At 38.1% G+C, this 72,089-nt stretch overlaps 1 protein-coding gene across 1 annotated transcript; it reads left to right on the forward strand.

The window, feature by feature from the left end:
* The first annotated feature begins 5,662 nt into the window (after positions 1-5,662).
* OSTM1 (osteoclastogenesis associated transmembrane protein 1) lies at positions 5,663-47,075 on the forward strand. Its single transcript, XM_037844411.1, has 6 exons — positions 5,663-6,150; positions 19,157-19,271; positions 34,086-34,183; positions 39,884-40,051; positions 41,262-41,427; positions 44,096-47,075. Exons 1-6 carry the CDS (start codon positions 5,758-5,760, stop codon positions 44,149-44,151), a joined length of 996 nt encoding a protein of 331 aa, XP_037700339.1. The 5' UTR covers positions 5,663-5,757; the 3' UTR covers positions 44,152-47,075.
* The last annotated feature ends 25,014 nt before the right edge of the window (positions 47,076-72,089 follow it).

Below are 72,089 nucleotides of genomic sequence, written 5' to 3' on the forward strand. Positions count from 1 at the left end.
TATGTTGTGTTCTCATTTTCATTCGTCTCTATATATTTAGCAATTTCTCTTGCTATTTCTTCTTTAACCCACTGATTGTTTAGGAGTGTGTTGTTTAACCTCCAGGTATTTGTGAATTTTCTAAGTCTCTGATGGTTATTGACTTCTAATTGTATTCCATTGTGGTCAGAGAATGTGCTTTGAATAATTTCAATCTTTTTAAATTTATTGAGGCTTGTTTTATGTCCCAGCATATGATCTATTCTGGAGAAAGTTCCATGAGCACTAGAAAAGTATGTGTATCCTGGTGATTTGGGATGTAATGTCCTGTATATGTCTGTTAAATCTAATTCATTTATCAGATTGTTTAGGTTTTCAATTTCCTTATTGGTCTTCTGTCTGGTTGATCTATCTATAGGAGAGAGTGATGTGTTGAAGTCTCCCACAATTACTGTGGAAACATCAATTGCTTCCTTTAGTTTTGCCAGTGTTTCTCTCATGTATTTTGTGGCACCTTGATTGGGTGCATAGACATTTACGATTGTTATTTCTTCTTGCTGAATTGCCCCTTTTATTAGTATGTAGTGGCCTTCTTTGTCTCTCAAAACATCCCTGCATTTGAAGTCTATTTTATCTGAGATTAATATTGCTACACCTGCTTTCTTTTGGCTGTAGCTTGCATGAAATAGTTTTTTCCATCCTTTCACTTTCAGTTTCTTTGTATCCCTGTGTCTAAGATGAGTCTCTTGTATGCAACATATTGATGGTTCATTTTTTTTGATCCATTCTGCGAATCTATATCTTTTAATTGGGGAGTTTAATCCATTTACATTCAACGTTAAAACCGTGAAGGCATTTCTTGAATCGGCCATCTTATCCTTTGGTTTATGATTGCCATATTTTTCCCTCTCTCTATTAATATCCTTTATTGTACCCATACCGAATCTCTTTAGTACTGAACCTTTCTCCAAGTCTCTCTGTCCTGTCTTTGTTTCTCTGTCTGTAGGGCTCCCTTTAGTATCTCCAGTAGGGCAGGTCTCCTGTTAGCAAATTCTCTCAGCATTTGTTTGTCTGTGAAAAATTTAAGCTCTCCCTCAAATTTGAAGGAGAGCTTTGCTGGATAAAGTATTCTTGGCTGGAAATTTTTCTCACTCAGAATTTTAAATATATCGTGCCACTGCCTTCTTGCCTCCATGGTGGCTGCTGAGTAGTCACTACTTAGTCTTATGCTGTTTCCTTTGTATGTGGTGAATTGCTTTTCTCCTGCTGCTTTCAGAACTTGCTCCTTCTCTTCTGTGTTTGACAGTGTGATCAGTATATGTCTCGGAGTGGGTTTATTTGGATTTATTCTATTTGGAGTTCGCTGAGCATTTATGATTTGTGTATTTATGTTGTTTAGAAGATTTGGGAAGTTTTCCCCAACAATTTCTTTGAATACTCTTCCTAGACCTTTACCCTTTTCTTCCCCTTCTGGGACACCAATGAGTCTTATATTTGGACGTTTCATATTATCTATCATATCCCTGAGGTCCATTTCGATTTTTTCAATTTTTTTCCCCATTCTTTCTTTTATGCTTTCATTTTCCATTCTGTCATCTTCCAGGTCACTGATTCGTTGTTCAACTTCCTCTAGTCTTGTACTATGAGTGTCCAGAATCTTTTTATTGTGGTCAATAGTTTCTTTAATTTCCATAAGATCATCCATGTTTTTATTTAGTCTTGCAATGTCTTCTTTATGCTCTTCTAGAGTCTTCTTGATTTCCTTCATATCCCGTACTATGGTCTCATTGTTCATCTTTAGTTCTTTGAGTAGCTGCTCTAGGTGCTGTGTCTCTTCTGGTCTTTTGATTTGGGTGCTTGGGCTTGGGTTATCCATATCGTCTGGTTTTTTCATATGCTTTATAATTTTCTGTTGTTTTTGGCCTCGTGGCATTTGCTGAACTTGATAGGGTTCTTTTAGGGTTTGCAGACCTATTGAAGTCCTTATCTCTAATTTATCAGATCTACAGCTTCGTGTAGTACACTTTCTCTAACTACCCAGCAGGTGGCGTCCACGAACCATGTGTTCTCCACAAGCCAGTTCTCCCCTGCTTAGCCTTTTTGGTGAGTAGGGGAGTGAGTCTTGTGGGGCCCAATTGGTGTACCAAGCTTGCGTGTGTAGTTGGTGTTGCCTGCCCTGTATGTGGGGCGTGTTTCTGGGCAGTCGGGGAGGGGGGGTGGCCCTAACAATCAAATCTCCCTGATGATCCTAGAGTTTTAAAGCTGCTGTAATAGTCTAATCCTTCAGTTCAGTCCTGCCACAGTTTGTCTCTGCCACTGACCCACAAGTCCTTGGTAATGGCGTATGGCTCCTGAGACTTGCAAGTGGGCCCCTCTTCCAGGCTGTGCACCCCGGGTCCTCTGTTGAGGGATGACTGTGCTATGTCACAGGTGAGTTCCGTCCCCCCAGGGCAGTTCTGGGCTGCTGGGCTGTGTAGGGAGGCTCCCAGTCTGCTCAAATGATGGCTGAATGGGGCTTTGTTAATTCACACTGCTCCACCTTCCCAACTCTGGGACAATCAGCTGAGGTTGCAGGGAAGGCTAATGTCCACACCCAGTTTTGTGGTGTGTGCCTGTTATTTGAAGCACTTCCGTCACACTGGGTTGTCTGGGGCAGCTCTGGGCTATGGGGCTGGCGATGGGCAGGAGTGTTTCCTGTCCACCAGGATGGTGGCTGTGAGCGGACACCCCCGTTTTCTTGGGAAGTTGTGGTGTTTAGTGAATTTTCTCAGCCACTGGATTATTGCCTTTTGTCTCAGAGCTCTCTTAGTTCTGCTCTTGACTTGACGTGCCCAAATTGCAATTCTTTGAAGCTTTCTGTATTGGGCTTCTTAGAGTAATTGTTTTAGAAAAAGAAAAAAGGATTAAAAAAAAAAAAAAAAAAGGGCCCTCCTCAGAGATCTGATATTTTATTGAAATGCTAATAGACAAAGCAACCAGGGCCATTAAAGAAAAGTCCACAGGGCAGAGAGATCAGCTTTTCTTCGGGATTTGCATATGCGCCTCAAGGCCTGAGCTCCGCCCTTCCCCTTTCTGTGTTCACCAGAACTCCAAAAATCCTCTGCTTTTATTTTGGAGTTTTTCGTGTTATTTTTTTTTTTCTATGCCTGTCTCCTCTCTGCTGGGCTGGCAGCTCTCAGATTCTCTGGTGTCTGGTCTCAGTCTATCTATGGTTGGAGTCTGGATCAGTAGAATGAGTTTCCGATAAGAGCAGCCACTGCAGTTCTCCCTTCTCCTTCCCGGAGCTGGCAGCCCCTCCTCCCACGGGACTGAGCCTGGCAGGAAGGGGCGCGGGTCCCCTGGCCGCAAAAACTTACAGATTTCGCTGATCTCAGCAGTTCGACATTTTCATGAGTGTTGTATGAAGTATGCCCGAAGACAGATTGCTCTGTGGTGTCCAGTCCACGCAGTTCCTGGCTTTTTACCTACTTTCCTGGAGGAGTAACTAAAACTTACAGCTCACCAGTCTGCCATCTTTCCCCGCCTCCCAATAGCTTTTTTTTTGTGGTAGGGGATTGTGGCAGTTTGGATGTATTATGTCCCCCAAAATGCCATATTCTTTGGTGCAATCTTGTGGGGGCAGATTGATTAACCTTTTTGATTACGATTTGACCTCTTGATTAGATTATGTCCATGGAGGTATGGACCCCGCCCATTCAGGGTGGGTCTTGATTTAATCATCGGTGTCCTATAAAAGAGCTCACAAACAAAAGGATTCAGAGCAGTGGAGAGTGACATTTTGAAGAGTAGCTGAGAGAAACATTTTGCATACGGCCATTGAAAGCAGACTTTTACTATCCCAGGGTTTGCCCCCAGAGAAGCTAAGATAGTACCCCCAGGCACTTAGAGAGACATGTCCTGGGAGAAAGAACCAAGAAAGCACAGGAGCTGAGAGAGGAGCTGGAACACAACCTAGATCAGCTGACACCAGCCACGTGCCTTCCTAGCTAACAGGTTTTCCGGACGCCATTGGCTTTCCTTTGGTGAAGGTGTACTTGCGTTGATGCCTTAATTTGGACATTTTCATGGTCTTCAGACTGTAAAATTGTAACCAAATAAACCCCCTTTATAAAAGCTGATCCATTTCTGTATTTTGCATAATGGCAGCATTAGCAAACCAGAATAGGGATCTTTGGAAATATGTAAACATCTTGTTCCTCATCAAACATGCAATTTATTCATTTAGTCAAATATATCACTATGGGTTCTCAGTTTCCTTTTTTATCAAGTTATATGGTAACTATCATTATTTATTTTGATGTTCAAAGTGTCCCAGATTTGGTCAGTGGGAGTCTATTCAAGATGTTTTCTGTATGCTCTTGACATGTTGCCATCCTTATTAGAGCACTTCTTAGCTTTCTGGCATGACAAGGTGATCCAGGCTCAACTTGCACGTTTTCTTTCCTGGTGGTGGAACCAGCCATTTCTCCAAGGATACCTAGTCCCTTTTGGTAGAGAATGGTATTTAGAATCTGTGGTAGGTTGAATTATGTACCCCAACAATAAATGTTCTTAATCTTAATCCATATCCCTGTGGGTGTGAACCCATTGTAAATAGGACCTTTGAAGATGATATTTTTAGTTAAGGAGTGGCAAACTGAATCAAGGTGGGCCTTAATCTGGATTACTGGAGGCCTTATAAAGAGAACCAGGAAGTCACAGAAGTTAGAAAGAAGACATTACTATGTGACCTGAGGTAAAAATATGTTAAGTAAAGGAACCCCAAGGATTGCCAGCAGTCAGCACCAAAATACTATAATCTTCAGGGCAAAAGTAAGTCTTGCCAATATCTTGATTTTACACTTCTCCTAGCCTCAAACTATGCGCCAATAAATTTCTGTTGTTTAAGGCAACCCATTGTGAGGTATGTATCATAGCACCTTGGCAAACTAAGACAGAATCCAAGAATCTGTGCACTAAATGTGCTCAATTCCTATTGGGGTGCCACGGTTTGTGGGCTATCTTAGTGGAGTGAGAGAACTTAGACCTGTGCTATCTAATACAGCAGCCAACAGCCAGATATGGCTATTTAAATTAAATAAAAAAAATTCAGCACTTCAGCCACAGCGACCACATTTCAAGTGCCAATAGCCACAGGTCTAGAATATTTCCATCATGGCATAAAGTTCTATTGGACGGTGCTGCTTTAGACCGTTGGGATTTAATTAAAAAAAAAAAAAATGCTTGGACGCCACTAGGCTCCACTACCAAAAATAATCAGCAGGCTTTATTAATTCTAAATAATTTCAAGGAAAATTTTTGCTAGGAAACATCAAGTAAAAATCCTGCAAAAGCACCTGACAGCGGGCTCCCTCTGGGGACTCACTAGACAGGCATTTCTAAGGCGGAGACGGACCCTCTTTCTCCGATGAGAAGTCACTCCTCAGGCTTCTAGGACTCGGGGAATTCCCAGAGCGATGACTGCGCAAGGGCAAGAAACCGGAGTCAGCTGCTGAAAGTGGTGGCCACCTGCACGCACAGAAACAGCGAACCTCGGCTCGGGCGTCCGTATCCAGACGCCGCGCGCTCCTCCGTGGGCGGCCGGACACTGGCTCCCGGCCGGAATCCTCGGCAGCCAATCGGGCAGGGCGCCGCGCGCCGGGGGCGGGGCCATAACGCGCTTGCGCCTCGTGACTCCGTCTGGGCCTGCGTCCGCGGAAGCCGGAAGCGGCTGCTGCTGGCATCGCTGGCTTGGGGCGGATAGGCGGTGGTGAGCCCCTGGGATTTGGGAACTCCGCGATGGGTCTGGATGCAACGGTTGCGCGGCTGCGGTCATCACTGCTGCGGTGGCTGATGATGCTGTGGTCCGGGCTGGCTCTGGGAGCGCATTCCTTCAGCAGCCACCCTCACAGAGTCCTCCACGACCTCCTGTCAGAAAAGCAGTTGTTGGAGGTGGAGGACTTGTCTCTCTCCCTGTTGCAGGGCACAGGGCCGGGACCGCTGTTGCTGCCCCCAGACCTACCGGATCTGGAACCCGAGTGCCGAGAGCTGTTGCTGGAGTTCGCCAACAGCAGCGCGGAGATGACCGGGTGTCTAGTGCGCAACGCCCGGCCCGTGCGCCTCTGTCAGACCTGCTACACGCTCTTCCAACAGGTCACCAGCAAGATGGACAACATCAGCCGAGCCGTGGGGGTGGGTAGGGGAATACACCTTAGGCCTCTGGCGTGGAGGGTTGGGAAAGGAGGAGGATGTAAACGGTGGTCAACTCTGGGGACGTCAGTGTCCTCACCTGTAAGAAAAGGAGCTTGGACTGGGTCTTTGGAGTTTGGGGCATCAGAAGAGTGGGTGGCATTGTAGGGCTTGGGGCTTGGATTTTTGCACCTATGCCTACTTTGGAGCATCCTCTTGATACTTATTTGCATAGAGATATGACTGGCTTTCTTGGGGCTCCTGCAACATTTAACCCTATCTCCCTTTTCCTCTCCCCCTCTCTGCCATAGTTTCCTTCTCATCTCCACTTAGTGGTCCCAGGAACCACCTTTTCCTGGAGCCCCAAGTGCAGTGGGAATGCTACATAGCGTGGTAGTGGTTAGGAGCTTGAACTTTTTAGCTGGAAATTTCCAGATCCACCACTTTCTGGCAGTGTGACCTTGGATTAATTATCCTCTCAGAGCCTCAGTTTCCTCCTCTGTAAAATGGAGGAAAACAGCTGCCTGTTGTGGTTGTTAAAAGGATTTAAAGAGACATGTATTCATCTTAGTAATTAACCAAGTGATTAGTGATTAGCAGTCTGCCAGGAGTCCAGTTCTACTCTGCTTATCAGCTGTATACTCTGGGCAAGTTACTTACATTCTCTATGCCTGGTTTCTCAGCTGTAAAATGGGAATAAAAGGAGAGCTTAGAAAACTGGCTGATACTAGTAGCTTTCAGTAAATGGGATCTAATATTTATAGGAAACAGTAAATCTGCCCTCCATTCTTGGTACCCTGAGAGCTTTTCTGGTAGGTGCTGGATTTAGTAAAAAAAGGAAGACACAGTCCCTGCCCCTAAGGATCTTCTACGATCTAGACTAGGAAAGGATTAGAGTGTCAGGACTGGTGGGAGTCACAAGATGTGGGATGGGGTAAAGGGAAAACATGAGAAATGACATTGGGATTGGGGAATGGGGAAGTTCCTCTTGTATTGAGGCAAGAGCAAGTAGTCTCATGAAAATGTGGTTGGAATTATTTAATAAATCATAGTTGATTGGACAAAATATAAACCTGTATGCAGTTGTATCCTACTTTAAATCAACCTGATATTACTTAAATTAAATCTAAGTTTTTATATAAATGGGGAATTTATTTGCATTGAATAAATTCTATGCTGAATCTTTCTGTAAAGAGCAAGTTTTCAAGGTAGTTGTTTAAATAAATTTAGGTTTACTTGCCACATTTTCCTGGCATACATCTATTGGGGATAGCAAAGATATGTTTACATATATATAATCTTGTTATGATTTCAAAATAAAGTGCCCAAGACATCCCTGTCAACAACAACTCCTTCAGAGAATACTATGATATCATATTGTGTTTTGAGCTGTTAGGTAATTTGTTTTTAGGGTGCCATTTACTTTAAATAACTTTTAGGACTTTAAAGAACTGTTACTTTAAAGTGCCGTTGTGGGCAGAATGGCTTTGAGTCATAATGCTTGGAACTTTAGGGGCAGTGAATGCTTTCCTCATTTGTGCAGATCCTGTGGAATTAAGAAGAGGTTAAAAAAATTACCCCAAACTCTGGTGGTACAGCATTACAAACATCACCCAACCTGTATATGTTGTTTCCATGTGAATTTCCCTCTGCCCAGGGGAGGCTCCTCAGTATGGAGGTGGCAGAAATTTCCTTCTTCCTTTATCCCTTGGATCCTACCAAATCCAAGCACCCAGTTCATTTCACCCAAGTGTGAAAGGAAGAGGGTAAAGAGATAAAAAGGTGGGAAAACCATTTTCCCAATATGCATTTCCTCTCCAACTCATCCTAGACCCTGGTCTCTGTGCTCCTTTCCTCAGTAGAGTTGGATGTGCTTCGTTAGGTGAAAAGCATGATTTGTGAGATACTTTATGGATTAAATAGGATTTTATGGACTGGTTTGGGAATTGAACCTCTCTATGTATTAATGAATCTATGGAAAAAATGTGTTCTGAGTTTCTTGTGAGTGAACTTGAACAAGTCAGTTGTCCTTTGGGTAGTTTATTTTCTTTGACTCACGTATAATCATTTCTTGTTTAAATAAATTTAGCAAGCACCTATTTATGAATATCAGGTTGGTACAAGTATATAGAAGTAATAGGAGGATAAGGTCCAAGCCTCAAACTATCAGTGTAGTTAGGGAAATAAAATAAATCCATATCGAGGAAAAAAAAAGGAGAAAATCACCAGTGTGAGTGTTATAAATTGTGCAGTAGCAATTTAGGGCAAAAGGGTAAAGGAGATACTGAGTTAACAGAGGGAAGGAATGGAACAAGGTGAGGTTAAGCAGAGAAAACCTGCAAGTTGAATTTTGAACAAGGCATCCTTTCTCACCTTCTTTAAGTTGAATGGACATGAATTGATTAAAAGAGGAGGGGAATATAACGAGGAGAAAAGAATCAAAGGTAGACATAGCATGCTATTTATGTAGTACAGCAAGCTAATTAGTTTAACTAATAGAATTATTTAATGAGAATTCTGTGTTCTTGTCACTTCCTTTTGGAATTATTGGAACATGGACTACATATAGTTTTATTATCACAGGGTAAAGAAGACAGTGATTTGTGAAACCTGAATGGTAGAACTGACTGATTACCTCTTCTTTTGAGTTATATTTGCTCCTTTTAGTTTAAGCTGATAGGAATGTGGTTTCATATGGTTTCACTGAGCATCATCAAGGGGTCTTTGGCCCCCCAAATTCTGAATTGCTAAGCTCTAGCCTATTCTACTTGATTTGCTTAAATTAAAAAAAAAAAATGTTTGTGAAGGTGTTAACGATTTGGGATATGTATCTGATGACTGTTCAGCATACTTTTAATGTAGACTGATGAATTCTTAGGAATATTTAAAGAAAATTAGAACATAGAATAACATCAAAAGCTAAGTGTTTCTCTAGAGATAAGGAAATGAAATGCTTGTTTTGTATTCATTCAAAAAATTACTGACTATACTTATTATGTGCAGGCCAGTGGTAGGTACTAGGGATACAACTATGAATGAGAAGAACTTGTAGCCTGAGAGGGAAAACAGACATTAAACATGTCTTAATACAAGTAATTATTTAATTTAGGTGTGATAAATGTTGTAAAGAAAAAAGAAAAACCCAAATGCTACCAAAGTAATGAGTGGTCAGTGATTAAAGCTAACACCTAAAGTTTGAGAGGCTATGAGGCAGGGGAGCGAAGGTGAACATGTAAAGAAATAGTAGGTGTGAAGACTCCGAGATGGCTAGAAGTTTGGTGTGTTCAAGGACTAGAAAGTACTCAAAGCACAGTGAGCAAGGAGGAGACTACTGATTTGAGCCTGAGGAAGAGAGCAGGTGCCAGATCAGGCAGGCCTTCTTAGAATTAACAAACATGTTAGGATACATTGGGATTTTAGACTTTAATATTAAAGCAATGAGATGCTTTCGAAAAGTTTTATTCTGAGGAATGACATGATTAGATTTGTACTTTAAAAAGGCCATTCTGGTACATGACAGGAAATGAGGGGGCAGGGACTAGGGAGAAGAGTAAGAGTGGGGAGATAAATTAGGAGACTATTGCAGTGGTGAAGAAATGGTGTGAGAAATGGTGATGGTTAGTCTACCTGGGGGCCATTGTGATGGAGAGAAAGGGTAGATTTAAGAGGTAGAATTGACAAGACTTGGTGGTTAATTGAATGTGGGGAGTAATGGGAGAGGAGAGGGTAATTTCTAGGGTTTTAATAAGAGCAGCTTTGTGAACAGGGTTGCCATTTGCTAAGATAGAGGGAGGGGCATGTTTCATGGTGGGAAGAACATGAACTCAGTTTTGAACTTCTGATTTTAAGGCATTTATGAGACATCTAAGTGGAGGTATTGGATACGTGGTTGGATATATGTTTTTAGAGGTCCAGACTGGAAATAATACATTTGGGAGTGGTTAGTGTAAAATGATATTTGAAACCCTGGCATGGATGAATGTACCTGATGAATGAGTAAAGAACGCTAATACTTACAGATTTGGTAGATGATAAACTATCAAACTAGACTGAGGAGGAAGAGTCAGAGGGATGAAGAAAAATCGGGAGAGTGTCATGTTCTGTAAGTCAAGGGAAAGGGAAGGAATCGTTATTTTTGTCGAATTCTGCTGAGAAGTCAAGTAAGCCATGGACTGCAAGCACATCTATTAACCTTGGCCTTTTTGGTGACACTAAGAAGAGTGGTTTTGATTGAGTGCCTGCAGGTTAAAGGAAGATTAGAGTGGGTTAAATGGTGATGGAAGGTGAGGAATTGGAAGAATGAACCTAGACAGCTGTTGAAGAGTTTGGCTACAAAGGGGAGATGCGCAAGGGAGGCCACTAAAAAGGAGTATGTAATTCAGGGATTTTCTTTCTTTTCCTTCCATCTTTCTGCTCCTCCATCCCTTCTCCCTCCTTCTTTTCTTTTTTTCTTCTCTTTTTCATTTCTTAAGATGAGAATACCCTGAACATGCTTAAATGAGAAGGATCCTGTAGAGAAGATGACGATGCAGGAGGAAATGGGGAAGCAGACTGCCATCAGCTTGCATGGAAGGCAGAAGTAGATGAGATCTAAGGCATCCACGTTGAGCTAGGCCTCTGACAGGAGGCAGAAGGAGAGGTTGATGAGAGAGGTGGACAAGTCAGAGTTTCAGCCTGTTGGCTTCTGTTTTCACTGTCACCTAGGAAACTGTGTCATCCTTCTGAGAGTGAAGGGTGAGAGGAATTTTAGAGTTTCAGAAAGAGTGGAGAAGATTTGGAATTAATGGTTCTAAAGGGGTCAATGAACAGATAGGAGATTGAGGATTGCAGTTGGGGATTCTGGATTTATTTTGAAACCAGCCTGCTTTGTGGTTTGCTTTTGCAAACAGGTCTCAACTTCCTGGGTGCAGGCACGATAAAAATGGCTGCCTAGATTCATTATGGGTTAGGGTTCTGCTAAGTGGTTATTACAGATTTGAGAATTAATAATCATAAATATAAATCCAAGGCCTGTGTTTCTGGTCACTGTGCTATGTGTTGGGAATACAAAGAGATAAGATAAAGTTTCCATCCTAAAGGAACTTCTGTCCATTTGAGGAACCTAGACATATGTATGTGGATATCATGCTTTAAGAAACTGAGTCTTACAGTTGGCTAAGTAACTTTTCCAAGACCACAGAATAGTAGAGCCCAGTTTTAAATCCAGGGGGTTAATAATAGTGCCTATTTCATAGTGTGGTTCTGAGGATTAAATGAGTCAGTGCACATGGAGCATTCAGAAATGATAAGTACTCAATAGGTACATCATCCTTATCGGGATTATTCATCACTTCCTTTCTATTCCCACTACTGCCATAGTCTTTGCATCATATCTGAACTTTGGAAATAGTCTAATTAGTCTCCCTGCTTCCTCACCTTGTGTATTACCATCTAGTCCTATGTTCCCAAAACTTTGCTTTGCAAGTCACTCTCCTTGAAAATCTTCAAGAGCTCCCCACTGTCTGACCCTCTGTACTCCCAAAGCCCTTCACAAACTTGCCGTAACTTCTTTCCCTCTAATGCCCCTCCTTCCATAGAGGAACCCTCCTCATTAGTTATACTGGCCTTCTGAATGCTCCCTGAATACCATATAATCATTCCCATTTCCACTCCATGATCATTTTATTCCCCCATTTTAGAATCCCCTTCCTTTTCTCAGTATAGAGCTTAGTCCTAGCCTTAGTCAAATCCCATTTCCTACATGAGCTCTTTCCTGATTCCCCCACCCACTCTGATATCTTCCTTGACGGAACTGTTCCATGCATTGAGCACTCACAGAGGCTCTATTCTATTGCTTTATTAAACAGCCTGTCCCTACTTACGGAGATTAAACTTTGATAACTGATTCACTCAGTCACCTCACTTATAGCACTTCAAGTTGGTAGCAAGGTAGATATGTGCCAGACATTGTGGTAAATGATTAACATATGCTATTTCATTTAATACAATAACTGTAATTGTTGTAATGATTATGAAACTGAAGCTCAAAGAGTTTAGGCCCCTGCCTGAGATCATCAGTGACCCAGGCTTGTCTGATGCCTTAGGCCAAGCTCTTTTTAAGAAGTAATATCAGAAAATTTCTTCTAAGGCTGATAGTGTTTTGAATGCAATTCCAAGAAAGGAACTTTTATAAGATTTTGTTGTAAGTAAGTAGTTTAAAAGCAAACATTCATTTAGATGCATCTTTTAAGGTTTATAAAGCAAACAAAAAAACCTCTCAACTCCATAGATGATTAAATTAAGTAGCACAGAGAGGGTAACCTCAAAATGCATGCCAGAAATATTTAAAGCAAGAATTCTTTCTTTATGCCCTCTGCCTTGCCCCACACAGTTGATCACTCTCTTCTCTGGAGTTACTGCTCTCTCTTATTACTCATTACATGTGTAACTGCTTATCTGTATGTGTGTGGTGAGGTTTTTGAAACCCCATTGTTGATGGCATTCCCTCACATTCTTCATATCCTCAAAGTTCTGGGATTCTTACAGTGCCTGGCAAATAGGAGTTAAAGATTTGAAAGAATGAAAGGTGAGCGGGACTTAATTCCTTGCTTGGGGCACAAGGGAAAGAATATAAGGATCAGATCATTTAGGAACTTTGTTATTATCAATATTTTTTTTCTTAAACTTTTTATTTTGAAATAATGTCAAACTTACAGGAAAGTTGCAAAATTAATACAAAACAAATACAAAGAAATCCTTCACCCCCCTACAGATATTCATATCCGTCAACTTTAACGTTTTGCCACATTTGCTATATCATACTATGTATCCAACTACCTATCCAATCCATCTATCTGTCTGTCTATCTATACCTAGCAATTTTTTAAACATTTGAATATAGGTTGTATACATCATACTCCTTGAACATGTAATACTTCCATTTACATTTCCTAGTAGTAAGGATATTCACTTATGTAACTGCCTTAAGTACAGTTATTAAGTTCAAGAAGTTTAATTTTGACATAAAACTTTCAGTCTATATTCCAATTTTTTCATATGTCCTCATAATGTCCTTTTGGGCCTTTTTTCCCAATATTATTAGATCTACTCTGGGATCATGTATTGCATTTAATTGTCATTGTCTCTTTAATTGCCCTTTCTTTTTCTATTGTGGGAACATACATACAACATAAACTTTCCCATCTCAACCACTCTCAAGCATACTATTCCGTGGGAATAATTACATTCACTGTGTTTGCTGCCCTTATCACCTTCTATTACCAGAACTTTCCTGTCGCCTCAAACAGAAACCTTGTGCCCATTAGGCATTAACTCTCCATTCCCCATCCCCCTGCCCTAGTAACCCGTATTGTATTTTCTGTCTCTATACATTTGCATATTCTAGCTATTTCATATAAATGGAATCATACAATAGATGTCCCTTTGTGTCTGACTTACTTCACTCAATATGATGTCTTCAAGGTTCATCCAGGTAGTGGCATTTATCAGTACTTCATCCCTTTTTAAGGTTGAATAGTATCTGTGTACACACACCACATTTTGTTTATCCATTCCTCTGCTGATGGACATTTGGATTTCTTCCACCTTTTGGCTATTGTTGATAATGCTGCTATGAACATTGTGCAATCTGTCTGAATCCCTTCTTTCAGTTCTTTTGGCTATGTACCTAGAAGAGAGATTGCTGGATCACCTGGTAGTTCTCTTTTAGTTTTTTGAGAAGCTTCCAAATTGTTTTCCACAGCAGCTGTACCATTTTACATTTCCACCAGCTATGTACTGGGGTTCCTATTTCTCTGTATCCTCACCAGCATTGTTTTTGTTTTTGTTTTTGTTTTTTGATAATAGCCATTCTAGTGGGTGAGAGGTGGTATCTCAGTGTGTTTTTGATTTGCCAAATGGCTATAATGTTGAGGATCTTTTCATGTGCTTATTGGCCATTTGTATACCTTTGGAGAAATTTCTATTTAAGTTCTTTGCCCATTTTTTAAATGCAGTTTTATTGAAATATATTCACACACTATATAATCCATCCAAAGCATATGATTATTGGCTCACAGTATCATCACATAGTTTTGCTTTCATCACCACGGTCAGTTTTAGAACATTTTCATTACTCCAAAACAAAACAAAACAAAATCCAAAACATCCCATATCCTTTATCCCCCTGTATTATTGACTCCTAGCATTGGTGCATTGGTGTGGTACATTCGTTACTTTGATGAAAGAATATTAAAATATTGTTAGCTATAGTCCATAGTTTGCGATAGGTACATTTTTTCCCATATACCATTCTATTATTAACTCCTTGTAATAGTGATGTGCATTTATTCTAATTCATGAAAGAACTTTTTTATGTGTAGTTAATCATAGTCATCATCCACCGCAAGGTTCACTGTGTTATACAGTCCTGTGTTTTAACCTCTAGCTTTCCTTCTAGTGACATACATGACTCCAGACTTCCCTTTTCAACCACAGTCACACACATAATTCAGTACTGTTAATTACACTCACCATAATGTGCTACCATCACCTCTGTCCATTTCCAAAAATTTAAATTTATCTAGTTAAAAATTCTGTACACATTAAGCATCCGCTTCCCATTCTCTAACCTAATTCTATATCCTGGTAACCTATATTTTAGATTTTATCTCTATAAGTTTATATATTAGAATTAGTTCATATTCATGAGATCATGTAATATTTTGTCCTTTTGTGTCTGACTTATTTCACTCAATATAATGTCCTCAGGGTTCATTCATGTTATCGCATACTTGAGGATTTTGTTCCTTCTTACTGCTGAATAATATTCCATCATATGTGTATACAATATTTTGTTTATCCATTCATTGGTTGATGGACACTTGGGTTGTTTCCACTTTTGGCAATTGTGAATAATGCCGCTGTGAACATTGGTGTGGAAATGTCTGTTCGAGTCCCTGCTTTCAGTTCTTCTGGCTATATTCCTAGTAGCAGGATTGCCAGATTATATGGCAGCTCTATATTTAGCTTTCTGAGGAACTGCCAAACCATCTTCCATAGTGGCTGTGCCATTTTACATTCCCACCAGCAGTGAATAAGTGTTCCTATTTCTCCACATCCTCTCCAACATTTGTAGTTTGCTGTGCATTTAATGATGGCCATTCTAGTAGGTGTGAAGTGACATCTCATTGTGGGTTTTTTTTTAATGCCATTTTGTTGAGATATACTCACATACCATTAATCCTTCCAAAGTATACAATAACAGTATCATCATATAGTTGTGCATTCATGGCCACAATCAATTTCAAACATTTTCATTACTCCAAAATAAAGAAAAATAAATAAATAAATAAAAAGAGCAGCCAAACCATCCCATACCCCTTATCCCTCCCTATTTATTTATATATATGTATATATTTTATCATTATTTTATTACTCATCTGCCCATATACTGGTTAAAGGGAGAGTCAGTCACCAGGTTTTTACTATCACATGGTCACATGATAAAAGATAGTTATACAGTTATCATCAAGAATCAAGTCTACTGGATTACTGTTCAGCAAAATCAGGCATTTTCTTCTAGCTATTCTAATACACTAGAAACTAAAAAGGAATATCTATATAATGCATAAAAATTACCTCCAGAATGACCTCTCAATTCTATAGTTGAGGTCTCTTAGTACCTGAAACTTATATTTTGTTTCATTTCTTTTCCCTGTTTTGGTCAAGAAGGCGTTCTAATTCCCATGATGCCAGGGCCAGACTCATCCCTGGGAGTTCTGTCCCTCATTTCCAGGAAGTCTAACACTCCTGGGAGTCATGTCCCATGTAGAGGGGAGGACAGTGAGTTTATTTGCAGAGTTGGCTGAGAGAAAGAGGCCACATCTGAGCAACAAAAGAAGTTCTCTGGGGGTAACTCTCAGGCATAATTATTAGTAGGTTTAACTTCTCCTTTGCAGGAATAAGTTTCATAAGGGGAAGCCCCAAGATCAAGGGCTTGACTTATTAAATTGGGATTCCCTAATGCTTGCAGAAATATCAGGAATTTCCCAGGTGGGGAAGTTTAATATTTCCACATTTTTCCCCAGTCCCTCAAGGCCACTTTGCAAATACTTTTCATTTTCTGCCCAAAGTACTCTGAGGGTGCATTGGGGTATCATATTAACCTATACAGAATAACCAGATCTCATTCCCCATTCTAGGTTCCATGTAACCATGTTGTTTAAATAAACTGACCATACAGTTTATATTAGAAAGTGTGCTACAGAGAATATGAATTTTGTACCCAATAAACATCTCTTAAACTTAGGAATAGATGTGACTGCTGTAAGAGCTTACAATCTATGAACCCTTACAACAAGCCTCATTGAACACTCTGCACTCCTGCATTGTCGGTTGCCCAATCTCTGTCCACATTCTGTCCCCTGGTACCTATGCTTTCAAATTCAATTCTCAGCATTTGCTTATAATAGTAATTTTATATTAGTGAGGCCTTACACTATTTGTCCTTTCATTTCTGGCTATTTCATTCAACATGAGTCCTCAAGGTTCATTCACCTAGTTACATGCCTCACAATTTCTTTCCTTCTTGTAGTCATTCAATATTCCGTTGTATATATACACCACAGTTTGCCCTTCCATTCACCTGTCTGTGTACCCTTAGGCTGCCTCCATTCATTGCAAATCATGGATACTGCTGCCATAAGCACCAGTGTGTATATGTCTATTCATGTCCCTGCTTTCAGTTCTTCCAAGCATATACCAAATAATGGGGTTGTAGGGTCATATGGCAACCCTATATTTAGCCTCCTGTGGAGCCACCACACTGCCCTCCAGAGGGGCTGCACCATTCTACTTTTTTACCAACAGTGAATAGGTTTATTTCTCACTCCACATCTTCTCCAGCATTTGTATCTTTCTGTTTATTTTTTTTTAAATTCAGTTTTATTGAGATACAGTCACATACTGTACAATCATCCATGGTGTATAATCAATTGTTCTTACTTCTGTTTATTTTTTAAACAGTTTTATTCACACACCATGCAATCTATCCTGAATAACCAATCAATAGCTTCTGGTATAATCACATAATTATGCTTTCACCATCATAATCTATATGAGAACAATTCCATTTATTCCACAAAAAAAGAAGAGGAGGAAAAAAAAAAGAAAAAAGATTAAAAGAATAAAGAATAAAATAAAAAAAGTAGAAACAACAAGAATCCCATACCCCTCCCTATATCCCCCTCTGTTGACATTAGCTTTGTTGTGTTGACTTTGTTACAATTAATTGAAGATTACAATGTTAACTATAGAACATAGTTTTCATTGATTGTATTTTTTCCCATATACCATCCCATTTTCAACACCTTGCAATGTTGACATTCACTTGTTCTCCCTCATGTAAAAACTTTCTTGTATTTCTATGTTTAATCACCATCATTGTCCACTCTAGTTTTTGCTAAGTTATCCAGTCCCAGTTTTATCCTCTATCTTTCCTGCTGGTGTCATAAATGCCCCTAGCCTTCCTCTTTCAACCATACTCACACTCAGCTTTGTTCATTATACTTATAATATTGTGCTTCCATCACATAGTATTGTGCTATCCATTTCTGGATCTTGACAATCTTGTTGAACATTCTGTACTCCTTTAGCATCAAATGCCCAATCTCTACCTTTCTATTATGTTCTTAATTTGAACTTTCAGAGTTTGCTCATCATAGTTACTTCATATTAGTGAGACCATACTGTATTTGTCCTTTTGTTTCTGGCTAATTTTGCTCAACATAATTCCTCAGGGTTCATCCACATTGTTATATGTGTCATGACTTTTTTTGTGTTTCAGCTGTGTAATATTCCATCATATGTATATACCACAGTTCATTTATCCACTTGTCTTTTAATGGACATTTGGCTGTTTCCATCTCTTGGCAATTGTGAATAATGCTGCTATAAACGTCGGTTTACAAATGTCCATTTGCATCCTAGCCTTCAGTTCCTCTGAGTTTATATCTAGTAATGGAATTGCTGGATCATATGGCAATTCTTTACTTAGCTTCCTGAGAAAACACCAAACTGCCTTCCAGAGCTGTTGCACCATTCTGTATTCCCACCAACAGTGAATAAATGTACCTCTTCCTCCACATCCTCTTCAACACTTGTAGTTTTCTGTTTTTTTTTTGATAATGGCCATTCTAGTAGGTGTGAGATGATACCTCATTTTGGTTTTGATTTGCATTTCCCTAATAGCTAGTGAGGATGAGCATCTTTTCCTATGCTTTTAGCCATTTGCATTTCTTCTTTGGAAAGGTGTCTATTCATGTCTTTTGCCCATTTTTAAATTGATATTCCCATTTTTAAATCAGGTTGTCTTTTTGTTGTTGTGATATTATTTGCACAGTATGAGTTTCTTTCACTATTGAAATGATCTGTGGAAAGCTTATTCTTTTAACTGGGTAAAAACTGTGTGGGTGAACTGTATGCGTCACATTCTCTTGTGGATTATAAATCTTTGAACCAAAAATTGCCCAGAAGATGAAACCAAATGATTTTTAAGCATTTGCCCACCAGATTAAAAATATATATAAGTAATACAAATTCAATGTAGAAAAACTTAGACAGTATAAGAGAGAAAATAAATCATCCATATTTCCGTTATCCAGAGATAACCCATTGCTACATTTTGATGAATAGCTTTCAGAACTTTTTCCTAAGCATAAAAAGGGAGCAATACGAGCACATACAATTTGGACCTAAGTAGTTGAGATTGCATATAGAAACAAGTACTTATTTGAAAAGTAAAGATTTTCTTCCCTTTTAAGTGAACCTGGTACCCAATACCAACAAATGCTAGCTGCTGTTGTTTTATTACCATTTTATTAATGTTATTATTATCTGATCATATCAAACAGAATGTTCAAAGTTTTATAATAAATATTTTAATTATTTGCATAAGGCCTTTTGCCTCAAGTTATTGTTTGAAAAGTCTAAAAACATTCAGATTGTATTTTTTATCTTCTTTATGTTATAGAATTCTTCTGAGAGTCATGGTTGTGCCAGAAGTCTCTTAATGACAGACAGAATGCAAATAGTTGTGATTCTCTCTGAGTTTTTTAATTCCACATGGCACGAGGCAAACTGTGCAAGTAAGTAATTCTTTTCATTTTCATGCTGTAGTTACGGTTCAGTGGTATAGATGTCAGATTTTATTTTAGTGGATTTTGGAATCTTTGAAGCTAGATAATACTCTTTATTGCTAAATGAACTGTGATTGGCACCATGGTTTATTAGTGGGAACTACTCGGCAAATACTGAAAGGTGAGAAAGTGTAGTGGTACAAAGCATGAGCTTCAGAGTCAGACAAATCTGAGTTCGATTCTAAGCTTTCTGCCACTTACTAGCTAAACTTACTAGCTGTCAGACTTCAGTTGGAACTTCAGTTTCCTCATCTGTAAATTGATGGTAGTATTTGGAACCTACCTTATAAGGTTATTTTGAGGATTAAATGAAATAAATTGTATAATGTGCTTAGCTCAGTGGCTGACACATCATTAATGTTCAAGAAACGTTAACTGTTTAATATAATAATTATGTTTATAATAATCTGTCAAATGGGGGGTGATAACTGTTTTACCAGCTTTGCAGGGTTGTGTGTGTTTATATAGTAAAATGAGATCTATTTTCATGTATTTTTCAGAAAAATTAAAATCACTATTTCAATTCAAAAGTGATTTTGAATACCAGCTATGTGCTAGGCAGTTCTTGTCTTCCAAGACTTATAATCTGGTGTGGGAGGAAGATACATACACTTACAAATGTAACCTAAATGGACAGATAAATGCCTTAATAACATTATAAAGTCATTGGGGAAGTAGAAAATAATTCTTATTGGAGAGGACTTGGAATGACTTCCTGGAGGAGATACTTTTGAGCCTAGGCCTTTATGACTGGGCATGATTTCATCAAGTAGAGGTGAGAGGAAGGACATTGCAGGTAGAGAGGCATCATAGACTGAGGCCAGAGGCATAAAAGGGCGGCAGTTGTTCCAGGGTCCTGGAAACACAATTGAGAAAAAGTTGGAAAGGAAAGGTAGGACCTCGACTGATAGGAGTTTATCACTTAGTCTGACAGTTTTCATACTGCTTCAACACCAGCATATTATTAAGAAAGGCTTGCATACTACAGTTATCTTGGAGGTTTACAAGGCATGTGGTTTATTAAAGGCACTGAGAAGTCTTGTGGGTTAAAAAACAACTTTTTCATGTCACTTAACCTAGCACTTTCAAGGCTTTTTTTTTTTTTTAAACTACAAAGACCTTTTGATTTTGTGGAACCCTTTAGGAAGAGGAAGAGAAGAGACCGGTAAGGAGGTTATTCATATAGTTTAATCAAGAAGCAGGGGCAGTGGAAATAGAAAGGACAAGATGGAGTTTTAAAAAAATCTTTATACTGGTAAATCATGAAGTAGCTTAACTTTTCTCTAAAGACTTATCTTTTTTTTAGTTTTTTTTAAGCCCACTTAGAAAAATCCATTAATAAAGAAAAATATGTTAATTATAAATAATTTAAAATCAGTTTATTAGAATAAATGGGGGTTTACTTCTTTTGACTGACTTAATTTATGTACTTAACAGAGGTAAAGCTCTTTTCTTTTGAAAGGTATTTTGTGATGAAGACTTCACTAATTCAAAATAGCTTTCTCCCCCAGTTAGTTTGAAAAAAAAGAAGGAAAGGAAAGGAAAAAAAATGTTTTACAGCATATTCACTCAATGTGGTAGTTATAAAGCTTTTAGAATAAGTTTTTAGTGTTCCTTTGATTTTCTATGAGGCATCCTATCTTGAAAACATTCCTTAAATTGAACTTCCACTGAAGAAAAAATGAACTGCTGAGGAATTAGATATGAGTTATTCAAGAGTCTCTTACTTCCTAATTAAAATTGAATTGGTCTAACACTCCACTTTGTCTAGTTTATGGATGGATGAGTAGAAAAATAGGGGAAGGAAACAAACAGACAAAGGTACCCAGTGTTCTTTTTTACTTCAATTGCTCTTTTTCACTCTAATTATTATTCTTGTTATTTTTGTGTGTGTGCTAATGAAGGTGTCAGGGATTGATTTGGGTGATGAATGTACCACTATGTAATGGTACTGTAAACAATCAAAAGTACAATTTGTTTTGTATGACTGAGTGGTATGTGAATATATCTCAATAAAATGAAGATTAAAAAAAAAATTGAATTGGTCTAGACACACGGTCAGGTGAAAGAAACTTTTATCCTAAAAGTACATATGTACTAGATGACTGGATTGGCATAAAAGGAAGGCTTAGTTTTCATTGTATTTACATTTGTACCATTTGGATTTTATGCCATATGGATTTAATAACTATTTAAAAATATATAAAATTGTAAAAAATTGAATAGAATGCTCAAATCTAGGGTGAGTGTATATTAGATGTAGTCAGAGCGACTGGTTATTTTCTTTTCCAGGATTATGCATTTTAAAAAACCTATCTTCCATTCATTGATTCATTCACATTTTAAAGTTTCATCATAATTAATATTCTGTATTTTAAGTGGAAATAAAATATAACTATAAGTTTAGACTCCCTAAATTTTTCAGCTGTTGTCTCTTGGGCTGGGCATTCTAAAATAATTATTTTAACTAGAATTCTGTAACCTGTACCAAATTACCTGGAAACACTGCTGATCATGCTGTCTGCATACCTATTTAATAAAGATAATGTGAAAATTTTCTGAGAAATGTAAAGAATTATCCAAATAACTAAAAAATTAACTTAAAAATTTTTACCAAAATTAAATAGAACATTCCTAGTTGAGCAACACAGTCTTCTTAAAAAGTATTTAGAGATTGGGAACATGAGAAAAGAATTTTGAAAGAAGGAAGAAGTGGGGGAACCGAAGCAGGTGAATAACAAGTCAGCAATTGAATTAAATAATATTTCACAATTTACAGTTCATTCATAGCTGTTGTTTCATTTGAGCTTCACAGTAAGCCCTGTGCTGTAGAATGAGGGTTCAGAGAGTGGAAATGAACTGCAGATATTAAGAGTCTAGAAACAAATTCAAAAGGCTTTTTAAGCTTGTTCATTTGAGTGTTTTTTCATGAGTTAATGCCTAATTTTGTTTAAGTACTGTTGACAAATTCATCGTGCAGTCTCCACTTATAAATTATAAATACACTCTACTTAGTCCTCAAAAGTTTAACTTCTATGGTGTATACATTTTGCACATTACAGAAGGCTTGATCTTTTACTGAAATTGTAAGTGTAAAACATCTTTTTTCCAAAGAACAATTAATATTACACAAAATTAAAACTAAATAGTGTAAAAACTTTTTAGAAGTAGAGTTGCACATTTTCTAATATTAACCCTTAGCAATGATATGTTATCAGTTCAAGTTCTAAGATAACTCTAGCATCTGCTGTTCTATTAAATCACTAATTCCATCCAATCCTGCCTCTTTTATTTTCTTAATGAATGATGAAAAAGCCTTCTCTTTACTTTTGCACTTAAAAAAACAAATTCATATCCTATCTCTCCAATCATTGTTTTTTACATCATTGGCCTTTAAATATGTGTTTAAGAACACAGGGGATGTTTATTCTTTTAATAAAATGAAAGAAGAAAATCATATTGCACTAATATCTTAAGCTAATTGTGTCTGATCAGAAGCTTGGCTAGATGCTATCATTTTGTATTTATGTGAAAATCGCAATATAAATATTCAAAACAATTTCTGGATTATTTGCCTTTTGCTTTAAATACAAAATGACTGATTGATTGGTTTTCTCAGAACCTGTGTGAAATGGTTATGCCAGCCACTAACCCATTTGCCTGTTACCTTTTCACGATGATCTAATTATTAGTTATTAAACCTGCAGATATACAGCCAATGATACCAGCAATAGGGATCCTCAACTACAAATGATATGGAGTGCATTCCATTTGGCACATAAAGCCGCCATGAGAAGGAAAAAAATTACAAAAGAAAAAGACTATTGATTTCTTTAAGAAAATTGTTTTAACTGCGACTTGAACCAATGCATAATCCATTTTGTAGGAATATAGCTTTTGATATAAAATGACTGTTCCTTTCTCATCTTTACTATCAAACTGAAAATTATAATTATGTAAGAAATAATTCTTTTAAAAGAATCTAAGGGGCTGTTAGAATTTTTAAAAATATATAAATGTAAAAATACAAATATTATATAAAAGAATGTTATTAAAATCAATAAACTGTCAAAAACTGCTTTTCCATTCTGTTTGCTCTAGCTGTGACATAGGGTTGGCATCTAGTCTCTGCAGTTAGTAGTCAATGAAAAGAAGACCAGGAGCCATGGAGAGGAGAGAGTGCCAGCCATGTACCACTCGCATCTCTTTTCTCCTTAGAATTCCTGTGTCTTTGAAAGATATTTGTCTTGGTAGGAAATGAGTTATTAGAAATTGATGAAAAAGTCAAAAGAACTGTTAAGAGCTTAATTCTGCTGACTCACATTACAAATAGCAAGGGAACTAGTTCTTCCCTGTGCAGAATGACTACTAAGAATTAAAGAAAATATAGTAAAGATTTTCTCCTGTACATAATTTTAAAATTGTTAAGACACCAGAAGGGTATTATTGACACAGGGACACCCTTCTTAGTGGTCTTACCCATACGAGAATTGTATGATCAGCAGAGTGACCAGATTTTATAAGACTATGTTAATGTTTCATGATAAAGTGTTTTGGTTCTTTGGTGATTAGTATCCAGTATGAAGTATTATTGTTATAAGATGGACCCCATAATTATCAGTTAATACTGAAAGCCTACCCTTTATTTATGGTCCAAGTGATAATTTATGAGCACAGTGATACAAATGAAGTAATATATAATCATGATGCACATTCTGATTCATCAAAGGAAAATTAATTTTTGATTAGTATATATAACTTCTTATGCCTTGATTCTTTAAAAATCAATAATAAAACTTAATGGTTAATTAAAAAGTTATTTAACCAGTACTCTGTTCCCAATATTTTATCTAAATGGAAATATACTAAGCATTAGGCTCACTTACTTGTATTTTAAAATTTAAAATTTCTTAGTTTTCATATTTATTAAACTTAATTGGGTTGTTCAGGTGCAGAGTTACACAGTTCATAGTATATTTTCGGAAGCTTGCGCTCTTTTCCAGAAATTGGTGATTATCTCTGTTGTATTTTAAAAAACTAGTTTTGAAAAACAGTAGGAATCTTTATACAATTTCCTCATAGATGCTGAATACTTTATTTAAAGATGCATAATTCCTGTAATAATAATTCAGAAAGTTTCTATGTAAGATCTTAACTTGAATCCTTAATACCTTTAAAAATTTCTCTTGTGCTGATGTCTGAGCCTTACTGAGAAAGAAGCTATAATAATGTATCCTTGATGAGACTCCATTGATTATCTGAGATGAGGAAAATTCATAATGACCATTTCATTTATTGCTTATAGGAAATTTTATTGTTACTAATATCCTTTAACTTACTGATTTCTAATGTATAGTTTCTCTCTGCTTATAACCTTATGCTTCCAATTCTTGCAAATAGATAAAAGAGGAATTATACTGGAATTCCTTTGTTTTGAATCAGAAAGTCAAGACCCTTTACTAATGAAGATGTTTTTAACCCTATTATATAAATGAACTCCCTTGTGCTTTATAATACCGCTGTCTAATGATCATTGAAAAAAATTTTAATTTTCAAATAGCTTTAAGTGAAAAGGAATGGCTGTTAGTATAATGGAAGAGATTTAATTTTTTCTTTTTTCAGAGACACTTTCTTTATAAATGACATATTTATAAAGAAATTATTTATTTTAATTACGTATTTTGTATAGAAGAAATTACTCTTTCATAGTAATGCACTTTATATTATTACCTTTGCAGAAAATACAGGGACCTACACACCCATTAATCCCTATATTGTGTATTTTAGTTGTCATGACATGGCTTGTTGCAACAAAGATCTACAATTGCCATGGGTGAAATTGTGCTCTCTTTATTTCCAGTGTATAACATCAACCTTAAACACTAAAAACTTGTTTGGTCTTGTTTGCCTAATATACTAATATTCTGTATATGTATAAAGGTGTTTGTTTTTGTGTATATCTACTTTGCCTCAATTGTAGAAGGATTCAAGGCTACATCATGATATTAAACCAGCATTAAGAGGGATGAATGTTTATATATATATACATATATGTATGTATGTATATGTGTGTGTATATATATATATTTAAAAGAATCTTTATTTGAACATTTTGAAATGTTAATTAAGAGGAATCTTAATTGGGAGTCTGGAAAGCATATTTTGTATTTCAGTGCCTTACTAAGTGCATGATCCTCAGTATATCACTTTAATCCTCTGGCTTAGTTTCCTGATTTGTAAAGTGATCCCTCAGATTTTTAAACAATAAGGTGAAAAGTTAGAACAGGACTCACCTTGAGAAGATAAAGCTGCAGAGAATTTAGAGTCCATGAGTCACCAGCAGGGCCCCATGGACCTCAGGGGTGGACCGTGTCCTGCACAAGGGGCCTGCCCCAGAGGATGAGTGGGGTTGCACTCCAGCTTTCTAATTTGTTCACCCAGAGTGGGTGTCTTTGTAATTTGCCCAGCAGAGTCTTAAAAGTACTAGTTGTCATCCTGTTCACCAGCTATAAGATTCATCTCAGTTGCTAACCCCAATCAGTTGGCAGTGCCTGCCTGAATCCCTGTGGTATGATAGGAAGCATCATTAATCTATCTTTAATGGGTAGTGGAAGGAGTGGTGGCATGTGTTTGTTGACTCTGAGTCTTGAACTTTAATAGTTTAGAATGTAGATGTGCATGTTTTATTTCTTTTGGAGTGTTTGAGAGTACAGGTTGGAATCAGACTGAGTAGAAGTTCCAGCTTTTCACTTACCAGCTGTGTGACCTTGGGCAACTTACTTAATTTCTCTAAATCTCTTGTTTTTCTTTTTAATGCATTTTTATTGAGATATATTCACATAACATACAATCCTTCAAAGTGTACAATCAGTTGTTCATAGTTGTGCATTGATCACCACAATCTTTGAACATTTTCATTACTCCAAAAAATAAAATAAAAATTAGAATAAAAAAGAGCATCCAAAACATTCCATTCCCCTCCTCCTGCCATTGTTCATTTACTTATTTTTACACACTCATTCATTGTTTTTTTTTAACTTTATCAAAAAATTAAAAATAAACAGACAATAAAAAACATTTCAAACAAAACCAAAACAAAGGAATAAGAAAAAACAAATAACCTAAAATAACTACATTGCTTCCAACATGTTCCTACCCTACTCCAAGAAAATAAACAGACTATAACCCAACAAAGGAATAAGAAAAACAAATAACCTAAAGTAACCATATTTCTGTGAACTTGTTCCTACTGTACCCCCCAGAAATTAACAAACCATAGTCATTCCTGAGCATTCCCAGAACATTAAATTTACCCTCCATAACTTATCTATCTTATTAGATTATCATTTCCCCTTCATTATTGCTAGGTCCCCATATATTCTACAATATAAAACATATATTTTACGTTTTTCATAGCTTTCACATTAGTGGTAATATACACTATTTCTCTTTTTGTGCCTGGCTTATTTTGCTCAGCATTATGTCTTCAAGGTTCATCCATGTTGTCATATGTTTCACGACGTCATTCCTTCTTATTGCCGCATAGTATTCCATAGTGTGTATATAGCACATTTTGTTTATCCAGTCATCTGTTGAGGGACATTTGGGTTGTTTCCATCTCTTGGCAATTGTAAATATTGCTGCTGTGAACATTGGCATGCAGATACCTGTTCGTGTCACTGCTTTCAGATCTTTGGGTATATACTGAGAAGTGTAATTGCTGGATCAAAAGGTAATTCTGTATCTAGTTTTCTAAGGAACCGCAAGACTGTCTTCCAGAGTGGTTCTATCATTACACAGTCCCACAAACAATGAATAAGAGTTCCAATTTCTCAAAATCCTCTCCAGCATTTGCAGTTTCCTGTTTGTTTAATGGAAGGCACTCTAATTGGTGTGAGATGATATCTCATTGTGGTCTTAATTTGTATCTCCCTAATAGCTACTGAAGCTGAACATTTTTCATGTTTTTTTTTTGGCCATTTGTATTTCCTCTTCAGAGAACTGTCTTTTCATATCTTTTGCCCATTTTATAATTGGGCTGTCTGTACTATTGTTTAATTGTAGGATTTCTTTATATATTCAAGATATCAGTCTTTTGTCAGATACATGGTTTCCAAATATTTTTTCCCATTGAGTTGGCTGCCTCTTCACCTTTTTGAGAAATTCCTTTGAGGTACAGAAGCTTTTAAGTTTGAGGGAGTTCCCATTTATCTATTTTTTCTTTTGTTGCTTGTACTTTGAGTGTAAGGTCTAGGAAGTGACCTCCTAATACAAGGTTTTGAAGATGTTTCCCTACATTATCTTCTAGAAGTTTTATGGTACTGTCTCTTATACTGAGGTCTTTAATCCATGTTGAGTTAATTTTTGTGTAGGGTGTGAGGTAGGGGTCCTCTTTCATTCTTTTGGATATGGATATCCAGCTCTCCCAGCCCCATTTGTTGAATAGACTGTTATGTCCCAGTTCAGTGGTTCTGGGGGCCTTATCAAAGATCAGTGAACTGTAGATCTGAGGGTCTATCTCCAAATTCTCAATTCGATTCCATTGATTGATATGTCTCTTTTACCAGTACCTTGCTGTTTTGACTACTGTGGCTTTATAATAAGCTTCAAAGTCAGGGAGTGTAACTCCTTCTGCTTCATCTTTCTTATTTTGAGTGTTTTTAGCAATTCTAGGCATCTTCCCCTTCCAAATAAATTTGATAACTAGGTTTTCCAAGTCTGCAAAGTAGGTTGGAATTTTGATAGGGATTGCATTGAATCTGTATATGAGTTTGAGTAGAATTGACATCTTAATGACGTTTAGCCTTCCTATCCATGAACAAGGAATATTTTTCCATCTTTTAGGTAAAGGTATCTAGTTTTCAATTTCTTTTAGTAAAGATATGTAGTTTTCTATGTATAGGTCTTTTTCATCCTTGGTTAAGTTTATTCCTAGGTACTTGTTTTCTTTAGTTGCTGTTGAGAATGGTATCTTTTTCTTGAGTGTCTCTTCAGTTAGGTCATTTCTAGTGTGTAGGAACATTACTGACTTATGTGCATTAACCTTGTATCCCACTACTTTGCTAAATTTATTAGCTCTAGTAGCTGTGTTGTTGATTTCTCAGGGTTTTCCAGGTATAAGATCATATCATCTGCAAATAATGACAGTTTTACTTCTTCCTTTTCAATTTGGATGGCTTTTATTTCTTTGTCTTGCAGGATTGCTATGGCTAGCACTTCTAGCACAATGTTGAATATCAGTGGTGACAGAAGGGATCCTTGTCTTGTTCCTGATCTTAGAGGAAAGGTTTTCAGTCTCTCACCATTGAGTACTATGCTGGCTGTGGGGTTTTCATATATGCCCTTTATCATATTGAGGAAGTTTCCTCCAATTCCTACCTTTTGAAGTGTTTTTATCAAAAAAGGATGCTGGATTTTGTTGAATGCTTTTTCAACATCTCTTGAGATGATCATTTGATTTTTCACTTTTGATTTTTTAATGTGTTGTATTACATTGATTTTCTTAAGTTGAACGATCCTTGCATGCCTGGAATGAACCCCACTTGGTCATGGTATATGATTTTTTTAATGTGCCTTTGGATTCAATTTGCAAGTTTTTTTTTTTTGAGAATTTTTGCATCTATATTCATTAGGGAGATTGGCCTGTATTTTTCCTTTCTTGTAGCCTCTTTACCTGGTTTTGGTATTAGAGTGATGTTAGCTTCATAAAATGAGTTAGGTAGTGTTCCATTTTCTTCAATGTTTTGAAAGAGTTTAAGTAAGATTGGTGTCAGTTCTTTTTGGAAAGTTTGGTTGAATTCCCCTGTGAAGCCATCTGGCCCTGGGCATTTACTTGTGGGAAGGTTTTTGATGACTGATTGGATCTCTTTGCTTGTGATTGGTTTGTTGAGGTGTTCTATTTCTTCTCTGGTCAGTCTGGTTTGTTCATGTGTTTCCAGGAAATTTTCCATTTCCCCTATATTATCTAGTTTGTTGGCATGCATTTATTCACAGGATCCTCTTATAATTTTTTTATATTTCCTTGGAATCTGCAGTAATGTCAACTCTCTCATTTATTATTTTGTTTATTTGGGTCTTCTCTCTTTGATTTTGTCAGTCTGGCTAGGGGCTTGTCTATCTTGTTGATCTTCCCAAAGAACCAACTTTTGGTGTTATTTATCCTCTCTATTGTTTTTTTGTTCTCTATGTCATTTATTTCTGCTTTAATCCTTGTGATTTCTTTTCTTCTACTTGGTTTAGGATTAGTTTGCTATTTATTTTCTGGCTTCTTCAGTTGTTCCATTAGTTCTTTGATTTTAGCTCTTTCTTCCTTTTTAATGTATGCAGTTAGAGCTATAAATTTCCCCCTCAATACCACCTTTGCTGCATCCCATAAGTTTCGATATGTTGTGTTCTCATTTTCATTCATCTCTATATATTTCACAATTTCTCTGCTATTTCTTCTTTAATCCACTGATTGTTTAGGAGTGTGTTGTTTAACCTTCAGATATTTGTGAGTTTTCTAAGTCTCTGATGGTTATTGACTTCCAGTTGTAGTCCATTGTGATCAGAGAATGTGCTTTGAATAATTTCAATCTTTTTAAATTTATTGAGGCTTGTTTTATGGCCCAGCATATGATCTATTCTGGAGAAGGTTCCATGAGCACTAGAGAAGAATATGTATCCTGGTGATTTGGGATGTAATGTTGTATATATATCTGTTAATTCAAATTGATTCATCAGATTGTTTAGGTTTTCAGTTTCCTTATTGGTCCTCTGTCTAGTTGATCTATCCATAGGAGAGAGTGATGTACTGAAGTCTCCCACAATTATTGTAGAAACATCTGTTGCTTCCTTCAGTTTTGCCAATGTTTGTCTCATGTGTTTTGGGGCAACTTGATTGGGTGCATAGACATTTATGATTGTTATTTTTTCTTGTTGAATTGTACCTTTTATTACTTATAATGACTTCTTTGTCTCTTATAGCATCCTTACATTTAAAGTCTATTTTATCTGAAATTAATATTGCTGATCCTGCTTTCTTTTGGCTGTAGCTTGCATGGAATATTTTTTTCATCCTTTCACTTTCAATTTCATTGTGTCCCTGTGTCTAAGATGAGTCTCTTGTAAGCAATGTATTGATGGTTCATATATTTTAATCTGTTCTGCCAATCTGTCTTTTAATTGGGGAGTTTAATCCATCCACATTCAGTGTTATTATTGTGAAGGCATTTTTTGACTCAGCCATCCTAGCCTTTGGTTTATGTTTAGTCAGATATTTGCCCCCCCTCTTTATTTCCTTTAATGTACTCTTACTAAATCTCTTTAGTTCTGAGCCCTTCTCCACCTCTCTCTCCTTTCTTTGTTACTCTGCTGGGAGGGTTCCCTTTAGTATCTCAAGTAGGGCAGGTCTCTTGTTAGCAAATTCTCTCAGTATTTGTTTGTGAAGGTTTTAAGCTCTCCCTCAAATTTGAAGAAGAGCTTTGCTGGATAAAGAATTCTTGGTTGGCAATTTTTCTCTTTCAGAATTTTAAACATGTCATACCACTGCCTTCTTGCCTCCATGGTGGCCACCGAGTAGTCATTGCTTAGTCTTATGTTGTTTCCCTTGTATGTGATGATTGCTTCTCTCTTGCTGCTTTCAAAACTTGCTCCTTCTCTTTAGCATTTGACAGTTTGATCAGAATATGTCTTGGAGTGGGTTTATTTGGCTTTATTCTGTTTGGAGTTCGTTGGGTGCCTATGATTTGCATATTTATGTTTAGAAGGTTTGGGAAGTTTTCCCCAACAATTTCTTTGAATACTCTTCCTAGACCTTTACCCTTCTCCTCCCCTTCTGAAACACTAATGATTCTTATCTTTGTGCTCTTTATGTTGTCCATCATATCCCTGAGATCCTTTTTGATTTTTCAGTTTTTTTTTCCATTCTTTCTTTTGTACTTTCACTTTCAAGTCTGCACCCTTCCGGTTCACTTATTCTTTCCTCAGCTTCCTCTAGTCTAGTACTGTGTGTATCCAGAATCTTTTTAATTTGATCAGCAGTTTCTTTTATTTTCATAAGATTGTCTAAATTTTTTTTACTCCTGCAAATTCTTCTTTATGCTCTTCTAGGGTCTTCTTCATGTCCTTTATATCCTGTGCCATGATGTTGTTTGTGATTATTTATTTGATTAACTGCTCCAAGTACTGTGTCTCCTCTGGTTTTTTGTTTTGGGTGCTTGGGTTTGGGTTATCCATATCTTTTGGTTTCTTCATATGCTTTAAAATTTTGTGTTGTTTTTGGCCTCTTGGCATTTGCTTATCTTGATAGCGTTCTTTTAGTATATGCAGGCTTATTTGAACAATTATCTATAATTTGTCAGAGCTACAGTTTGGTGGAGTGCACTTTCTCTGATATACCAGCAGATGGCACCACCGAGCCACCTATACCCTCAAGCCAGTTCTCCCCATCTTCGTCTATGCAGTGAGTAAGGGTCCAATCAATGCACCGAATTTCCCTGTGTAGTTGGTGCAGCCAGCCCTGAAGGTAGGGGATTGTGCCCTGTGCCATTAGGGAGGGAAGGTGGCTTTAAGACTCAACTCTCTGAGCCATTCCTGGAGACTTAAAGCTGTTGCATGAGTTCAACCCTTTGGCTCAAGACTCCCCACAGTCTCTCACTGCTGCGGGCTCACAAGTCCCTGGGATTGGTGTAGGGCCCTTGGGACTTCCGTGCAGGACGCCATCTCCAAGCTGTCCACAGAGGGAAGATTGCACAACATCACAGGTGAGCGAAAACCCCTAGGGACTCGGCTGCAGCACCATGCAGTGGTGTTCCCAGCCTGCTGAGAAGATGGCTGTATGGGGCATGGTAATTTCCCCCTTCTGTGGACCTCTGCCTTCCTAGATCCTGGACAATTAGCTCTGGGTGTGCAAAAGGTTATCCTCCATGCCAGATACTGAGGCAGGTGCCTGGGGCATGGAAGACACTCCCCACCGTGCTCGACTGCGTAGCTCTCGCTCCTGGCTCCGCAGTCGCTTTTCAGGTTTTTAAACTAATTCATCTCCAAACGCCGACCCCCAGTTTCTCCGAATCATGGCATGGCTGCTGTTTCCCCAGCAGCCTAACTCACTCATTTCTGAACACACACTCTCTGTTTCACCAAGTGCACACACCCTGTGGATTTTGTGGAACTTGTCAGCTGGTGCAATGCTGGAACTGGTATTCTTGAGCACTTTCTGTCTTTTATCTAGTGTTTTTCATGGAGAAGTATTTTGCTCTGTCCTTCCTAATCTGCCATCTTGGATCTGCTCTCTAAACCTTTGTTTTTTAATATGTAAAATAGAGATAATGATAGCTCTTACCTCGTAGGATTTTGGCAAAAACTAAATGCATAAATGTGTTTAAAGTAAAAGCAGATTGCCTGGAACATAGCAAAGACTCAGTAAATGAAGCTTTCATGGTGGTGGTGGTATCTCTTAGCGTGTGATGTCCTGGAGCCCATATTTTCAGTCTGGGTCTTGTCCATCTAATTCTTTCTATTTGTATTGCAACCTTTCTCTGGATTATTTCTGTAGCCTCCTATTCTGTCTATCTACTCCCAGTTGGGGGAAATCATATTAGATGGTCCTGAGTTTCTGAATAAGGGGGGATATAAAGCTGTCTGTTGAAATTAAGGAGGACAGGAGAAGAGTTGAGGACTAGAGAGTAGAAGATAATTTGGAACACCCCTTGTGGAGCATTTGTGAGGGAGAATACAAGATTATTCAGTGGCTTTGAGATTAGAAAGCATGAATTTGAATGGTTCCTTTATTATAATTTTAGAATTTTCTATAATAGTGTTCTATAACCAGAATTTGGAGGAGAGAAAACAAATGGAGGCTGTTCAGGGTTGGAAATATTTGTGAATGTGTGGAAGGTAAGAAGGGCAAGGATTCTAGAAAAGTGTGATTGAAATGGCTCACCACAGCTTCTGGGATATGTAGCCAGGCAGTCGGACCTAACTTAGAGACAGTGGTCTGAGAACACAGGAAAAGGTGAAGACAAAGTGAGGCTAAGGAATAGATTCACTGAAAAAGAAAAATGAATAAACTGTGGTATAGTCATACATAGAAAACTATTAAAAGGAATGAACTTGAGTCATTGCTAAGCAAGAGTAGCATGTTGCAGAGGAGTATTATTTATGTAAGATTTAAAGAAACGTGCAAAACAATTCTATTTATTTCCAGACTTGACTTAAAACCCTTTATCAGTATTTTAGGTACAGTTTTTGCCAGCTTGTTTCTATGGTCTCCTAACTCATGATTAAATAGAAAGAGCAAATTAGAAAAGGTTATCCTGTTAGGTGCAAAAATGACCCATTGGTGAAAATGGAAGAGACAGAGAACTATTTGAATTGACACAAAAAAGGATAAAAAAGCATGTGAATTTAGGTAAAATTAATGTGACAATCTTATACCTAAAAAACACCGAGAGTACCACTATTAGGCAGCATTTGATAGCTGATGTTCATCATGATCAAAAATTGATTTAAATTTTATTAGACATATTGTTTTTATAAAGAGAGGGGATTATGTGATTATTTTAAGACTTTCATGAAAATGGTAATACATTCTTTAAAAGTTTGGTAACTAAAACGGGCAAATTTCATGTATTTGGAAAATCCTCTTATGTGGAACACTTTATGCTTGTTTGAATAAAGAATTACTATAGTACAAAACAGAAGATGATAGTTTAAGAGATAAATGACAATGTATAATTGTTGCTTGAGATATATTAATATACCTCTTATTTTTTCGTTTTACAGATTGTTTAACCAACACCAGTGAAGAATTATCAAACAGTACGATACATTTCCTCAATCTGTTTAATTATACCTTGACCTGCTTTGAGCATAACCTTCAGGTATTTTATATATGATACTTGAAATTAAAATGCTGCTTTGTACAAATGAATAAGTAATTACAATTTTTATGGCATCAGTTGTTGATATTTTTCTATACACGTGGTGTGGAGGGTTAGTGGGCCTGGATTTCTGCTCTTAAGTTTTTCGACTTACCAGCTCTTAGGAAAGTCATTAAAACTTAAGTTTTCTCATTTGTAAAGTAGGGATAGTAATGTCTTATTCTGCTTACTTCCAATGAGATTATCAGTGTGAAAACATTAACTGATGCATGCAATTGTTTAATTAAAACATATTCTTGTTCTACCTGACTGTAATTTTCCTTGACTTCATTTATGCGACAGTAAGATATTTTGCAGTGCGGTATGAGTCTGTCTGTCTATAGGAACCTTATTCTTTGCATCACTATTTGCTTAAATATATTTCATCTACTTTACAGGACACTCTTTAGTAAGGTAACTTTGAAAATTGAATTATGGTATAATAGATAGCCTTTAAGAATCCTTCATTTATTGGTTTTTATTTTCTCTACCTCTGACATGTGACTTTTGGTATTGGAACTTTCCTAGTGATAGTTGAGAGCAGGATTGGAACTCTGGTAAAATTGTAGTTTTGAAATTTGCATAATCTGTAAGTAATCCCCACAAGTAGATGTAAGCATGTTTAGGATATAGAGATGTATGATTTCCTTTTTAATAAATGTGATAACATAGAATTACGAATTTCCCTTGAGTAATAAAAATTTTTATATGAGCATTCTCAAAATATGTTCTGTAGGTTACATGGCCCATAGAAAAGGGGCTTGGTGTTCTAATAAGTTTGGGAAATTCTTTACTATAGGACTTCAGAACCTTTATTGGATTAATGTATGTTATAAAACTCCAAAAGGTAATTTTTGTAAACAGTTTACCAAACCAGGAAACTTTTAGTGTAGGAGACTAATGTTCTGAAGAAGGTATTTTAGGGAAATTAGCACTTTTTCTGTGATGTTAGTTTTAAGTATTTTTTCCTAATTTGTTGTTTGTCTTTTGATTGTACATTTTTGTTGTTATGAAGAAAATTTTAATTTTTATATTGTTAGATTTATCACTTTTTTTTAAAATGGCTTGCAGATTTTGTATCATCCATAGAATTTTCTAACACTTTGAGATTATTAAAAAATTTTCTTCTCTGATTACGTTTAATATTTTAAGGTTTCATTTTCTACATTTAAACTTCCTTTAACCTTCTGAAATTTATTTTGGTGTTAGGTGTAAGGTATAAAAATTTTTTCCAGATAGCTTCTTGATTGTCCCAATATGATTTACTAAATAAATCCCTGAAGTGAATTTTAGAACCAAGTTCAAAAGTAAATCTCTTAAGAGATTTTATTAGTATTGTGTTACATTTTAAATTTCATCATTTGAAAAGAATTGACACATTATGATACTGAACTTTCCCATCTAGGAATATGACACATTCTCTGTATATTTATGTCCTCTAGCAAGGTTTTACTTAATTATTTAAATTTCATGTCGGTCTTACACATTTTTAAGTTTATTCCATGGGTATTTTAAGGTGTTTTGTTCCATTGTGAATGATATCTTTACTTCCCCGTACGTATTTTAACTGGTTACTTTCTTTTAAATTTTTTTATTTTCACATTATTTTCATTTACAGAAAAGTTGCCAAGATAATACAGAAAGTTCCTGTATACCCTTCACCCAGTTTCCCTAATGTTAACATCTTACCTTACCATGTACATTTGTCAAAACTAAGAAATCAGCTTTGTTACAATACTATTAATTAAATTCCAGATGTTATTCTGGTTTCACCAGTTTTTCCACTGATGTCCTTTTTCTGTTTCAGGATCCAATACAGGATACCACATTGCATTTAGTAGCTGGTTAATCTTTAAAAGCTCCATCATATGTTGCTACATTCCCTTTCTTTTTCCAAACGCTGTTTTTGTGTGTCCTTTTTTCCCTTTGGTTTGTTTCCTTTAGACTTGTCGGAGGTTCATCTGTTTTATTGATCTTTTCATAAACCTGCATTTGGCTTTATTTATTAGTTTATTTTTTTTCTTGTGGTTATGCTTTTACGTTTATGAATTCCTTTTATATTCTTTTGGTTAATTTTGCAATTTTCATGGTTTTTTGAATGGCTAATTTATTTTCAGTTTTTCTTGTTCAACAGTAAAATAATTTTCAGATCATAAGTTTATTTGTATAGCTTTGGCCTTATCAGATAATAGATTCTGATATGAAGGGGTTGCATTCTCATTTATTTTTGAATAGTTCGTAATTTTAGTTTTGATTTGTCCTTTGAATTAAGAATTCTTTGGAAGAGTATTTTTTAATATGAGCGACATTATTTATTTATTTTTTATTTAGAAGTTTCTAGTTTTATTGTATTCATTGTGACCAGAAAATGTAACATATCTACATTTTGCAATCTGTTGAGATGCTTTTGTGATGTAATACTCACTTATTAAAAAAGTTCCCTGGGCATTTGAAAAGAATGTGTTTATAGGATATAAAGTGATTAGTGTGTGTGTGTGTGTATGTGTGTGTGTGTGTGTGTATTTAAGTCAGGTTTGTTAGTGGTAGATTATTAAGGATGCAAGCTAAGCTGCTGTAACAGAGGTCCCAAAATAAAGTAGCCTAAACAACGTAACAGTTCAGAAGTAGAAGGCAACTCTATTCCATGAGATTGTCCTGGGACAGTTTCTTCTCTTGTATTGTTTCACCCTCCCCTAAGGAGCTATACTTTCATGATTGAAGCAGGCTTGTCCGCTTTCTATTCTGTGGGAAGAGAGTGGGGTAAGAAACAAAGTGAAGGGCAAGCCTTTTCCTTTTAAGGACATTTTGGAGAAGTTGCATGTCTTGTATGCTTTTGTTTCCATGGGGAGAATGTGGTCAATGGCATACTAAACTGGGTGACCTTGTGCCCTGCTGAAACTTCAGAAGGTTCTGTTACCTAAGAAAGAAGGAGCAAATAGGTTTGGGAGACAATTAGTAAGATCTCCCACATCGGTTATATGTATTAGATATGGTTCTATAGGGAACAGAATCAACAAGAAATATCTATAAATATAAGATTTTATAAAAGTGTCTCACGCAACTGTGGATATGCACGAGTCCAGATTCTGTAGGGCAGGCAGTAAAGTGGCAACTCTGATGAAGGTGTTTGATGAACTCCTCAGGCAGTAAACTGGCAACTCCGATGATGGTGTTCAATGAACTCCTCAGGAAACGCTTCACTGGTTAGCTGAAGAAGTGAAGGTCCTCTCTCTGTCTCACTTAAATGTCTTCAACTGATTGTATTAAATCCAGCTGATTGCATTCCCTCATTGCAGAAGACATGCCCTTCGTTGATGTAATCAGTCACAGCTGCAACCAATTGACTGATGATTTAATAAACCAGCCTTCTGGCTTATTAACCAGCCACAAATGTCCTTGCAGTAATGGTTAGGCCAGTGCTTGCTTGACCAGACACCTGGACACCATCACCTGGCCAAGTTGATACATGACCCTAACCATCATAGTATAATTCAAATCCATGATAACCTTATTTGTATTGATTTGATCTGGTGTATTCTGAGAAGGATGTGTTACAGTTTCTATGTTTGATTTTGTTTTTGGTGAATTTCCCTTGTGCTTTGTGAAAGTGTTGCTTTATTATTTTGCTGCTATGTTGTAGAGAAAATAAAGGTTTATGAGTTTGATATCTTTTTTTGGATTGTATTTTTTTTCCAAATATATAAAATATCATATGTCTTGATCCAGTTGAATAATTTTGCCTTGAATTCCACTTTAATTAGTACTGACATCCCTTTGTTGTTTACATGTCCCTGTATTTTTGCTCATTTCTTAATTTTAAATGTTTATATAATTTAAAAATTTTTTTCTCATATAAGTAACATGTATGTTTGGATTTTATCTTTTTATTTGATCTAATAATAAAGTCTGTCTTCTAATAGAGGAAAAGAGGTGGAGAAGGGGGTGGCAGGGGAATTGCTGGCTGTGGCAGTAGCTTCCTGCTCAGTGAGTGGGCAGGGAGGTGGGTTTAAGTTCCAGACAAGTCTCATTTGGGTAGCAAGGGTTCGCAGGTGGCTTTCCTGGAAATGTGGACTCTTCCGATGTCTACAAGAGGCTGCTTTTTATGGGTGAAAGTGTGGTCATTCAGACAGGGTGGGCTGTCAATCCAGCCTCCTGCATCTCTAAAGGACTGAGGGTGTTGCAGGAGATAGAGGTTTACAGGAGAGTTGAGCTCTGGTTCTGGCTAGTTCCTCTGGGAAGTGGTGTGGTGACTGTAGTACAGCCTTCCTGTGATGAGGATGTGCATGTGTCACCATTACATTTTACAGTGCCATTTGAGTGCCTGGGTTTCCCTTCTTTTGTTGAATGTCTTCAGTAAAAATATCAGGACACAGGGCGTATGCTTATGTCATCATCTTCCTAGGATCTTACTTCCTCATTCATTTTAAAGGCGGCATAGCTTTTCATTATATGGCTACACCACCATTTTTTTAGCCAATCCCTGTACTGATGGCAACTTAGTTTGGTTCAATATTTTACTGTTACTAACTGTTGCCATGGACAGCCTTTTTTCATATGACTTGGAGTACTTGTATGAGTTTATCTGTCTGACAGAGTCCTAGAAGTGGAATTGCTATGTCAAAAGATACGTGCATTTAAAATTTTAGTATAAAGGGCTAGGTTACCCCCCTGTAAAGGTTCTGTAATCCATTTTTGATTGAACACATTTAGCTAAATGCATCATGGTTCAGTGAAAAATAGGCAATGGGTTATTTCCTGTGATACAGCTAAAGGGAAACTTAGTTTTTCTGTCAAATAAATGGTGAGGATAACTTTGTGGACGCTACATCAGTTTAATTACTTTAATTTTCCCTTGTCTCTTTCAGGCCAGTATTCAGTTAATGTCACTTATTTTGGCTACACCGTGCAGAATAAAGGGAATAGAAAGCAAAGGTGTGAACTGACTGTTCAGCAAACCTGTTCGTAAAAAGACAAGTGTTAGTCATGGAAATAGAAAAGACTGATATTAATTAACATAATATTTTATATGTTGTATCCACTTACCCTAATTGTAGGTAATACAATTCTTTGGTATTTGTCCCTTTTTGTTGACTAGAAAGGTATGAATTACAAGCCTTGGGGTAAGGGAGGATGGGTGGGGTTGTAGTTTTGGTGCCTTTCTCTTTCACATTAAAAAAGTCTTCTCTGTCTCAATAAGGCAAAATTTTGCCATTGAAGTCAGCACAAGCAGGGACATATATATATTTTTGAATTTGGTGAGAGAAGGATAGATCAGTACAGATATGTAAATGACAATGTTATTAGGAAATTTGGAATTTAGGTATCAGTAATTTGAACTAGTGGAGTCCTCAGTTAACATTGGCTAGTGAAGCAGTTTTCAAAATTTAGGGGCACCTAGAAAGTGTCAGATATATTGCTTTATACTTTACATACCTCAGGTCTCTATTCCTAGGAACCTATAATGTAGGTAGGGGTAGCCCCATTTTATAGATGATGGAACTGAAACTTGGAGTGATTCAGTAACCTTGGCATTTAACATCACAGCTTGGCATTTAACACACCATACTGTTTCCTCTCCTCTTGGAGAGCAAATTGCTTATGTTAAAGAGACACTGTGTTTAATGTTTGTTGTATGTGTTACATGTCCCTTTTTCATTGTAGGAGATCTCACACAGTCTCCCACAGCCAAGAAATTATTCAGAAGTATGCAAAAACTGTCGAGAAGCATACAAAACTCTGAGTAGTCTGTATAATGAAATGCAAAAAATGAATGAACTTAAGAATAAGGCTGAACCTGGAACACATTTATGCATTGATGTTGAAGATGCAGTAAGTATTTTCCTTCTGATATATGTATTTTGCAGTGTTGAACGTGCTGTCATTATTATTATCACTTTTGGAGGTACATTGGAATCTGCATATACCATCTCTTACCAGACATAACAGTAAAGACAGGCAGTAAAGTTTTAGAATATCCTGATCTGTCAAACTAAAATGGAAATTAATGAAGTACTTCATAAGTGAGTTGATAATTTGCTACATTTTGTTTCTTAAATTTGATGATGTGTGCCATTTTCAGAGTTTTTATGTCTGCATTTCAGTTTCTTGTTCATTCCTTGCCTGATTTACATAGCCTCTAGGTTTTGCTACAATGTGTTTCTGAAGCCATTCTTCAATCACCTCCTATCCCATTGTTCTTTTTATTTCTTTACATCTCTTACCATCTAAAAATATTTATCCATTTACAGTCTTCCCTCACTAAAATATAAGCCACATAAGGAAAAGGACCTAGTCATTTTTGTTTACTTTTCAAGTATTTAGAACATACCTGGCATACAGCATGCCCTTAGTAAATATTCATTAATTGAATGAATGGTCAAAAAAGGTGCTTTTTTCCTCCATTGTATAGCCTGCCTTTACACGGGGCACCACTAGATGGCGATCATTCATTGTTAAGGCAATTTTGGTGCTTGAGTAGGCAGAGAAACTGAGAAATCTGCTAAAAGTAGAGAACTCAAGGTCAACGTTGATGAACTTTATGGTTAAAAATGATGAGTGTGAATTATTGTCACAGTTCAGAGTGAAATATAATGAATCAATAATATTCAGGATGGTAAAAAGCACTTAAAATGGCACCCCATTCAGAAAGGGATTTTGTCTTTTTTAGCTGCTCTACTCCTACTGCTTAGAACAGTACCTGGCTTCTAGTAGGCTCTCTGTAAATAACAAATGATTTTTAATGAACAAAACATTATTCTTATTTATACAAGTTCTGTGTTTGAAATCTGTGAAAGGTTGACATTCTGGAATACTTTGGACAGTATTTTGAATTTAGAATATGATATTTCTGTAAATCATTTTAAATAGTGACTAATTGTGAACCAGCTTATTTCTCTAGTAGAGGAAATTGTCCTCAGCCATCAATAGATATTTTAGGGATGTGTGTCTAGTCTAAATTCTGGGTGATTGCAAAATAATTGTATAGAATTGAAAACAAGTTAAATGTAAAATAGAGTAATATTGTTTGATATTATTCCAGATGAACATTACTCGAAAACTTTGGAGTCGAACCTTCAACTGTTCAGTCCCTTGCAGTGACACCGTACCTGTAATTGCTGTTTCTGTGTTCATTCTCTTTCTCCCTGTTGTCTTCTACCTTAGTAGTTTTCTTCACTCAGAGCAAAAGAAGCGCAAACTCTTCTTACGTAAGTTGTTTTTTACAGTTGCTCATTTATTTAAATAAAAGGCTGTATTTAAGAAATTTGGGCCTGTTTCAGAAATTATATATAATATCTCTGAGAACTCAAAGTATATTAGCCTAAAATGTCTCTGCTTTAAATTTGACAATTATGCTTACTAATGGAAGAGATGTACGAGAAGTTTAGAAGTCCAGATAATCGAAAATCAAAGTACAGTGAGTCTCAGATAATTAAAGTTAAAAAGCTAGATTACATCTGGAATAAGGTTGACAACAACAGAGGAATAGCAACTGACTGGCTTTGCAGGCCCCAAATGGTGCTAGTAAGGAGATGTGGCCAGCTCCTAGGCACGTTGGAGCCATGGTAGACACACTGAAAAGCATGGCAGGCAGGGAGAAATCATAACTAACAGGCAGGCAATTCATTTATGAACCATTGTAATTCCAAGAATGTTGCTTGACATATAGTATGTGCTCTGTATGTATAAATTCCTCCTTCCTCCCCATCAAATAGGGCAGAGCAAAAAAGCAGTAACTACTGTTAGAACATCCCAGCTAGCTGAAGCAGAGTAGCTTCTGAGTCATATGAGTCTCTTGTTTATTATCAGAATGAAAGTATGGGCTTACACCTTAATAATTTTAGTTTTGAAACAAGAGACTGTTTTGGGAAAAAAAAGAATCAGTCTTTTTTTCTCTCAAATATTATTCCTAGTCTAGGAACCTAAGATTTGAAAATTCTTTCCCTTGTAAACTTTCTAGGACTTAATGGTTTAGCTAATTTGCTTCTAATGTATCTTACTTTAAGAAAAAAACAACTACTTGTAGATCAGTTTGAACAGAATTTGTATTGTCTTGACACCTTATAATGCTGGATTTTGGAGGAGAGTCTTTTTCATGCATGTATTCATATTCATTAAGTTTTTTGAAGACTGCCAGCATTCTGTAAATATGTAATAGCTCAGTGCTAATAGCACTTGTTGAGAATAACAGCAAAATATTGTAGGAATCTTACTACGGAGAAACTTTCTTTTTCAGGACTTGGTGTACTTCTTTAGCATCTTATTTGCCTCGCAAATCTATTTAACTTTGTGGAAGGTGCATATGCGCTGTTTCTGATCAGGATTGGTTGGTTTGTTATCACAATAAAAGTTACTACCATCTGTCTACTTGTGCAAGCCACAAACCTTGTTGTCAGTTCTTAATTCTCTTTGTCTTATTTTCCCATTCCCTCATTCCTCATACCCTTTTAGTTCATCAGCAAGTACTGCCAGCTCTACCTCCAAAAATATTTCTTAAATTGTTTTCTTTCTACTTCCACTGGTAATACCCGAACCCTGGCAGGCCATCGCCATCTCTTATCTGTGCTAACTGGTATCCTTGCTTCCATTGCTTGCCCCGATACAATCCATTTTCCATACAGTGGTTAGAGTAAATTTTTAAACACAAGTTTTAATATGTTTTTTCTCCCACTCAAAACCCTTCATGTGTTCTGTTGTACGTAGAATAAAATCCAACCTCATTTCCAGGGTCTGCTCTTTAAGCTGAATGTGATCCGGCCCATACCTACCTTTCTAAACTCATCACATCCCCTTCCCCCTTGCTCTTGATGCTGTAGCCAGTCCGGCTTTCTTTCTGTTCCTCTTGGATTCCAAGCTCATGGACATGGCCCCCTTTTCAAGGCTCTTGCACTTGCTCTCACAACTGTCTTTGCTGGTTCCTTGTCATCCCGTTTTTAGCTCAAAGATTACCTGCTCAAAGAGAACTTTCATGATCCCCCCCAATCCAGAAATGCACCTTTCCCATCATTCTTCTGTATCACTTTTCTTTTGTTAATAGCACCTAATCACTATTTGAATTAGCCTTCTCATTTATTCCTTTCTTACTTGTTTGTCTCCCCTGACTACACAGTAAGCCCCATGAGAACAAGGACCTTGTTTATCTTGTTCACCGCTGTATAACCAGTATCTAGAAAGTAGGTGCTCAAAAATATTTGTTGAATAAAAGTATGCTATACTTAATGTTAGTATTTCCTAGAGTGTGTTCTTCAAAATACAAGTCCTGTGAAATACTCTGTGCAAAAAAGTGTTATGGATCAGATAAGGTTGGGAAATGCTGCATGCCATGTCCTTTTTGTGAAGCTTCATGGTGTTCCCGAATATAAGTTAAAGGCTGAGATTACATTTCCCAAATCTTGACAGTAGAACCTGTGTTCTTTGCATGATACCAATTAATGTTTCCCAAAAGCAGTGTTTTATGAAACACACTTAAGGAAATGCTAGTGTAAGCAAACAGTTCATGCTGGCCCCTCCCATGAACATTACTTTCATTTCCTTAATGCCATCATTCATCAGGTAGTTACTGAATGCCTCTCAGTGCTAATACTGAGAGAGAAATAAGAAATTATAAAAAGGAACAAGGCACAATCCACGCCCTTAGAGGACTCATTGACCGTAGTCCAACTTTTCCAGCAAATGTAGTAGAAATATGTTTAGTGAGATTGGACCATAGAAGAGGGTAAGACTAACTCTGTATCAGAGATGCTGGAATTCTTAGAATATTGGCCCTATTCAGATTCAAACATAGAATTAATAGACACATACTGCAGTTTATATAAAAATAATCATGTTTAGAGAACTAAACTTGACTTAAAATATAATACTTTTTTATTTGTTTAGCCAAACGTCTCAAGTCCAGTACCAGCTTTGCGAACATTCAAGAAAATTCAAACTGAAACCTACAAAATGCAGACTTGGCAGTGTATTGCATGGATGAATGGTGGAAAACGACTCGGTCAGAAAGAAGATAAACTGTGATTTGATGAGCCAAGTTCTCAAGAAATGGAAGGACTTCACATTTATTTTTAAATAGGAATTTTCAATTTTTCTTTTCTTTTCCACCCCTTTTATAAGTATTTGGGTATTTTTAATTCACAGACATAGCACTGTTGTCTATTTTAAAGGGTATTTGTTACAATAAAACAAAATGCAAGAACAATCTTTATTTGTAGGCATTTTGTTACTATTTGAGACTTCTGGTATCTCCTTATTAACATAAGTATCTCAAATGGTAATGCTTTTGAAAACTAACTTTTAAAAATTAATCAGTTACAGCAAAAACTTTGAGAAGGAAATACACTTGCCAAAAAGTAGCAGATCCCAAAGACTAATTTAAATTACTCCACATTGCAATATTATTGTTACCTATATATTTAATATATCACGAATTGCATATAATGTATAATTTAATCTCTAGTTTCAGTGAAAGTCATTTTTGGAATCACTAATTATAAGCCTCCCTAACAACTTTTAGAAGCAGTAAGGCACATTACATTTATCTTTGTAAAAAGATTTATGGTAACTGGTTTCTTACTTGACTTTTATAAACAATATTTTACATTTTATTTTTGTCTTTATTTCATAAGTAATTTGAAATCATTGGGTAGCTTTGTTATATTCAGGGAAAGATGGATTTTTTTTTTATACCTGGGATTTTCATTGTGAATTACATTAAGTTATTTGACATTATATAAGTTATTACTACTTTAAATCACATGTAGCATTATCATACTGTATTTAAATTGTGATTTTTCTTACTGGAGATTTTCTCTTAGAATATATGGAGATTTTTGGAGAGAAGAGAAAGGAGGAGTAAATAAATCTGAAAGCTCAGAAAATAGATATGTACCTGTGAGAATGCATTTCTCACTATGAGACTGAAGTGGTTCATACTAGGGTTGTGAATCAGAATGAGAGTCTGATACAGAAAGCAGTTAGATTAAGATGATGCTTATTTTTCTAAATTATTTAAATCAGATAAAGGTGATAGGATTGAAATGAAGTCAGGTTTTCACTCATTTCTGTCAGAAAACATTCTATTTTGGAATGTTTAACCTTTAAAAAAGCTTTGTTTCAGAATTGTTCACAATTTTTTTGCTCAGGTTTTTAGAGTTGAGAGATCCATTTATTAATTCTTTCTTCCTTTCTTGGTGAAAATAGCTTTGATTTAAATAGAAACAAGAGTTTGGTTAAATGGTACAAGAATTTGAATCCCTGCATATGCTGTAAAATGCTCTATAGAGAGACATGAAGATGCTTTTATTTTTTATTTTTTAAATGTTTACCATATAATCAGAGTGAAAGAGAAGGCCCATCCTTGGATGTGTAACACGTTGTTACAGGTTTTCTCTTCTGCTATGATCCATTTAAAATGTGTTGGGGTTTGTTCTGCTGTCATTTTCCATGCTGCTGATATTAATAGCACTATCTTGATTTGAAGCATATGCTTGAGGGCCATTGAAAGCAATCTTTCATTAATGCAGCTAAAACCTGTTTACATGTGCAGGGTTAGAAAATGACATTTGAGTATGTAAGTAGTGACTTTTTGAGCACCTTTCAGTATTATGCATTTGTAAAACCATTGCTTTTAGATATGGTTGCTAATAAGCAATTTAAAAAGGAAACAGCAACCTTTACTATTTTCCTGTGTTGTTGCTCTTTAGAAGTAGCATCAGCAATAGATGTCAAAAATATAGGTATTAAGTGCTGCACTAAAGCATGTAAATATTTCCTTTTGTAGTCATATTGAAAAATCTTTGCATAGTTCTGAATTCTAAGACACATAGCATATGTGTATGCATAAGAACATCTTTAGGTTTTTGACATTTTAAAATAGAGTATCTTAAGGAAATTGCAGTGCTGTTTTTGATTTTTATACACGTTTTTAAAATTTCAGATGTAATTTAACATTACATTTCACTTTTTCAGGTATTTAGTTTAAATGCCTACTTAAAAATTCCATCTATCTTGTAATTTTGTTCCAAATAAAAATGTACTTTTGGATTATTTATTTTTGTTGGATTTGAGAGGTAAAATATTTTAAAGTATGACTTTAAATTGGTAAACAACACTACAGTTTGGTTGCTAAATGTTACTAGTAATCAGAACCAGTATTTTCTAGTGTTTCATGGATGAGCTTTATTTTTACTCCAATGTACTCCTTATAAAGAGAAATGTTTTCCCATAGGAACATTGTTGTAATTGGGGTTGCATTCCTGACCGAAGACTTGACATTAAATAAATAATAGACATCACCAGCAGTGAATTGTGAAAGCAAAGATATACTAGTATCCTCTGTAACAATTAAAAATGGGAAATAACTGTATTCCAGATTTATATATTTTCTGAGCTTGAAGAAGACTTATAGGTCATCTAGTCATAGAATCTCAAAGTTGGATTAACGAGAGACAACCTAATCCAAACTTCTATCCATTGCCTGGATTCCCTCTAAAAAGTGTGTCACTTATTTCCCTACATTTAAAATTAAGGTAGCAGAACATCATAGAACTCTCTATTTATGACTAAACTATTATGGGCTAGTCACCTCTAAAAATAAGGCCTGAGATGCCTAATGGAATGTTTTTTCCACTACCACTCTGCTTATCTTGTAAAAATTCCACAAAATGATCATAATAATTATAAAAGCGTTTTGGCCTATGCTGAGTGACACACATAGCACATAAAAATTACATTTCTACCCAGTTTCCTTGTACTAAACTATGACACTGGCTATGGTGAATATCAGTCATACATCTAATACATGTAATAACCAATAATTTTATTTGTCTTGTTGGAATTAAAGAAGGCTTTTTAATGATAATTTGACTGATCCATGTTTCTTAAAGTATGGAGGTTTTCTTTCTTTTTTTCCTTCAAATGCAATATTATTGAGATATATTTACATACCATACAATCATCCAAAGTATACAATCATTCACAGAATCATTACATCCTTGTGCATTTATCACTGCAATTTTTTGAACATTTCCATTACTTCAAAAAATAAGAATAAAAATAAAAGTAAAAAAGAACACCAAAAACATCTCATACTCCTTTCTCCACCCTGTTATTCACTTACTTTTTGTCCCTCTTTTTTCTACTCATTTGTCCATACACTGGATAGAGTGTGAGTCACAAGGTTTTCACAATCATGCAGTCACACCATATAAGCTATATAGTTATATGATTGTCTTCAAGAATCTAGGTCCCCTATGTGGGGTCTGACACTCAGGGGTGTAAATACCCCTGGCAACATGGAATATGACTCCCAGGGAGGAATCTGGACCTGGCATCGTGGGATGGAGAACATCTTCTTGACCAAAAGGGGGATGTGGAATGAAATGAAATAAGTTTCAGTAGCTGAGAGATTCCAAAAGGAGCTGAGAGGTCACTCTGATGGGCACTCTTAGGCATAATATAGATAACCCTTTTCAGGTTCTAATGAATTGGAATAGCTAGCAGTAAATACCTGGAACTATCAAACTACAACCCAGAACCCTTGAATCTTGAAGATGATTGTTAACACTGTAGCTTATGAGGGGTGACAATGTGATTGGGAAAGCCATGTGGATCACACTCCCCTTTGTCCAGTGTATGGATGAATGAGTAGAAAAACGGGCAAAAAAAAAAAAAAAGCACCCAGTGATCTTTTTTACTTTAATCGTTCTTTTTCACTTTAATTTTTATTCCTATTACTTTTGTGTGTGTGGTAATGAAAATGTTCAAAAATTAATTTTGGTGATGGATGCACAACTGTGGTACTGTGAACAATAGATTGTACGCTTTGTATGACTAATGGTATGTGAATATATCTCAATAAAATTGAATTATTAAAAAAAAATCTAGGATACTGGATTGCAGTTCAACAGTTTCAGATATTTCCTTCTAGTTATTCTACTACACTAAAAACTAAAAAGGGATATCTATATAATGCACAAGAATAACCTCCAGAATGACCTCTCGACTCCATTTGAGATCTCAGCCACTGAAACTTTATTTTGTTTCATTTCTCGTCCCTCTTTTGGTCAGGAAGGCTTTCACAATCCCACAATGCCAGGCCCTGCTCATCCCTGAGAATCATGTCCCACATTGCCAGGGAGATTTACACTCCTGGGCTTAGAGAGAAATGGGCCCCATCTGAGTAGCAAAAGAGGTTCTCTGGGGGAGAGTCTGAGGCACAATTATAGGTAGGCTTAGCCTCTCCTTTGCAGTCCCAAGCTTCATATGGATAAGCCTGAAGATCGAGGACTTGGCCTACTACAATGGTATCCCCAATGCTTGTGAGAATATCAGGAATTCCCCAGGTGGGGAGGTTCAGTGTTTCCACATTTCCCCCCAGGCCCTCAAGGGGGGTTTGCAAATACTTTTTATTCTCTGCCCAAATTACTCTGGGATGTATCAGGGTTTCAGGCTAACCTGTACAAACCAAATATACCTCACCCCTATTCAAGGTTCCATGTAATTATGGTGTGAATAAACTGACCATTCAAGTTAAATTATATGGTGTGCTACAGAAAGTATAGATTTTGCACCAAATAAACATCTCTTCCTTTGGTCTCACACAGAAGTTGAGGTTTTAAAACACTATCATCCTTTACCCTTTAGTGTGGTTTACCCTAGTTCTAATCAAAGCCATTTCATTCATATCTCTGATTGAAGTCTGATCTCTTTTTCAGCTTTTTAAACATTTGCTGTATAGGGTAATGCTGACACTCATACCCCATATGAGAGCCGAACTCGGGCTCTGAGTCTCAGGTGTCACACAGATACCCAAAGTTAACAGTGACTGACCAGGTTATACACAAAGAGCTCAGCATCTCAGAATTCAGATATAACCACTACAACTCATGAATAGATGTGACTAGGAACTTTTACCATAAGCCTCCCCCTGATAACATATGCTCTCAGATTCAATTCTCAGAGTTTGCACATTATAGTTAGTCCATATTGGTGAGGCATTATAAAGTTTGTCTTTTTGATTCTGGCTTATTTCACTCAACATACTGTCCTCAAGGTCCATTCACGTAGGTGTATACCTCACAACTTCATTTCTTGCCGCCGCTTGGTATTCCATTGTATGTATACAATACAGTTCACCATTCCGTTTTATCAGTCAATGTACCCTTAGGCCACGTCCATCTATTGCGAAGTGTGAATATGGCTGCCATAAACACCAGTGTGCAATGTCCATTTATGTCCATGCTCTCAGTTCTTCCAAGTATATACCCAATAACGGGGTTTCAGGACCATATGGCAACCCCACAGTTAGCTTCCTGTGGAACCACCACACTGCCCTCCAGATGGGCTGCACCATTCTACTTCCCTACCAAGAGGGAATAGGTATATTTTCCTCTCTCCACATTTTCTCCAGCCCTTGTATCCCTCTGTTTATTTTTTAGCAGTTTTACTCACACACTATACAATCCACCCTAAGTAAACAATGATTCCCAGTATAATCACATAATAGGCATTTACACCACAATGTATATGAGGACATTTCCATCTCTTCCCCAAAGAAAAAGGAAAAGAAGAAAAAAATGAAGAATAAAAATACAAAAGATAAAAGGAAAATAGAAATAAAATACAACAAAAAGGTCAGACAGTATCACCACCACCACAATGTTATATTCCCCTCCTACAGACATTTAGCTTTGTTAGATTGCCTTTGTTACAATTAATGGAAGCATCTTACAATGTTACCGTTACCTACAGACTCTAGTTTTTATTGATTGTATTGTTTCCCCTATACCATTCAATTTTCAACACCTTGCAATGTTGGCATTCATTTGTTCTCCCTCTTTTAAAAACATACTTATATTTGTATGTTTAATCACTATCATTGACCACTCTAGGTTTCACTAAGTTATACAATCCCAGTCTTTATCTTCTATCTTTCTTTTTGGTGTCATACATCCCCTTAGCCTTCCTCTTTTAACCGTACTCACACACATCTTTGTTCAGAGTACTTACAATATTGTGTTACCATCTGTGATGGTTAGGCTCATGTGTCAACTTGGCCAGTGATGGTGTCCAAATGTGTGGTCAAGCAAGCACTGGCCTAACCATTACTGCAAGGACATTGGTTTATTAAATCATCAGTCAATTGGCTGCAGCTGTGACTGGTTACATCAGTGAAGGGCATGTCTTCCACAAATGAGAGAATTCAATCAGCTGGATTTAATCCAATCAGTTGAAGACTTTTAAGCAAGAAAGTTAGAGGACCTTCACTTCTTCTTTGGCTAGCCAGCAAAACATTTCCTGAGGAGATTCCTGAGGAGTTTCCTGAGGAGTTCATTGAATACCTTCACTGGAGCTGCCAGTTTGCTGCCTGCCCTATGGAATTTGGACTCGTGCATACCCACAGTTGCATGAAACGCTTTTATAAAATCTTATATTTATAGATATCTCTTGATTCTCTTTCCCTAGAGAACCCTAACTAATATGCCATCACACACTATTATGCTATTCATTCCATTTCTGGATCTATACAATCAATCCTGTTGAACCTTCTGTACTCCTTCAGCATCAGATGCCCAATCTCTAACCTCTTTCTATCTCCTGATAACCTGCATTCTCAACTCTCAAATTTCACTCATCAATGTTAGTCCATATCAGTGAGTCCATACAGTATCCATCCTTTTGTTTCTGGCTAGTTTCACTCAACGTATTGTCTACTGTCTACCATTTTGTCTTTTGGATTTTATATGTCATATTACTTTATTTTTATTTTTCCCCCTCTCTTTTTACCTTTACTGATAGTCTTCATTTCTACACTCTTCTCCAAACCTCTCTCTCCTGTCTTTTCCTATCTGTCTGTAGTGCCCCCTTTAGTATTTCTTGTAGAGCAGGTATCTTGTTCACAAACTCTTTCAGTGTCCATTTGTCTGAAAATATTTTAAATTCTCCCTGATTTTTGAAGGACAGCTTTGCCGGATGTAGAATTCTTGGTTGGCAGTTTTTCTCTTTCAGTATCTTAAATATATTATACCACTGCCTGCTCACCTCCATGGTTTCTACTGAGAAATCTGCACATAGTCTTATTGAGTTTCCTTTGTCTGTGATGGATTGCTTTTCTCTTGCTGCTTTCAGGATTCTCTCTTTGTCTTTGATGTTTGATAATCTGATTATTAAGTGTCTTGGCATAGGTCTATTTGGATCTATTCTGTTTGGGGTACACTGTGCTTCTTGGATCTGTAATTTTATGTCTTTCACAAGAGATGGGAAATGTTCAGTGATTATTTCCTCCATTGTTCTTTCTGCCCCTTTTCCCTTCTCTTCTCCTTCTGGGACACCCATGACATGTATATTCATGCACTTCATGTTGTCATTCAGTTCCCTGTGACCCTGCTCATATTTTTCCATTCTTTTTCCTGTCTGCTGTTTTCTGTGTAGGATTTCGGATGTCCTGATATCCATTTCATGAATTCTTTCTTCTGCCTCTTCTAATCTGCTATATGTCTCCATTGTGTTCTTCATGTCTTCTCTGGTGCCTTTCATTCCCATAAATTCTGCCAATTGTTTTTTCAAACTTTCAATTTCTTCCTTATGTTTGCCTGATGTCTTCTTTATATCCTTCATCTTTTTTGCCATATCTTCCTTCAACTCATTGATTTGATTTTTGAATTGATTTAGGAGATTTGTTTGATTAGTAATCAGCTGTTTCAATACCTGTGTCTCAGTTGAAGTGCAGGTTTATTCCTTTGACTGGGCCATATCTTCACTCTTCCTAGTGTGATCTGTAATCTTCTGTTGTCTAGGTATTTGGTTTCCTTGATTACCCCAATCAGATTTTCCCAGACAAGATGGACGCAGGTCTCAGGAGGAAGCTGTATTCAGTATCAGGTTTCCAGTTCTATGCTGCAATCTCAGCCTTTCCACCCATTCCAGACTGGTGTATGATATTGTCTGGTCATGGATGTCCCCCTATCAGTTGTCTCAGACTGTTTTCTAGTTGTTCTTGGTTATTTACTAAATTCCATACCTCCCTATGCCACTATCTTGCCCCACCTCCCAAGTATGGAGGTTTTCAATAGTGACTTTTAAAATGCTTTTTTTTCCTATTATAAACAGAAGTATTTTTAAGTTATTTTAAAAGCTTTTTATTTTGAAATAATTTCAAATTTATGAGACAGTTGCAAAAGAAATACAAATCCCTTGTAGAGGATGCCATCATGTCATCAACCCCCAGACACCCACATCCACCAATTTTAACATATCGCCACCTTTGCTGTATCTTTTTCTTTCCTCCTCCCTCCCCCTCTCCCTCCCTCCCTCCCTTATTCCTTTCCCAATCTTTCCTATCTTCCCTCCCTTCCTACTGCCTTCTTGCCTCCTTGGCTTCCAATGAGAAATTGGCTCTTTAATCTTATTGCAGCTCCCTCATATGTGACACATTGCTTCTCTCTTGTGGCGTTCAGAATCTACCTTTGGCATTCAACAGTTTGATTATAACATGGTGCAGTATGGATCTATTTGGATTTACCCTGTTTGGAGTTGTTGAGCATCTTGGATGTTATATTCATGTATTTTGTTAAATCTGGGAAATTTTTGGCCATTTTTTCTTTGAATATTCTCTCTGCCCCTTTCTTCTTTCTTCTTCTTCTGGAACTCCCACAATGTGTATATTGATACACTTGATGGTGTACTATGGGTTCCTCATGCTCTGCTCACTTTTCTTCATTCTTTCTTCTTTCTGCTCTTCAGACTGGATGGTTTTAATTGTTTTATCATCAAGTTCACAGATTCTTCTGCCAGGTCCAATCTGTTGTTGAACTCTTCTAAGGAATTTTTAATTTTTCTTACTGTGGTTTTCAGTACTGTTTGGTTCCTCTTCATAATTTCCATCTCTGTATTTATATGCTCTTTGTGTTCATCTATCATTTTTCCTGATTTCCTTTAGTTTCTTGTCCATATTTTCCTTTAGCTCTCTGAGCATATTTAAGACCATGTTTTAAAAGTCTTTGAGGATAAGGGGCAAGATGGTGGCATAGAGAAGTGTGGAATTTAGTTAGTCCCCTGGAGCAACTAATAAACAATCAGGATCAATTAGCAAATAATCTGGAACAACTTCTGGGGGCAACTGTGACTGTCTACACATCATACACAAACCTGGATTGGGTGGAATGGCTGAGATTGCAGCATAAAATCTGTAAATAGAAACTGTGGATCTGCACTGGGACCTCCCTCCCCTCATGGCAGGCCAAGCTGCAGGAATTCACTGTGGGAGAAAGCAGCATTCTTGGAGCAGCAAATACAGCTCAGCCCAGCTCCAACTGAGGTTTTAATTAACAAATGTGGACTGCTGAATACAAGCTACAAACATAGACAAACCCCAGTGGGAAGGAGGTGGGGCTGACAGAAAAAAATAATTTAAAAAAAGAAGGAAAAATGCAGAGGCTTTTAGAGGCTGACGTTAGAGAGCCAGAAAACACCTGTATCTTCAGAAAGGGAGCCCAGAAGACTGGGTGCTCTATCTGATAGGTGAAACTGGGGGGCCTTGGACTGGCCCTGAAAGGGGGCTTTCTTTCCCTTTTTCTCTCTCTCAACCTGAGTGGCTCAGTGGAGAGAACCCCCGCCATTTTCAATTCACAGCACTCTGACCCAGACAGGGGTGGAAATAACAGAGTCAGAGAGACAGAGGAGTTATTCAAATGCAGAAGATAACTCTCTAGGGGGTGTATCTTCCCTAAGAATAAGGAGATGGGACCCAGTTCTAGTGTCTGCCCTCCCTTCAGAAGTCAGGCCCAGGGAAAAACAGTCAAAACAGAAACAACCTAAGCTGAGAATTAAAGGGGCCACACTTCCTTATACCACTGGAGAGCGACAGGCTGACAGGTGCCACCTGCTGGGCAGGTTAGGAAAAGCACAGTGGTTAGAGCCTCACAGGAAAGTCTGTCAATCTTCTAAGACACACCCTCAGGGAAATGACTCTGAATATAGCCTCATTCTGAGACTTGAACTTGGTCTGGTCTGGGAAAATCTGATTGGGGTAACCAAGGGAAACAGATGTCTAGACAACAGAAAACTAAAAATTACATTAGGAAAAATGAAGATATGGCCCAGTCAAAGGAAAAACTTACACCTCAATTAAGATAGAGTTGAGATATTGTTTCACCTTTATGAAACAATCAATTAAAGATTTTCAAAGAAACATGCTAAATCATGTAAAAAACCAAATCAATGAGTTCAGGGAAGATATGGCAAAAGAGTTGAAGGATATAAAGAAAACACTAGGTGAACATAAGGTAGAAATTGAAAGTCAAAAACTACTGGCAGAATCTATGGAAATGAAAGGCACAACACAAGAGATTAAAAACACAATGGAGACATACAACAGCAGAGTTCAAGAAGCAGAAGAAAACACTCAGGAACTGGAGAACAAGACACTCAAAATCTTACATAGAAAGGAACAGACAGGGAAAAGAATGGAAAAATATGAGCAGGGTCACAGAGAACTGAATGACAACATGACGAATACACATGTCGCAGGTGTCCCAGAAGGAGAAGAGAAGGGAAAAGGGGCAGAAAGAACAATGGAGGAAATAATCACTGAACATTTCCCATCTCTTGTGAAAGACATAAAATTACAGATCCAAGAAGCACAGTGTACCCCAAACAGAATAGATCCAAATAGACCTATGCCAAGACACTTAATAATCAGATTATCAAATGTCAAAGAAAAAGAGAATCCTGAAAGCAGCAAGAGAAAAGCGATCCATCATATACAAAGGAAACTGGATAAGACTATGTGTGGATTTCTCAGTAGAAACATGGAGGCAAGAAGGAAGTGGTGTGATATATTTAAGACACTGAAAGAGAAAAACTGCCAACCAAGAATCCTATATCTGGCAAAGCCGCCCTTCAAATCTGAGGAAAAGTTTAAAATATTTCTGACAAACAGACAATGAGAGAGTTATGAACAAGATATCTGCTCTACGGGGAATACTAAAGGGAGCACTACAGACAGATAGGAAAAGACAGGAATGAGAGGTTTAGAACACAATTTTGGGTGATTGTAGCATGGCAATGTAAGTACACTGAACAAAGATGATTGTGAGTCTGGTTGAAAGAGGAAGGTTTGGAGCATGTGGGACATCAGAAGGAAAGAGGAAAGATGAAGATTGGGACTGTATAGCTCAGTGAAACAATTGTGATAAAATGTACAAATATGTTTTTACATGAGGTAGAACAAATGAATGTCAGCCTTGCAAGGTGTTAAAAATGGGTTGGTATTGTGGAAAAATACGATCAATGCAAACTAGAGATTATAGTTAACAGAAATATTGTATTATGCTTCCTTTAATGTAACAAAGACAATATACCAAAGCTAAATGCCTATAAGAGGGGGATATAAGGGAGGCATATGGGACTCTTGGCATTGTTGATGTTGTCTGACTCTTGTATTGTACTTTAGCTTAATTCTCTGTTTCCTTTTGTTGCTTTTTAGCTGTTCACATTTTTCTTTCTTTTTATTTTTCATTTGTCTCTCTACCCTCTTTGACTCTTCCTCCTTCTTTCTAGAAGAAATGAAGATGTCCTTATATAGATAGTGGTGATGGTGGTGAATGTATAAATGCGTGATTATACAGGGAACCATCGATTGTTTACTTAGGATGGAATGTATGGTGGGTGAACAAAACTATCAAAAAACAAAAACAAAAAACAAAAAACAAAAAAATACAGGTTGATGAAGAAACTTTGAGGGCACTATATTGAGTGAAATAAGTCAGACACAAAAGGACAAATATAGTGTGGTCTCACTGATATGAACTAATTATAATATGTAAACTCACAGACATGAAATATAAGTTACCAGGCTAAAGAATGGAGAGCGGTTGCTTATTATAAACAGAATGTTTAACTAGGTTGAACTTAAGTGTTTGGAAATGGACAGAGGTGACAGTAGCACATTATTGTGAGAATAACTAACAATGTTGAATGGTGTGTGAAGGTGGTGGAAAGGGTAAGCTCAGAGTCACATATGTCCCCAGAAGGAAAGTTGGAGGTTAAAAGATGGGAACGTATAAAACAATGAATCTTGTGGTAGACAATGTCCGTGATTAACTGTACAAATATTAGAAATCTCTTTCATGAAGTAGAACAAATGTACTATAACTAGAAGTTAATAATTGAGGGTTATATAGGGAAAAATATACCTATTGCAAACTATGTGCTACAGTTAGTAGTATTTTAACATTCTTTCATCAACAGTAACAAACGTACTATACCAATACTATGAGTCAGTAATGGGGGGTGGTGGTGGTGGTGGTGGTGGTGGTTAGGGTTATGGGAGGATTTGTGTTTTCTTTTTGTTTTTGTTTCTTTTCTGGAATAAAGGATGCACAGCTGTATAATGGTACCATGGGTAATTGATTGTGCACTTTGGATGATTGTATGGTATGTGAACAAATCTCAATAAAATTGAATTAAAAGAAAAGTCTTTGGCCTGTCCCAGGTCTGATCCTCCTCACTGATGGTTTTTAATACTTTTTAATCCTCTTCTTTGGCTGGGTCATCACTTCCTGTTTCCTTGCATGTTCTGCAATCTTTTGCTGAAACCTGGACATTTTGATATTTTAAAATGTTATCACTGGAATTTGGACTCTGAGGTATATATTCCTTAAGCTTCTATCCAGCTAGTGTTACGACAGAGTTTCCCTCAAATGTCAGGAGCTAACAAAAAAAGAAAACTAAAAGAAGAAGAAGGAAAACAAAGAAACATGTTTCCCAGTCTTTTCAGATTGACCTGTGAGTGTTCTCCTGCAGGGCTTGTTCATGCAATGAGTTTAGAGAATTGTTCCAGGACAAAACGTACGGGCTTCCCTGATCCTTTCTGTACATGCTTCTTGTCTTGTGCATGCACGTGTAGCCCTACAGATTTCTCCATTTACATAGATACAAATACCCTGTCTTCCCTAGACACAGTTTCCCATGGTCCTGAGCACTGCACTCTAAGTCCTATGGCCAGCAATCCTTTCCCCCAGGAAGCCACAACATGTCTGCTCTCCCACACTGTTCTGTAGGAGAGCTCTGATCTGCCCTCTACACACAGGGAAAGTTGTGGAATGGCAAGCCTACAATGAGTGTCCTGCTTCAGTCCTCAGGCTGCCACCAGTCAGACTGTGCCAGACATTTTCCCAGTATGTGCATTAGGGACATACTCACGCTCCCTCTGGAACCAGGACCAGTGTTCTGCACGGGAGCGTGGATCGGCTCATGCCATGCTGGTGGGGGGTGGGGAATGGGCCAGCCAGGGCACCACAAAATCCTATTGGTTTTAAGTAACCTTTTTCTTGATTCACTACTTGCCCTATTCCTACAGTCCTTCAACTTTTTTCTGGAGCTTTGAGAAAGATGTTTCTGCCAGTTCTTGCTGGTTGTTCAAAGCTTCTGTGGGTGGGTGGAGCCCTGAACCTTCTTACTCCATCATCTTGATCAGAGCCCAGCTATCTTAAGACTACAGTATTAACATCGGACAAAGAATTCAAGGTAAAAAAATATTAAAATGAACAAAGACGGATATAGCCAAAAGTATACTCAGAGGTGAGATAAATGAACCAAGCATTTAACTGAACTAATTAAAGACAATTCCAAGGAAAGTAAATGAAAGAATTAAAGGGAACAACAAAACTTAAAGAATTAGAAAAAAGGAACACATTAAAACTGCTGAACAATTTGAAGAGCTAAGTCTTTTGGGGATTAAAAAATGAATAATTAGCTATCCTAATGAATAAAAAAGACAGAGAACAAACATTTAAAAATAGGAATGACAAATGGGGCATGACCATAGATAACAGAGAAAACTTAAGAGAATTATGACAATGTTATGTACAACTGTTCATTAAATTGGAAAATATGATGTCTCATGATATGGACATAAGAGAATGTAATTTATGGAAATTGACTCAAGAAGAGATGTAAAACTAAATAGACTAACAAAAGGAATGACTAAAAAAAAAAAACAAAAACATAAAAAAGGATGTTGCACTCTCCTCCTGTCCTGCGCACAAAAAACTGTGTTTTACGGGCGACTTCTGTCAGTTCTTTAAGGAACATAAATGGCACAAGGTATAGATTTAAAAAGGAAGGAAAGGGGGAGGAAGGGAGAGAGGGAGAAAAGACAAAGGAGGAGGAAAAAGAGAGAGTCCCGATTAGTTTACCAAAGTCAGCATGACCTTGACACCAAATCTGATGAACGTAGCACATAAAAGAACTATGGACAAATATCACTAAAAACATGGTGGCAAAAATTTCAAACACAAATATGTGAACACATTTCATCAATATGTTAAAAGAATAGTAGAGATTTTTTTCTTTCTTCCTAGGAACTGAAAGTAAGAAATTGGTGTAACTCAGGTGTCCGTAAGTTCAATAACTGTGAAGAGTCAGCATCCCACTGCTTTCTTGCTTCCTTGGCTTCCAATGAGAAATTGGCACGTCAATCTTATTGCAGCTCCTACTAGCCCCTACTAACCCCAGTGGAGTCCTGATTCTGCACAACTGCAAGACTGTGGTCCTTAAGAAATACTTAGAAGTTACACAAGTCTGCCTTAGTTGTGTAACTTCTAAGCTACCATTCCCAGAAAGGTCTCTCCTCTCTGAAGTTTGCACACATATGTCCAGGATACTGTTGCAGAAATTATAAAGAGAACTTACAGATTTGTCTGTGTAAGTAACAATACTTCCATCATTTAAAAAAATGAACAATCAGTTGGGAGATGAAATATGCAACCTATATGGCAAAGAGTTAATAATCTTAATATATAAAGTATTCTTTCAAATTAATGAGATGAAATTAATTTTAATTTGTGAAATTAAATTTAAAGTAAAATCAAATTAATTAGAAGTAAATAAATATCTCATAAAAGTTGGTAAAGGAAAAGGCACAGAGAATTCTAAAACAGGAAGTTAACCAGTGGAGACATGAGAGGAGTTCAATCTCTCCGTTAAAGAAATACAAATGACAGCTACCTGGTGATGCTATATTCCATCTATTGAATAGGCAGCTATTAAAACAGAATGACGGTCTCCAGAATAGGCATGAGAATAAGAAATGTTCATAATTTATGTGAGATTGTAAATGGATACGAAGTTTCTAAACAGAAATTTTTGTAACTATTTCTTGAGGATCAATTCCCAGAAGCAGAATTGACAGAAAGGCTTTTGTTGTTTTTAAATTGGATTGAAGGCACAATCTGTAAGACTCAGATCCAGTCACTCCTTCCATAGCATCTTTTTTTTTTTTATAATCATATATTTTATTGTAGAATATAACATATATACATAGAAGCGAAAGCTTTCCAAGTGCAATTTAACAAGTAGAGAGCAAATTTCAAAGAATATTATAGGTTACAGTACCACAGTCCATAGCATCTTCTAGGGTTTTCTTCTGCTCTTGATTCTTCTCCATATTTCTTAAGGAAACAGGTTGCCGTGCTTAAGCATGGGCTTTGGAATCAGAACAGGGTTTAAATTCCTGCTCTTCCGCTTACTTGGACAGTGGCTTTATTCTTGGAGGCTCAGTTTCTTTACTCACCTGTGAAATAGGAGGTAATGACACTTGCCTCACAAGATTATTGTGCAAATTAAATGAGATTAAGTACATGAAGAGCATACCGTACAATGCCCAACCCCAGCTCAATAAGCTGGAGTCCCTCTTTTTCCTTATGGGCTGCTCTAAGATTTGACACTTGGTTATACACCTTCTCATCTTTTTCAGGCATGTGATTATTACTCCTCCTCTCCCGACTAGATTGCCATCTTCTGTAGTTCAGGGATTATGTCTTCTTTTCCTCTTGGACTCCTAGTAAAAGGAATGATATTCAGAGTCAGAGTAATAACTAGTTTACACTTGTCTGAGGAAAGCACGTGAATCTGAGATAAGGAAATACATTCTTCAGCTGCATTGTGTTGTGTTAGAAAGTATGTTTGTAGCAGATCCATGTAAAAGGATGTTTGAGATTTTGAAGAAAAGTCCTTCAGCTGCCCATGAAAAGCATAAAGGGTAAAAACATACATATCTAATGGAAGGAGAGACATGCCACCTTACCAAACTGGAGCCCTCCAGTTCAAGCACTTATGATTTGAGGCTGGGGCCAGCGTTGAGTGTCATGGATTGCTGCCCTTAAAACTAGCATCTTAAGTCATACATAATACCTTTTCTGGGCAAGAGTCCCATCTGCTTAATCTCTGCTAAATGAGTGTATATTAGATCTGACTGTTGAAAATAGTTAAATCAGACAGTTAAAAAAAAATCAACATGATGCCCATAACTGGTTTAATTTATCTTTCCTCTTCAGTAATCCCACACATTACCTTCTTATTTGCTGTAATGAACATGCCATTCAGCTAAAATAAGATTAACTACTTAAACCATGGCATTAAAGGCAGAGAACTTTTAATACCGCTTTGTGTTTCACTGGAAGGTTCAGCGGTTAAGATAGGGCAGTGGTGTTTCTTCCTATGTAATCAAGACGGTTTCACTCAGGATTAGCGCTCTGCAGCCATCTCCTGATGAAACATCTGAAGCAGCAAATTTATGTGTGTAGGTTACAGCATGGCAACGATAACCACGTTCAGAATCGAACCCGTGGCCTTGTCAGCCCTCAGATTGCACTGCTCTGTGAAGTCCCTCTCTGCTCTAACAGTGATGGAAATCTCGCCTGCCATGCAGACTGCAGAAGGAAAATGGAAAGGGGGCTTGCATATTCATCTAGGAAAAAGTCCTGTGATGCCCCTGGTGAGATCAGAGTTCAGAAAGTTAATCCAAGTTCCCCCAAGTGAATGAGTATTCACCTGCTCTCTGCATCAAGCTGAAATCCCACTTCTTCAATGGAACTTTCTGGACTGCTCCAGCCCCACTCATCACTCTTTTCTTTGAACTCTAAATAATAATAGATTATTTACTGATTTGTGGTCATTGTTCCATATGAGCCAACACTGTCTCTGGTTAGACTGCAAGCTTTCAGAAGTTGGGAATTAACATCTGCATGGTCCTGGGCCCATAGGAAGGGCCCAATAATTGCTCCTTGATCGAAGGAAAGACCCTCTGTACACTGGGACCTGTTATGACTCTGCCTGGATAGCTGGGAATTAGGAAGTATCCCCAGATGAACCTGCAGGAGCCCCTGCCCTGCCCCCATCCTTATTGTGCCTTCCCCTCTATGGAGCTTGTTCCATTTTGTGGTTCATAGCTTTTAGGTCCACGAAGAGAGTTAGTGGACTGGCCAATAGATTTGCCCATTCATTCATTTATTTATTCATCCAGTAAACATTTATTAAGCACCTACTGTGTGTCAACTCTTGCTTCTCAGGACTCTGAAAATTGAAAGACTCCCTTGCTGACCATTTTGGCAAAAATGGGGGAAATGGTTTAAAAGACCTAGAAGAGAACTCCTTTCTTCTCACACACTATCTTTCAATCCCAACTTTTGAGCAGGAGCAAACTTCTGTCAGGGCCCATTTCTCTGTGTGTTTATTCACCACTTCCTCCTATTCTCACCTCTCCTCCTACTTAAGTCACTGTGAGAGATGGGACAGCTCCTCTCCTGCCTCCCTGGCTGTGATAATAGCAGGCTATTGAATTTTCCTGCATGAAACTAGTTTGTCCAGGTCTCTGCTGGGTAGGCTGTGCTTGCTAAATTGAATGAGTGCCCGGGGTGCTCCTCTGGATCAGGTTTAGTTTGGGTCAGGATTCCTTCAATGGAGATGGGAAGAGGGAAGGGGGAGATTGGGTTGGTTCTGCCCTCTGCCTGGGGAATTGGATTATTTAGCAAAACAAGGAGCCCTGCCTGCCTCCCCTTCCCCCTACCCCCTGTTGATTACGTCTCGGCCCCTCGAGGGAAAAGCCAGAGCCTCAATTGCCTGTGGGATGATTGGAAGCTGGTTTGGGGGCCTTGGATCGGCTGCCATCCTAGGTGGATGTGCTGGTTTGAATGTATTGTGTCCCCCAAACACCATTATCTTTGATGTAATCTTATGTGGGTGGACATATCGGTGTTGATTAGATTGAAATTCTTTAAGTGTTTCTGTGGAGCTGTGCCCCACCCAGCTGTGGGTGATGACTCTGATTGGATAATTTGAATGGAGGTGTTGGCCCACCCATTCAGGGTGGGTCTGAATTAAATTACTGGTGCACTATATAAGATCAAACAGAAGGAGCGAGCTGCTACAGCCAAGAGGGCCACTGTGAAGAAAGCACAGGAGCTGCAGATGAGAGACAGTTTGAAGATGGCTGTTGAAAGTAGACTCCTGCTCTGAAGAAGCTGAGAGAGGACAAATATCCCAAGTGCAACTAAGAGTGACATTTTTGAGGAACTGCAGCCTAGAGAGGAATGTCCTGGGAGAAAGCCATTTAGAAACCAGAACTTTGGAGCAGACGCCAGCCACGTGCCTTCCCCGCTAACAGAAATTTTCCAGACACCATTGGCCATCCTCCAGTGAAGGTACCCGATTGCTGATGTGTTACCTTGGACTCTTTATGGCCTTAAGACTGTAACTGTGTAACAAAGTAAATCCCCTTTTATAAAAGCCAATCCATCTCTGGTGTTTCCCATTTGGCAGCATTAGCAAACTAGAACAGTGGACCTCTTAGGAAACCTGAGGTCACCCGTTTGACAGCCTGAATCCAATAGTGATGCTTCCTACTCCCTTTCTTCTTTCATTTTCCTGGTAGAAATAGGGGATGTACTAGACTAGTAGACTGTTAGAGCCAAGAGGGATCTTAGTCATCCTTTATTCCAGGCCTCCTTATTTTTCAGATGTAGAGATTATGACATAGTCCAAGTGGCTTCCCCAAGCAGAAGGAGTATTAGTGGCAGAGCCAGAACTGTGACCCAGGTCCCCTAACTCCAGGTTGGACGCCGATGTGCCAGGCCATGTCTCATCATCCCTCCCCATCACTCTGCTCTCACACCTCCTTTCACTGCCTCCCACCCTACTTCTCCCTTGACTGACTCACCTTACTTCATTTCTTCCTTTTACAATTTTTAAAACAAAAACTACCAGTATAAGAAAAAAAACAAAGAATAAAAGAAAGCAAAACTAGTTCTGCCAATGTTATCCTAAACATCTGTGATTTGTCTCTAGTTTGCTAGTAAATATTTCTTAAATACTAATCTGTGTGAGCATTCGTACCATTGAATCTACTGTGGACTCTTAGAAGCTTATGAAGCTTGCCGTGAATAGGAAGAGCATGTTAACTTTTTAATTTTTTATTAAGTTCAGACTTATTTCGATTACAAGCAACAGAAACACAACTCAAAATAGCTTAAGCAAAAAAAGAGATTTATTTGATCACAAAACTGGGAAGTGCAGGAGTTGATCTAACTTCCCGTTTGACTGGACTCAGGAATCCGAAGGAGGTCACCACCTCCACCCTCCACCTTCTTGTCTACGTTGGCCTCCTTCTTTCCTACTGTGAACAGATGTTCTCCAAAGGCTGAGAAAGATAGCTGCTGGCTGTCCCCATTCAATACTTTGAAAGGGGAGACCCCTTCTCCTCCAGCTGCAAATTGAAAATTTCCAGAAAGGGCCCTGATTGGCCTAGATTGGGGTACATGCCCACCTCTGGACTAATCGCTGTTCCCAGGAGAATGAAGTACAATGATTGGTTGGGTCTCAGGTACTAGGCTTGGCTGCTCCTTCTCCTCTTCCTCCTCCTCCTCCTCCTCCTACTACTACTACACACACACACACACACACCTCTGTGGTGAGGAGGCAGGGTCCTATAATTGGCAGCCTCGCAAGAATCACCTAGAGTTACTGAGAAGCAGTTCTCCACCAAAAGAAATTCTGAAAAGACAAAATCAGACTACTATTACTTTGATCCCTCTCCCACTGTCTCCCCTGCAAACAATCTACTTCTGAGTCCTCTATCTGTAATCTTCTTTCCATTCACACTATATGCCTCACTTGTCAGGCTCTCCATTATTGCTGGCAAGGACCATTGCAGTAATAACAGTCTAAACTCGCCCTTTCCTGTCCAATTTATACCCTATTGTGTTAGTATTTTTAGAGTACCACTCTGCTCTTATTTGCTCATCTGCTCAAAATTCTTAGCGGCACTCTAGGCCTATGAATTATGGGGGTGGCCACAAGGCGACAGAATGGACTTGCTGGTAACTGCCATGGCTATTAACTAGCTGAATCCCTTGTGGTTACAGATTAACACCAGGCCTTTAAACCAGGCTGTCCCTGCCTCTCAGATATAAAATCTATTCTGTAGTTCCAGTTAGTACCTATGTTTTATTTATTCAAATTAGTGCTTTGACTGCTTAATGTGTTTGGGCTGTGACACCACTCTAAGACAAGTTCTACTGCTTACTATGTTTGGAAATCATCCTCCAAGTAGAGTTTGAGGTGGGGCAGAAGGAGACACAGTGTAGCTTTCCAGTCTTCTTTTGATTTCATACCACCTCTCTTCTGAGAGGCTGAAAACCACTTTAAAAAGCTCTCCCCTACTGTTGAGATGATACTGATTTTTTTTTAAAAAAGTCTATCTTTTCCCTTCCTTTTCCTACCAGCTGTAGTGAAGAAGAACGGGAGTGGCAGAAAATGCAGCAAAGTTTGCTACTTGACCCCACATCCACTCTACATTTCTTCCATAGTTGTAGAATCTCTAGCGTGATATATGACTTCCCCAAATAAAGACACTTCCCAGCCTCCCTTTAGCTAGGGTGGGTGTTTTCATTTCCCAGGCTGCTCAAAGAAATACCATGAAATGGCTCGACTTAAGCAATGGGAATTCATTCACCATGGTTAGAGTCTGGGAAAATGTCCAAATCAGGGCATCACCCAGCTGATGCTTTTTTCCTAAAGACCAGCTGCCTGTGATCCTGGGCTCCTCTGCCACATGGCAAAGCATATGGTAGCATCCTCTGGTCTCTCCCCTCTCTTCCAGGTTACATTGTTTTCAGCTTCTTGCTTCTGAGGCTTCTTCTCTGAATTTAGAGAGAATACAGAAGCATTTGGTCTGTGTTCAGTCTGTTAGAATGGACTCCAATAAGAGGATTAAGACCCTCCCAAATGAGGTGGGTTGAACCTTAACAGAAGTAGCCTCATGAAAAGGTCTTACTTACAATGGGTCCACACACACAGACATGGATCAGATTTAAATACATGTCTTTCTGGGGCCCACATAGCTTCAAACCACCACACCTTCTAACCTCCTAGTCTCAGTGGTGTTTACAAAAGTCTCCCCTGATTCCCTGTCCCACTCAGCCCTGCATCCACTTCCCCATCCTCCAGTCCATCCCACTGGAAAGTTCTTCAGTGTATTTTCCAGCCCCCATGCTGCATGGATGGAGAGACCACGGCATGATGGTCTCTGGTTAATGACTCTTAAGGGCTTCATCTTTGACCCCTTTCAAAAGACCTTAAGCCTGTTGTTCTGGTTTGCTAACGGCTGCTGTTATACAAAATACCAGAAATGGATTGGCTTTGATGAAGGGGATTTATTAGGTTACAAATGTACAGTTCTAAGGCCATGAAAGTATCCAAACTAAGGCATCAGCAAGATGATACCTTCACTGAAGAAGGGCCAATGGCATCTGGAACACCTCTGTCAGCTGGGAAGTCATGTGGCTGGTGTCTGCTGGTCCTTTGCTCCTGGGTTGCATTTCAAAATGGCTTTCTCCAAAATGTATCTGGGCTTCTGTCACTCTTAGCTTCTCTCAGCTTTCTTCTTTGTTTTCCTGGGGTGTTTCTCTCTAAGCATCTGGGAGTCCTCTCAGCTTCTCTGGGGCAAACTCTGGGCTTCATCTCTTAGCATCTCCAAATGCCCTTCTGTCTGCATCTCCCAGCGTCTCCAAGCATCTGGGTCTGTGTTGGTTCTCAGCTTCTCCCAGGGACAAACTCTGGATTACATATCTTAGCTTCTCTCCAAAATGTCTTTCTCAGCTTCTCTGAGCTCCTTCTTTCTGTGAGCTCTCTTAAAAGACTCCACTGATCTAATTAAGACCCACCTGGAATGGGCAGGGTCACACCTCTGTGGACATGATCTGATCAAAAGGTCTTACCCACAGTTGGGTGGGTCATATCTCCATGGAAACAACCTAATCAAAAGGTCCCACCCTAATCAAAAGACTAATAAGTCTGCCCCCACAAGACTACATTAAAGAACATGGCTTTTGTGGGGGGCATAATAGATTCAAACCAGCACACCTGTGAACATATTAAATAGTCCACATAATAAAAGTCAATTAGAATAAAATAAGTTGGAAATACTTAGAAGATAGAAAGAAAATATGTACCTAGAAGTCTAGGATGAAGCTTTGAAGCAAGAAAGCAGAAAATTGAGCTCTGGGCTTCCTTTCAGTCAGGGCAAAAAAGGGAAACATCTCAGGCCACACACTATCTAATTAAATGAGAGACACAAATTCACTTGGAGAGAAAATATCTTTCTTGATGCTGAATTTGAGGAGGAAGATGCCTCAAAACATCGCATAAGGTGAGGTATAAATATAACTAAATTTGCAGAATCCATGATTTGGCCACAGCTGTCCCTCCCCAGGCATAAGGATCCCAGTTTCCTTGTCAGTCCTGAGGAATTCCCCAGACCCTTCCCTGCTCCCACCACTGCCTCCCCCCAGGGACACATCTGGGATGAGTACCCCCTGTGAGCCCCGGCCAAACTGGGCAACCTCCTCTCTCCTCCTCAGGAGTGCCAAGACCTCCACCTACATGTGCCCCATCCTCCCAAATGCCCACCTGCCCCTCATGGTGGGGGGAGACCCTGTGGACAACTCCCACGATGCCACAGGGATACCTCTTGTCATCTGCTCTATACTGGCCACTTCCTGCCAACAAGGCCAGAGTCACCTCCTAGACCAGCTCTGCCAGAACTGGATAAGGCACATGGGGTGTAGCCCTGGGCAGGGGTGGAAGACAGGAGGGTCCTAGCCACAAATGGGTGAATCAGACGACAGGTGCCTGGCTCTGCCCTGAGCCCTGGTCTGGATTCCAGTCCCGGTTCCCCGATCTTCTAGTCGGGACACATCGGGCAATTCCTCCCTGAGCCACGCTGTCCCCGTCTGTGAAGTGAGAACAACAGCTCCCCGACTGAGCCCAACATTGGGTCAGGACCTGAGACCCTCCACGTGCTCAGCACAGGGCCGGGGGCACAGGGACACAGGAGACAGAAGCAGATCAGTGGTTCCCAGAGTGTGGAGGAGGCAAGAATGGAAAAGGACTGCTGAGTTGGGTGGGTCCCTGTTCAGACATAAGAGTGGTGATGGTTGCACAGCATTGCAATACCGAAGACACCGATAATGAACACTTCCAAAAGGGTAAAAGAGAAAATATTTAATTTAATAGTAATTTAAAAATAAAAAATAAATAAATCCAAATAAAAAATAAAACATGTAAAAAAAAATGATGGTGAACAATAGACATGTCCTCCTTGGGTTGGGGGGTTGGGGGGAAGTGTCCTTTTCTTTATCAATCCGTGGCTGGACCTGAGGAGTAGGACCTTCCTCTTGTTCCTGGGCTGGCTTGAGTTCATCCAATGCTTCCTCCAGTGATGGTGATGCTGGAGCCAAAGATGGTGATGCTGGAGCCAAGGATGGTGTTGAATGCAGCTCAGTATCTGGTCCAAGTGTTGACAACCCACCAGCCCCAAACCAGGAGGCCTCCTGGACATGGGTCCACCAGATGACTCTTCTGAGGTTCTCTTTTGTTCCTGGCCCCACACTGGCCCTAGAGGCTCCTCCCTGGGTGTCCCCCCATGTCCTCCCCTCAGGCTCACAGGCACCCAACCTCACCCTCTGCCTCGGTCTCCACTGAATTGAGACCCTCAAGCTGCTCTCAGAAAAGTTGGGCCTAGCACAACTGCTGCGAGGCCAGAATGTTTATCAACCTGAAGCCCACCTGGGACGTGAGGTTGGCAGAGACTGGGGGCTGAATGAAGTGCCACTTGGGGTGGTCCACCCAACTTCCAACCATGGATGACATGGCACTGGTGGGAGGACAGGGGGCAGAAGATCAGAGGCTTGGGTTTACCTCCCAACGTCCTTTCCAATGATATTTCTGAGCATGTGGGTTTGGGGGGCTCCAGTGCTTGCCCCTGTCCATCCTGAGGCCCCCACCCCCCCACTCCATTCCCTCCCTGGTAATCCTGGCAGTGGCAATCATTGATAGGGGACTGGTGAAGACGTTCAGTCATAGGGGGTGTGCTGGTTTGAATGCATCATGTCCTCCAGAAAAAGCCATATTCTTTGATGCAATCTTGTGGGGCAGACATAATACTGGGGATTTTTTTTTTTTTTAATCTTCATTTTATTGAGATATATTCACATACCACTCAGTCATACAAAACAAATCGTACTTTCGATTGTTTACAGTACCATTACATAGTGGTACATTCATCACCCAAATCAATCCCTGGCACCTTCATTAGCACACACACAAAAATAACAAGAATAATAATTAGAGTGAAAAAGAGCAATTGGAGTAAAAAAGAATACTGGGTACCTTTGTCTGTTTGTTTCCTTCCCCTATTTTTCTACTCATCCATCCCTAAACTAGACAAAGTGGAGTGTGGTCCTTATGGCTTTCCCAATCCCATTGTCGCCCCTCATAAGCTACATTTTTATACAACTGTCTTCGAGATTCATGGGTTCTGGGTTGTAGTTTGATAGTTTCAGGTATCCACCACCAGCTACCCCAATTCTTTAGAGCCTAAAAAGGGTTGTCTAAAGTGTGCGTAAGAGTGCCCACCAGAGTGACCTCTCGGCTCCTTTTGGAATCTCTCTGCCACTGAAGCTTATTTCATTTCCTTTCACATCCCCCTTTTGGTCAAGAAGATGTTCTCCGTCCCACGATGCCAGGTCTACATTCCTCCCTGGGAGTCATATTCCACGTTGCCAGGGAGATTCACTCCCCTGGGTGTCTGATCCCACGTAGGGGGGAGGGCAGTGATTTCACCTTTCAAGTTGGCTTAGGTAGAGAGACAGGGCCACATCTGAGCAACAAAGAGGCATTTGGGAGGAGGCTCTTAGGCACAACCGTAGGGAGGCCTAGCCTCTCCTTTGCAGCAACCGTCTTCCCAAGGGTAAAACCTGTGGTAGAGGGCTCAACCCATCAAACCACCAGTCCCCTATGTCTGTGGTCATGTTAGCAACCATGGTGGTGGGGTAGGCGAATACCCCTGCATTCTCCACAGGCTCCTCAAGGGGGCACTACATCTTTTTTTTTTTCCCCTTGTTTTTCTTTTTTTTTTTTTTTAACTTTCCCTTCTTTTTTAAATCAACTGTATGAAAAAAAAAGTTAAAAAGAAAACAAACATACAATAAAAGAACATATCAAAGAGACCATAACAAGGGAGTAAGAAAAAGACAACTAACCTAAGATAACTGCTTAACTTCCAACATGTTCCTACTTTACCCCAAGAAAGTTACATAATATAGCAACATTTCTGTGAACTTGCTCCTACTATATCCATCAGAAATTAACAGACCATAGTCATTCCTGGGCATCCCCAGAACGTTAAATAGCTTATCTGTTCTTCTTGGATTATTGTTCCCCCTTCCTTAATTGCTCTCTATTGCTAGTTCCCCTACATTCTACATTATAAACCACTTGTATTACATTTTTCAAAGTTCACATTAGTGGTAGCATATAATATTTCTCTTTTTGTGCCTGGCTTATTTCACTCAGCATTATGTCTTCAAGGTTCATCCATGTTGTCATATGTTTCACGAGATCGTTCCTTCTTACTGCCGCGTAGTATTCCATCGTGTGTATACACCACATTTTATTTATCCACTCATCTGTTGAAGGACATTTGGGTTGTTTCCATCTTTTGGCAATTGTGAATAATGCTGCTATGAACATTGGCGTGCAGATATCTGTTCGTGTCACTGCTTTCCGATCTTCCGGGTATATACCGAGAAGTGCAATCACTGGATCGAATGGTAACTCTATATCTAGTTTTCTAAGGAACTGCCAGACTGAATTCCAGAGTGGCTGAACCATTATACAGTCCCACCAACAATGAATAAGAGTTCCAATTTCTCCACATCCCCTCCAGCATTTGTAGTTTCCTGTTTGTTTAATGGCAGCCATTCTAATCGGTGTTAGATGGTATCTCATTGTGGTCTTAATTTGCATCTCTCTAATAGCTAGTGAAGCTGAACATTTTTTCATGTGTTTCTTGGCCATTTGTATTTCCTCTTCAGAGAACTGTCTTTTCATATCTTTTGCCCATTTTATAATTGGGCTGTCTGTACTATTGTCATTGAGTTGTAGGATTTCTTTATATATGCAAGATATCAGTCTTTTGTCAGATACATGGTTTCCAAAAATTTTTTCCCATTGAGTTGGCTGCCTCTTTACCTTTTTGAGAAATTCCTTTGAGGTGCAGAAACTTCTAAGATTGAGGAGTTCCCATTTATCTATTTTCTCTTTTGTTGCTTGTGCTTTGGGTGAAAAGTCTAGGAAGTGGCTGCCTAATACAAGGTCTTGAAGATGTTTTCCTACATTATCTTCTAGGAGTTTTACGGTACTTTCTTTTATATTGAGATCTTTGGTCCATTTTGAGTTAATTTTTGTGTAGGGGGTGAGGTAGGGGTCCTCTTTCATTCTTTTGGATATGGATATCCAACTCTCCCAGCCCCATTTGTTGAAAAGACCATTATGACTCAGTTCAGTGACTTTGGGGGCCTTATCAAAGATCAGTCGGCCATAGATCTGAGGGTCTATCTCTGAATTCTCAATTCGATTCCATTGATCTATATGTCTATCTTTGTGCCAGTACCATGCTGTTTTGGCAACTGTGGCTTTATAATAAGCTTCAAAGTCAGGGAGGGTAAGTCCTCCCACTTCGTTTTTCTTTTTTAGAGTGTCTAGCAATTCGAGGCATCTTCCCTTTCCAAATAAATTTGATAACTAGCTTTTCCAAGTCTGCAAAGTAGGTTGTTGGAATTTTGATTGGGATTGCATTGAATCTGTAGATGAGTTTGGGTAGAATTGACATCTTAATGACATTTAGCCTTCCTATCCATGAACATGGAATATTTTTCCATCTTTTAAGGTCCCCCTCTATTTCTTTTAGTAGACTTATGTAGTTTTCTTTGTATAGGTCTTTTACATCTTTGGTTAAGTTTATTCCTAGGTACTTGATTTTTTTAGTTGCTATTGAAAATGGTATCTTTTTCTTGAGTGTCTCTTCCGTTTGTTCATTTCTAGCATATAGAAACATTACTGACTTATGTGCATTAACCTTGTATCCCGCTACTTTGCTAAATTTGTTTATTAGCTCTAGTAGCTGTATCGTCGATTTCTCAGGGTTTTCTAGATATAAGATCATATCATCTGCAAACAATGACTGTTTTACTTCTTCTTTTCCAATTTGGATGCCTTTTATTTCTTTGTCTTGCCGGATTGCCCTGGCTAGCACTTCCAGCACAATGTTGAATAACAGTGGTGACAGCGGGCATCCTTGTCTTGTTCCTGATCTTAGAGGGAAGGCTTTCAGTCTCTCACCATTGAGTACTATGCTGGCTGTGGGTTTTTCATATATGCTCTTTATCATGTTGAGGAAATTTCCTTCAATTCCTACCTTTTGAAGTGTTTTTATCAAAAAGGGATGTTGGATTTTGTCAAATGCTTTTTCAGCATCTATTGAGATGATCAATTGATTTTTCCCTTTTGACTTGTTAATGTGTTGTAATACATTGATTGATTTTCTTATGTTGAACCATCCTTGCATGCCTGGAATGAACCCCACTTGGTCATGGTGTATGATTTTTTTAATGTGTCTTTGGATTCGATTTGCAAGTATTTTGTTGAGGATTTTTGCATCTATATTCATTAGGGAGATTGGCCGGTAGTTTTCCTT

Source organism: Choloepus didactylus, chromosome 7, assembly GCF_015220235.1.
Source record: "Choloepus didactylus isolate mChoDid1 chromosome 7, mChoDid1.pri, whole genome shotgun sequence".
NCBI classification, from domain to species: domain Eukaryota; kingdom Metazoa; phylum Chordata; class Mammalia; order Pilosa; family Megalonychidae; genus Choloepus; species Choloepus didactylus.

Excerpts from the sequence above, each read along its gene's own strand:
- OSTM1 (XM_037844411.1), top strand. The coding sequence starts at position 5,758 with ATGGGTCTGGATGCAACGGTTGCGCGGCTGCGGTCATCACTGCTGCGG. Across the intron at positions 6,151-19,156 it reads ACATCAGCCGAGCCGTGGGG|AATTCTTCTGAGAGTCATGG; the intron begins GTGGGTAGGGGA and ends TTTATGTTATAG. Across the intron at positions 19,272-34,085 it reads GCACGAGGCAAACTGTGCAA|ATTGTTTAACCAACACCAGT; the intron begins GTAAGTAATTCT and ends TTCGTTTTACAG.